Source organism: Coregonus clupeaformis, chromosome 39 (genome assembly GCF_020615455.1).
Source record: "Coregonus clupeaformis isolate EN_2021a chromosome 39, ASM2061545v1, whole genome shotgun sequence".
Classification (NCBI taxonomy): domain Eukaryota; kingdom Metazoa; phylum Chordata; class Actinopteri; order Salmoniformes; family Salmonidae; genus Coregonus; species Coregonus clupeaformis.
The window spans coordinates 581,170-652,933 of record NC_059230.1 but is presented as its reverse complement, the minus strand read 5'-3'; the positions used below and the strand labels follow the sequence as shown (position 1 = coordinate 652,933).

General features: G+C 43.7%; 4 protein-coding genes across 4 annotated transcripts; 3 read left to right on the top strand and 1 right to left on the bottom strand.

Annotated features, from left to right (window-relative positions):
• The first annotated feature begins 6,056 nt into the window (after positions 1–6,056).
• Positions 6,057–26,356, top strand: LOC121554380 (galactose-3-O-sulfotransferase 2-like). The gene is made up of 6 exons (XM_045211834.1): positions 6,057–6,371; positions 20,122–20,247; positions 22,444–22,594; positions 22,715–22,861; positions 23,931–24,051; positions 24,646–26,356. The coding sequence occupies exons 1-6, from the start codon at positions 6,349–6,351 to the stop codon at positions 25,497–25,499; spliced, it is 1,422 nt and encodes a 473-aa protein (XP_045067769.1). The 5' UTR covers positions 6,057–6,348; the 3' UTR covers positions 25,500–26,356.
• A 5,959-nt stretch (positions 26,357–32,315) lies between these two features.
• LOC121554379 (trafficking protein particle complex subunit 14) lies at positions 32,316–47,155 on the top strand. Its single transcript, XM_041867939.2, has 11 exons — positions 32,316–33,036; positions 33,950–34,045; positions 35,408–35,537; positions 35,670–35,756; positions 38,807–38,927; positions 39,129–39,276; positions 40,795–40,856; positions 41,212–41,384; positions 42,324–42,457; positions 42,564–42,751; positions 43,990–47,155. Exons 1-11 carry the CDS (start codon positions 32,545–32,547, stop codon positions 44,180–44,182), a joined length of 1,824 nt encoding a protein of 607 aa, XP_041723873.1. The 5' UTR covers positions 32,316–32,544; the 3' UTR covers positions 44,183–47,155.
• A 559-nt stretch (positions 47,156–47,714) lies between these two features.
• On the bottom strand, positions 47,715–56,004 carry LOC121554190 (zonadhesin-like). Its single transcript, XM_041867669.1, has 6 exons — positions 55,974–56,004; positions 53,065–53,241; positions 52,530–52,732; positions 49,517–49,774; positions 49,114–49,278; positions 47,715–47,816 (listed from the first exon to the last, which is right to left on the bottom strand). Exons 1-6 carry the CDS (start codon positions 55,990–55,992, stop codon positions 47,715–47,717), a joined length of 924 nt encoding a protein of 307 aa, XP_041723603.1. The 5' UTR covers positions 55,993–56,004.
• Positions 56,005–61,479: 5,475 nt separating this feature from the next.
• mblac1 (metallo-beta-lactamase domain containing 1) lies at positions 61,480–63,327 on the top strand. Its single transcript, XM_041867989.1, has 2 exons — positions 61,480–62,038; positions 62,867–63,327. Exons 1-2 carry the CDS (start codon positions 61,607–61,609, stop codon positions 63,125–63,127), a joined length of 693 nt encoding a protein of 230 aa, XP_041723923.1. The 5' UTR covers positions 61,480–61,606; the 3' UTR covers positions 63,128–63,327.
• Positions 63,328–71,764: the final 8,437 nt, after the last annotated feature.

Below are 71,764 nucleotides of genomic sequence, written 5' to 3'. Positions count from 1 at the left end.
CCTGCGTCACCACCAGCTGCAGTCCCAGATCTGCATCTGTTGGATGACACTATGATGAAGTGCTGCATGGCTCTGACTAACTGTATTCGAGCTGTTCACTCACAGGTCTCTGCTGCCCAAACTACCTCAGACGACCGTCCCCATCACAATCTCCAGCCTGGAGATCGGGTAATGGTCAGGAGGCATGACAGAGGTAAAGAACCTTTGAAACCCAGGTGGAAAGGACCACATCCGATCTCCCTCACCAACCCAACGGCGGTAAAGTGCTTAGGGAAAGACACCTGGATCCACGCCTCCCACTGTAAGCAAGCAGCAGAGCCAGAAGAAGATGTTACTATTTTACTCCTACAACCCAGTAGGGGCACTCTGCTCACCCTGAGACTCGCAGCCATTGTGGCTGTGGGCATCCTCTGGGTGGTAGCAGACTTCCAGCAAGAGGAGGGTGAACGTGCTAGTAACCTCTCCCCGACCTCTCTGCTCCAACGAGGCCCGGCTTCCACAGGGGGAAGGCCAGAAGTAGCTGACCTGAACCTGGACCCTGGTGACCCCCTGGTGACCCCCTGGTGACCCCCTGGACCTGAGAAGAAGAAAAAGAGGACATGAATAGATCTGGGTTCAAATAGTACTTGAAGATTGACTAACTTTATCTGTGCTTGATTGAGTATACCTGGCGCGAATGGAACCAATGGAATAGTCCCAAAAGTCAAACCCCAACCCTGTTATCCGGCCTGATCTATCTCTCTTAGGCAGGTCACGGCAAATACTCAAAGTATTCAAAGTATTTGGAAGATTTCAAGTATGATTTGAACCCACTCTTGCCCTAAGCTTCCACTGATGCCCCCAATGGAGGACAGCCAAGACAGTGAACGTAGCGACTGTAACTAGGAAGTAAGTCACCGTGAGTGACACCTCCTGCTAACACGATTGTGTAAACTAGTTCATCATCTACAGTTTACCGACACACACACAAGGATGTGCTTTGGGCTCCTAGGCCCTTTTTACAAAGCGTCTCACTCGAAGAGTAAGAGTGCTGATCTAGGATCAGGTCCCCCCTGTCCATATAATCTTATTCATTCTGATCTAACTGGCGAAACTGATCCTAGACCAGCGCCTTTACTCTGAGATGCTTTGAGAATACAGGCCCTGATACGTTGTCATTTTACAATCCAGCTCCATTCAACTCCTGGACAGTTGTTTTCAGTCTCATGTGTAAGGACAGGGTCCCGCTTCAAATGGATCCAAATTAACCCTATTACATTTACATTTTAGTCATTTAGCAGACGCTCTTATCCAGAGCGACTTACAGTTAGTGAATATTAATTTTTTATTTTTTTCATACTGGCCCCCCGTGTGAATCGAACCCACAACCCTGACGTTGCAAACGCCATGCTCTATCAACTGAGCTACATCCCTGCCGGCCATTCCCTCCCCTACCCTGGACGACACTGGGCCAATTGTGCGCCGCCCATGAGTCTCCCGGTCGCGGCCGGCTGCGACAGAGCCTGGATTCGAACCAGGATCTCTAGTGGCACAGCTAGCACTGCGATGCAGTGCCTTAGACCACTGCGCCACTCAGGAGACACCTATAGTACTATCTTGTCTCCAAATTAATCCTATAGTACTATCTTGTCTCCAATTTAAATCTATAGTACTATCCTGTCTCCAAATTAATCATATAGTACTATCCTGTCTCCAAATTAACCCTATAGTACTATCCTGTCTCCAAATTAATCCTATAGTACTATCCTGTCTCCAAATTAACCCTATAGTACTATCCTGTCTCCAAATTAACCCTATAGTACTATCCTGTCTCCAAATTAATCCTATAGTACTATCCTGTCTCCAAATTAACCCTATAGTTCTATCCTGTCTCCAAATTAATCATATAGTACTATCCTGTCTCCAAATTAATCCTATAGTACTATCCTGTCTCCAAATTAACCCTATAGTACTATCCTGTCTCCAAATTAATCATATAGTACTATCCTGTCTCCAAATTAATCATATAGTACTATCCTGTCTCCAAATTAATCCTATAGTACTATCCTGTCTCCAAATTAATCCTATAGTACTATCCTGTCTCCAAATTAACCCTATAGTACTATCCTGTCTCCAAATTAATCATATAGTACTATCCTGTCTCCAAATTAATCCTATAGTACTATCCTGTCTCCAAATTAACCCTATAGTACTATCTTGTCTCCAAATTAATCATATAGTACTATCCTGTCTCCAAATTAATCATATAGTACTATCCTGTCTCCAAATTAATCCTATAGTACTATCCTGTCTCCAAATTAATCATATAGTACTATCCTGTCTCCAAATTAACCCTATAGTACTATCCTGTCTCCAAATTAATCATATAGTACTATCCTGTCTCCAAATTAACCCTATAGTACTATCCTGTCTCCAAATTAACCCTATAGTACTATCCTGTCTCCAAACTAATCCTATAGTACTATCCTGTCTCCAAATTAACCCTATAGTTCTATCCTGTCTCCAAATTAATCATATAGTACTATCCTGTCTCCAAATTAATCCTATAGTACTATCCTGTCTCCAAATTAACCCTATAGTACTATCCTGTCTCCAAATTAATCATATAGTACTATCCTGTCTCCAAATTAATCATATAGTACTATCCTGTCTCCAAATTAATCCTATAGTACTATCCTGTCTCCAAATTAATCCTATAGTACTATCCTGTCTCCAAATTAACCCTATGGTACTATCTTGTCTCCAAATTAATCATATAGTACTATCCTGTCTCCAAATTAATCCTATAGTACTATCCTGTCTCCAAATTAACCCTATAGTACTATCCTGTCTCCAAATTAATCCTATAGTACTATCCTGTCTCCAAATGAACCCTATAGTACTATCCTGTCTCCAAATGAATCCTATAGTACTATCCTGTCTCCAAATTAATAATATAGTACTATCCTGTCTCCAAATTAACCCTACAGTACTATCCTGTCTCCAAATGAACCCTATAGTACTATCCTGTCTCCAAATTAATCCTATAGTACTATCCTGTCTCCAAATTAACCCTACAGTACTATCCTGTCTCCAAATGAACCTTATAGTACTATCCTGTCTCCAAATGAACCCTATAGTACTATCCTGTCTCCAAATTAACCCTATAGTACTATCCTGTCTCCAAATTAATCCTATAGTACTATCCTGTCTCCAAATTAACCCCATGGTACTATCCTGTCTCCAAATTAATCCTATAGTATTATCCTGTTTCCAAATTAACCCTACCTAGTACCCTATCTTGTCTGACTTGCCAATGCTATCATAAGGTGATGACAAGCAGTCACCATACATGCATGTGAATTGAGTTTTTTTCCCCGTTTAAACTCTAATGTAATGTGTCGATTTTAACAATCCCCCATAAGGTTGCAACATTTCAATAACCTTCCGTAAATTCCTGGATGGGGGATTCCCAGATTCCATACTTATTCCCTCCTGATTCCAGGAATCGTCCAACCAGGATTTCTGGAAACCTTGGGAATAGGCCTAACCCAAGCAAAACCAATGCATTTGCTTCTGGTTTTTGGGTTGCGATACTTTAATATTCTCTCTCCTTCCTAAACCTGCCTACTAAGATGTTTACCCTCTAGTAATGGAGATTCTTTCCCCATAGGCTTAAATGTGCAAATTGCAAGATGGTAATGATCTGGTACAGTGCAACTGTCTGAGGGGTTGGGTAGCCTGTATAGGAGTACTGAACAGCATCAGTAAGAGATCAGAGCTCAGGTCGCCCCCCCACCCCCCCATTGAAATGCATCCTATTGAATATAACCTTTTGGATAGCCCTTCTGTCCATTTCATTCACTGTGAAATGCATCCTATTGAAGGTAAACTTTTGGATAGCCCTGCTGTCAATTTAATTCACTATGAAATGTGTCCTCAGTAAACCTGTCTGAGTAGGCTAGGCCTGTGGATTGCAACGTTACAGAACATTGATAGAAATATATTGTGTTGACAATGTCTTGTCATGTAATCATGCCAGCTCTATTCAATACATTTCCATCTGAGAGCCTGTTCAGAAAGGTTCAACATTACAGAAAATACAGATAGGACTGTCTTGTCTGTCATGTTCTATACATCGCATTTCTACGTGCAGTGCTCTGAACATTTCACCCCAGGCCAGCCACACAGAGACACCCTTCACTAGAAGTGATAACTGTCTGCTCTTTTCATTGTATTTCTATGATTCACTGCCATAGAAATTTACCTGGCTAAAAGGTGAGCTACTTTCATGGTACGCTACCAGTTATCCCGAGTTGAACTCAGAGTTGATCAAAGTTATTAGAAGTGGCGTGTATTCATGGATGACATGGGAAGACAGGCTTCCCCAAAAAATTTACCAAGAAAAAAGAAACAAAACATAAAATAATGTATCTTTTGTCTCTCTGTGTTTCATAATTGTCCTTCAATTCGCAAAAGAGGCTGAATGTATCTCACTGGAGAAAGCATCCGAACGAGCGAAACAGCGCCCCTCTGTCTCTGTATGTGTAGGCCATGTATCTGATGCTGCCAGGTCATAAAGATTATTAAATTGTTTGCATTGAATGCAAAGGAAGCCAGTGAGCTTTTGGCCTCCCTTGAAATATTTTGTTAAAAAATAATAGCCAATCAGCGTTGAGCTAAACTGAGTGAGCTCAACTGTGAATGGTCCTGGTGCACCAAAAAAAGTGTCAAGGGTATTGACAGAAACAACTTGAATTGTTGCATCTCGTTGTGTTGTTGTCCTCCGGTGGTTAGCTAGCTAGCTAAAATTGTCCCTTTCTCTAATTAAGCCATGGATGGAGATAGGGATTTGGACTTTTACTTAATTCTCCGTACTGGCCAATGATTGTAACGGCGATTCTGATAAAACCATTAATTCATGCATTGTGCCCTTGGACTGAAAGGATGGAAGTTCTATATGTAGCTAGATGTAGAAGGCTAATGTTAACTAGCTAACGTTGCCATGAAAGGAAGTTAGGCTAGCGAGCAAGCATTTTAGCCAGGTAACCTAGGACAACAAAAAATAAAAGCGTGTTAGAGTGATAGTCATAGACAGTTTTGTCAACATGAAAGAGAGGAGGATGGCATTGGCGTTTCTCTACTAGTATGGTGAATCAACAAGTTTTTTCTATTTGCACGAACGCACGCACACACACACACAGGTTATAGAGCAAACAATGCAATTATCAGAACACATAAGTTGTAATATGGCTTTTTTTCTGGCTTGGCCTCCACAGGGATTTTACCAATGCATTATTACTGGTTATTAGTGGGCCTGTCTAACTACACCACCGGTCAAAAGTTTTAGAACACCTACTCATTCAAGGGTTTATCTTTATTTTTGCTATTTTCTACATTGTAGAATAATAGTGAAGACATTCAAACTATGAAATAATACATATGGAATAATTTAGTATCCAGAAAAGTGTTAAACAAATCAAAATATATTTTATATTTGAGATTCTTCAAATAGCCACCCTTTGCCTTGATGACAGCTTTGCACACTCATGAAACTGAGGAGTATTTCTGTCTGTAATAAAGCCCTTATGTGGGGAAATATTCATTCTGATTGGCTGATCCTGGCTCCCCAGTGGGTTGGCCTGGCTCCCAAGAGGGTGGGCCTATGCCCTCCCAGGCCCACCCATGGCTGCGCCCCTGCCTAGTCATGTGAAATCCATAGATTAGGGCCTAACGAATTTCAATTGACTGATTTCCTTGTATGATCTGTAACTCAGTAAAATCTTTGAAATTGTTGCATGTTGCGTTTATATTTTGGTTCAGTATAGTTTTTTTTTGTTATTATCTGGCTATTAATAGGATTCATGGAATAAAATGGGCCAGTGTGTTAGAAATGCCAGAACCGATTTCTAATCCCAGTCTGCCCCTGTTGCTATAGGATACCCCTCACGTCTCCTGCTCTGCGCGTTCTGTCATGCATGATCCGAGCAAACGAACCGAGGCTAGATCCATGACGTCAGAGCATGACGGACTCACAGGGCAGTGGGCAGAGCAATCTCTCTCTCTCTCTGTGATGACTTGTTTGTGTGACTCCCTCGCCTCTCATCACACAACACAAAGCATACCACTCTCTCTCCCCGTCCAAACAAGTTTTATGGCGGAGCGCTGAAGCACTTTGAGGTCGCTGGCATGTAGGCCTAGTACTGACAATAATACCCGTTTTACTATATCTCTCGATGGCTTGATTATTTTGTAGCCTATCGTCGGTAAAGGCACGGCCAGGGCTCAAGCCTTCGAGATGCACAGTGGCTGCTGCTGCCACCAACCACTGCACTACAACACGGACACCGCCACCGGTCCGGTTCTATCATGGTTTTCAAATGGAGAGCGAGGTAAGAACACCGGGTTTATGTTCGGTCGGGACTGGGGCATGCATTGGCGGCGGGAGGACAAGTGAGGTTGAGAACGATCGATAGGGCTCTGAATTTCTGATTGAAACCGAAGCTGAGATTGATACACAGCAGCTGTGGTCCGTGCAGACAGGATCTGAAAGGAGAGGAGCCGTTGCCTTACCAAACAAAGGCCCCCCTTTCGTTCGTTCGGGAATGTATCTTGCTTATACCCTTCATTGCGTTATATAATTTATGTTGGCGTCTCGAAATATAGCCTAACTTCGCCTCGCGGTATGCTGCCTTGCTTGTAGCAAGTCGAATCATCATGCTTATGTCAAAGTCGCGTCAATTCAAATCTGGTATCAGGAACAAAAGAGGTCAACACGACTTCTAAAGTATACTAATTATTTTAATTAATGCAAAACCTTCAATGGTAAATATGATGTTTCGTATATACGGGCTCTCTGTGATGTCTCGCAGGACACTCCAGAGAACTAACACATTGTTCCAGAAAACAATACCCAAATACTAGACAGAGGAAGTTTCCCACTTCTCTGCTGGCCAATTAGAGTAAAGACTTGAGCGTGGTTTAAACTATCTCAGCCAATCCGTTGATTCAGGGGGTTGGTCTCATCTCTTCGGCGCCATTTGTTACACACATAATCCAGGCACAAGATTATCATAACAACCTATCATAGTGAGAAGAGCCAGCTCCCTTAGACATCATTCCCATGTCAAAGGAAGACTCATAAATCACAATGAACTATTATAGTCTAGCATTTGAAGACACAATCCTTATCTTCTCTTCACATCAATCACAGCCTGCCAGGTGTCACAGCCTACATTAGCCCAGTCAAGACTGCATTCTTTCTAAATTAGTCATCCCATCAGTTTAGGAGAATAATAAATCCCCAATACTTACTTGTGTGACAAAATCAAATCCGTGCTTTGGAAGACACTATTTATGATTCGGGTATGTTGTAGGCTATCTAGCAAGATTAATTTGCAATCAATGTTGCTATTCTTGTGTAATTGCTAGCTTCGTCTTTCAGGCCTAAAATCTTGGTTCTTGATTGAACGTCTGGGCACATTTAAGTATATTTCCCCCCTTTATCTCAGTTTTGATCATTATTTGATTATAGCAATAAATCCGTGTATTGTAGCACTTAGCGAGGCGTGGGTGGTTATACATACTGTGACATAAACATTACAGTGGGACAGTAGGCTAGAACTGTAGAAGGCTATCTAGCAGTACAATGCCTGTTATTGTTGTGGCATTTGTTTAAATGCTTCATGCAAAACGTCCAGTGGTGAACAGTGAGTCTTCCATTGATAAAATTACAGTACCACTAAACCAGGGATGGGCATTAGAGATAATTTCGTGCAATTCTACACATTTTGCCATGGGGCATAGAGGAAAATGTACCGTTTTACAGCAAATGTCCTGTCATTATACAACATTTTCCATAAGGTGGAGAGAAATGTTTGCAGGTTTTAATGATATCTGAGTGAGACTGAAAATCAATTGGGGAGGGTAATTCGACCATGGTTACTTAGTTTAGATAGCTGGCCGCTAGACTAATATGCCAATCTAAAAAATGTTAGCTGGCATGGGCTAATTGAGTGACTATCAGTGACCGATATAAGAAGAGAAGAACTGTTGATGCACAACCAAATGTCTAAATTGCACCTTGTGTAGTCTACTGTTCTAACTTGCAACAGTAAATTGAGAGCCCGACTGAGTACTTTTGTCTACTCCCACGATTTTGCAAGCCCTGTAGTCCTGACAAATTGTCATTCACTGCTCTGTTTACATACACTGTTTTCCGTGTCTACAGAGAACAACGTCAGACTCAGTGTACTGTACTAGCTGAATTATACTGGTGCTTCTCGCTGGTCATCACAACCCTCATGTCATATTTGTTTGGTGAACCATACAACTCTGCCTCTCTCCCCTTATCTCTCTCCCGGCTCTCACAAGCCCTCTTTCTTTTCTCCATATGTACCTGTCCTTTCTCTCAATTCAATTCAATTTTCAATTTAAGGGCTTTATTGGCATGGGAAACATATGTTAACATTGCCAAAGCAAGTGAAGTAGATAGTAAACAAAAGTGAAATAAACAAATATTAACAGTAAACATTACACTCAGAAGTTCCAAAAGAATAAAGACATTTCAAATGTCTCTTATTTTTTAATTTGAGGGAAATATGTGTCTCTAAGGTCATACATTTGGCAGGAAGTTAGGAAGTGCAGCTCAGTTTCCACCTAATTTTGTGGGCAGTGTGCACATAGCCTGTCTTCTCTTGAGAGCCAGGTGTGCCTAAGGCAGCCTTTCTCAATAGCAAGGCTATGCTCACTGAGTCTGTACATAGTCAAAGATTTCCTTAATTTTGGGTCAGTCACAGTGGTCAGGTATTCTGCCACTGTGTACTCTCTGTTTAGGGCCAAATAGCATTCTAGTTTGCTCTGTTTTTTGTAAATTCTTTGTACATTTGTAAAGTAATTATCTTTTTGTTTTCTCATGATTTGGTTGGGTCTAATTGTGTTGTTGTTGTCCTGGGGCTCTGTGGGGTCTGTTTGTGTTTGTGAACAGAGCCCCAGAACCAGCTTACTTAGGGGGCTATTCTCCAGGTTAATTTCTCTGTATGTGATGGCTTTGTTATGGAAGGTTTGGTAATCGCTTCCTTTTGGTGGTTGTAGAATTTAACAGCTCTTTTCAGGATTTTGATAATTAGCGGGTATCGGCCTAATTCTGCTCTGCATGCATTATTTGGTGTTTTACGTTTTACACTGAGGATATTTTTGCAGAATTCTGCATGCAGAGTCTCAATTTGGTGTTTTGTTGAATTCTTTGTTGGTGAGCGGACACCAGACCTCACAACCATAAAGGGCAATGTGTTCTATAACTGAATCCTCCCTCTCTCTCTCTCAATTCAATTCAATTCAATTTAAGGGCTTTATTGGCATGGGAAACGTGTGTTAACATTGCCAAAGCAAGTGAAGTAGATAGTAAACAATAAATATTAACAGTAAACATTACACTCAGAAGTTTCAAAAGAATAAAGACATTTCAAATGTCATATTATGTATATATACAGTGTTGTAACAATGTGCAAATAGTTAAAGTACAAATGGGAAAATAAATAAACATAAATATGGGTTGTATTTACAATGGTGTTTGTTCTTCACTGGTTGCCCTTTTCTTGTGGCAACAGGTCACAAATCTTGCAGCTGTGATGGCACACTGTGGTTTTTCACCCAGTAGATAAGGGAGTTGATCAAAATTGGGTTTGTTTTTGAATTCTTTGTGGATCGCTGTAATCTGAGGGAAATATGTGTCTCTAATATGGTCATACATTTGGTAGGAGGTTAGGAAGTGCAGCTCAGTTTCCACCTCATTTTGTGGGCAGTGTGCACATAGCCTGTCTTCTCTTGAGAGCCAGGTCTGCCTACGGCGGCCTTTCTCAATAGCAAGGCTATGCTCACTGAGTCTGTACATAGTCAAAGCTTTCCTTAAGTTTGGGTCAGTCACAGTGGTCAGGTATTCTGCCACTGTGTACTCTCTGTTTAGGGCCAAATAGCATTCTAGTTTGCTCTGTTTTATGTCTCTGTCTGTGTCTCTGTGTGTATATATGCTGGGAGTTTTTTGGTGTGGAGGGCTTGTCCTAACTTGTTTCTTTCCTTGGTTTTTCCTTTCAATTTCTCTTTTCTATGGTGGAGGGTTAATGTTGTTTTAGTGGTACCCACTGTTTTTATTTTCAAAGTTAGGGTGGAAGAGGACAGAGGTTTAGTTTCCTGGGGTTTTGAGCGGTGTGGTGTGAGCGATGGCTTCGCAGCCTAGCGCGGAGGAGACGCTGTCGTTACGGCATGGATTCAGGTGTGTTCCTGAGAATGTAATTAAGGTGGAGGAGGTTCTGCTTGCGGTCGGCGAACAGGTAGGAGCAGATTCTGAATAACAATGAGCAACAGTTAAATGTGCACTTTAAAGTGAGGCATGGGGAGAGGCGCTACGCAGGTTTTGCCAGCACAGATAGTCTACGGTGCTTTGAGTGTGGGGATTTGGGGCATAAGAGCTTTGCGTGCACACATAAAGGCTGTAGACAAGGTGAGGGTTCAAGCACCAGTGGGGGAAATCGAGGTCAACGTGCAGGGGGCCATGAGACACAGGCAGCAGAGGCTGGGTCTAGTCATGCTATAGGTGGTGGTGTAGATGAGGCTGGGTCTAGTCATGCTACAGATGGTGGTGTAGATGAGGTTGGGCCTAGTCATGCTATAGATGGTGGGTTAGATGAGGCTGGGTCTAGTCATGCTATAGGTGGTGGTGTAGATGAGGCTGGGTCTAGTCATGCTATAGATGGTGGTGTAGATGAGGTTGGGCCTAGTCAGGTTATGGATGGTGGTGTAGATGAGGCTGGGTCTAGTCATGCTATAGATGGTGGTGTAGATGAGGTTGGGCCTAGTCAGGTTATGGATGGTGGTGTAGATGAGGCTGGGTCTAGTCATGCTATAGATGGTGGTGTAGATGAGGTTGGGCCTAGTCAGGTTATGGATGGTGGTGTAGATGAGGCTGGGTCTAGTCATGCTATAGATGGTGGTGTAGATGAGGCTGGGTCTAGTCAGGTTATGGATGGTGGTGTAGATGAGGTTGGGCCTAGTCATGCTATAGATGGTGGTGTAGATGAGGTTGGGCCTAGTCATGCTATAGGTGGTGGTGCAGATGAGGCTGGGTCTAGTCATGTTATGGAGGGTGGGGTAGATGAGGCCTGGTGGAAAGGGGCAAGTGTGCTGAGCCATGGGACAAATGTTAGTGCAGGGGTGGCAGTCCTTTTTGTACCGGGTCTGTCTGTAAAAATCTGCTCCTCAAAAGAGGTGTGTTGGGGTAGACTGCTTGTAGTAAAAGCAGAAATTAACAACAAGGGTTTTGTCTTTATAAATATGTATGCGCCTAACACAGGGAGAGAGAGGGGGCTTCTATTTGGGTGTCTTAGACAGGAACTCTCACAGATATCGCCTGAGGAGACGCTGGTGGTCGGCAGGGACTGGAACTGTACAATGGATTTTACGAAAGACAGAAATGGGGAGGAGCCTCATTCAGGTTCAGTGGGGGTGTTAAGGGACATTATTAATCAGTTTGACCTAGTGGATGTTTGGAGAACTAGACATCCCAACACAAGGCAGTATACATGGGTGAAGGTCTTTGGGGCTAGGGTGAGTGCAGCCCGGCTTGATCAATTATACATGTCCAGGAATCAGAGCAATAGGCTGTTGGGCGCTACTATTCTCCCAGTAGGTTTTTCAGATCATCACATAACCATGGCTCGGCTGTCTATTTCACCAGGGCCTCGGCAGGCATCCTATTGGAAGTTTAATGTAAAGCTCTTACAAGATGCCACTTTTTGCTCAGGTTTCCAGACTTTTTGGGAAAGGTGGGGGCAGCGAAAAGAGGAGTATGAGTCTCTGAGTCAATGGTGGGATGTGGGAAAAGTCCAAATTCGGCTTTTCTGCCAACAGTATACAGCTCTCTCATCCTCAGAGGCTAGGAGAGTATTGGGGGAACTCAAGCGTAGTATTAGTGAGATGGAGGTAGAGCTGGTGGGGCAAGGCAACGTAGGCCTCCAGGCTAATTTAGCTGAACTACGTAGGGACCTTGGCAGTTTTTTCCAGGTTAAAGCATAGGGATTCTTACCCTCCTTAACATGGTCTATAGACATCTAGAAGGTGCCAAATCTCATGTCAGGGTCCAGCCTTACATTCTGGCACAGAGACTCATTCGGGACTTTTCCTTAGATGGGGGGCTGGTTTTGTGGCTGTTGGACTTCCTGAGCCAACGCTCACAGCGAGTCAAAATAGGTCCCCATGTGTCGGATATACGCAATACCAACACAGGCTCTCCTCAGGGATGTGTTTTGTCCCCACTTCTGTACATCTTGTACACTAATAGTTGTACTAGTTCCCATACTGACAGACACCTCGTTAAGTTCGCTGATGACACTGCCTTGATCAGCCTGTTGCATGATGACGAGGAACATCATGGCCCGGTCCTAGATGACTTTGTAGAGTGGTGTGAGGAATCACACTTGGTCCTCAATACTAACAAGACCAAAGAGATGTGCATAGACTTCAGGAAGCGTACAACACCTACCTCTGCAACATCTATCAGAGGCCAGAATATAGAAATTGTAGAGGAATATAAATATCTGGGTGTCTTTTTGGACAGTAAGCTTCAGTGGAGTAAATGTACAGACCAGATCTACAAAAAGAGCCAACAGAGACTGTACTTTCTAAAAAAGTTGGGTTCTTTTAATATAGACTGTACTATATTGACTCTGTTTTACAAATACTTTATTGAGAGTATTTTAACTTTTTGTATTGTTTGTTGGTTTGGCAATGCCACTGTCAGTCAGAGAAACATGCTGAGAAGGATTATTACCACAGCAAGTAAGGTACTTGGAGTCAAACAGACAGGCCTGGATGAGATCTTTAAGGTCAGGGCCCTCCATAAGGCTCACAAAATCATTTTAGACCCAAGTCACCCCCTGTACCTGAATTACTCCCCTCTGGGCGTAGGTATAGGGCACCCCTCAGCAGGAAAAATAGAACGAGACAATCATTTGTGCCAGGTGTGATATCCCTCTTAAATAGCTCGGGCAAATGTTCCCATTGACCCCGTAAGGCCAGCAGGCTAGTCTTTGTTTTAAATGTTTTAAATGTTTTATTTCTTATTTCTTACTTTTATTGGTGCGTGACTGTTATTGAAAGTTGTATTGTCAATCTTGTTTTGTATTTAACGCCACTTTAAATGTGTACATGACACTGCAACAAAATTTCCCCATGGGGACAATAAAGTAAGTAAGTAAGGGAGCACTTGTAAGAGTTAAGTTCTCCATGCTCAAGGAGATGGATGCTCCCAGCTCCTTCTTCTTTGGTTTGGAAAGACAGAGCGGTGAAGCCAAGGGTATGCATTGTCTTCGGCTTTCGGATGGGCGGGTGACCTCTGTGGTGGGGGAGATGCAGGAGCGGACTGTGGAGTTTTATACAGAGTTGTATAAGGCAGAACTGTGTGATCCTGTGTGTGCTCAGGTTTTGTTTGCCGAACTCCCTAAGCTCTCTCTGGTAAAAAGGGATGAAATGGACATTCCCCTGTTGTCCCATGAACTGGCAGAGGCCGTAACCCAGATGTCCCCCGGCCGTGCACCGGGGGTCGATGGACTCCCATTGGAGTTTTATAAAAAATTCTGGGGAATAATTGGACTGGACTTCTTTTGCGTGTTGCGTGAGTGCATCGGGGTAGGAGAGTTGCCGATGAGCTGCCGGAGGGCGGCTCTGACTCTCCTGCCCAAAAAAGGGGACTTGTGTGAACTTAAGAACTGGAGGCCTGTGGCATTGCTCTGTGCGGACTGCAAGATATTTGCCAAGGTCCTCACTAACAGACTGAAGTCCCATCTGGACTCTATAGTACACAATGACCAGACATATTGTGTACCAGGACGCTCAATCACAGACAACTTGTTCTTTATCAGGGACATGTTGGACTTGTCAAGAGGTTCTAATGTGAACTTTGATCTGGTCTCTTTATATCAAGAGAAGGCTTTTGATAGAGTGGACCATGAGTATCTGTTTAATGTGGTGTTTGGGGAAAGGTTTTTGGCCTATGTGAAGATGTTGTATGCTGGGGCATCATGTATGGTTAAGGTGGGAGGGGGGCTCAGTAGGCCAGTCTGGGTAAGGCGGGGCATTAGACAAGGATGCCCTCTATCAGGGAAGTTATATACACTAGCCATTGAGCCTTTTTTGGGTGGTCAGGATATGCAGGCACTAGAGAATAGTCTGAAGGTGTACGAGGGAGCTTTGTCAGCTAAGGCATACTGGGGCAAGAGCAAAGCTCTGTTATGTGGGGCATGGGGGGATAGGGCCCCTCCTCTGCTTCCAGGGGGTTTGCAGTGGGGTTGTGAAGGGCTTAACATTTTGGTGGTGTACCTGGGCTTGGAGAGGTTGGTCAGGAAGAGCTGGGAGGGGCTGTCACAGGCAGTGGTGTCAAGACTGGCCAGGTGGAGGTGGCTCCTGTCCCAAGTGTCATATAGAGGGAGGGTGCTGATAATCAACAACCTGGTGGCATCTTCCCTGTGGCATAAACTGGCTGTCCTCAACCCCCCCGCCGGGCTGCTCGCAGACCTGCAACGCAAGCTGGTGGATTTTTTCTGGTCGGGCCATCACTGGCTGAGGGCGGCAGTGTTGTATATGTCCGTAAATGAAGGAGGACAGGGCCTGGTGGAACTGGAAAGCAGGGTGGCTGCATTCCGACTAAAGGCGGCGCGGAGACTGCTGTACCATTTTTTAAATTTTTTTTATTTCACCTTTATTTAACCAGGTAAACCAGTTGAGAACAAGTTCTCATTTACAACTGCGACCTGGCCAAGATAAAGCAAAGCAGTGCGATTTAAAAACAACAACACAGAGTTACATATGGGGTAAAACAAAACAAAGTCAAAAATACAACAGAAATACATATAATATACAGTGTGTGCAAATTTAGCAAGTTATGGAGGTAAGGCAATAAAATAGGCTATAGTGCAAAATAATTACAATTATTATTAACACTGGAATGATAGATGTGCAAGAGATGATGTGCAAGTAGAGATACTGGTGTACAAATTAGCTAAATAAATAACAATATAGGGATGAGGTAGTTGGGCGGGCTAATTTCAGATGGGCTGTGTACAGGTGCAGTGATCGGTAAGGTGCTCTGACAACTGATGCTTAAAGTTAGTGAGGGAGATAAGTGTCTCCAGCTTCAGAGATTTTTGCAATTTGTTCCAGTCATTGGAAGCAGAGAACTGGAAGGAATTGCGGCCAAAGGAGGTGTTGGCTTTGGGGATGACCAGTGAGATATACCCGCTGGAGCGCAGACTACGGGTGGGTGTTGCTATGGTGACCAATGAGCTAAGATAAGGCGGGGATTTGCCTAGCAGTGATTTATAGATGGCCTGGAGCCAGTGGGTTTGGCGACGAATATGTAGTGAGGACCAGCCAACAAGAGCGTACAGGTCACAGTGGTGGGTATTATATGGGGCTTTGGAGACAAAACGGATGGCACTGTGATAGACTACATCCAATTTGCTGAGTAGAGTGTTGGAGGCTATTTTGTAAATGACATCGCCGAAGTCAAGGATCGGTAGGATAGTCAGTTTTACGAGGGCATGTTTGGCAGCATGAGTGAAGGAGGCTTTGTTGCGAAATAGGAAACCGATTCTAGATTTAACTTTGGATTGGAGATTCTTAATGTGAGTCTGGAAGGAGAGTTTACAGTCTAACCAGACACCTAGATATTTGTAGTTGTCCACATACTCTAGGTCAGACCCGTCGAGAGTAGTGATTCTAGTCGGGTGGGCGGGTACAAGCAGTGTTCGGTTGAAGAGCATGCATTTAGTTTTACTAGTGTTTAAGAGCAGTTGGAGGCTACTGAAGGAGTGTTGTATGGAATTGAAGCTCGTTTGGAGGTTTGTTAACACAGTGTCCAATGAAGGGCCAGATGTATACAAAATGGTGTCGTCTGCGTAGAGGTGGATCTGAGAGTCACCAGCAGCAAGAGCGACGTCATTGATATACACAGAGAAAAGAGTCGGCCCAAGAATTGAACCCTGTGGCACCCCCATAGAGACTGCCATAGGTCCAGACAACAGGCCCTCCGATTTGACACATTGAACTCTATCTGAGAAGTAGTTGGTGAACCAGGCGAGGCAGTCATTTGAGAAACCAAGGCTATTTAGTCTGCCAATAAGAATGTGGTGGTTGACAGAGTCGAAAGCCTTGGCCAGGTCAATGAAAACGGCTGCACAGTACTGTCTATTATCGATCGCGGTTATAATATCGTTTAGGACCTTGAGCGTGGCTGAAGTGCACCCATGACCAGCTCGGAAACCGGATTGCATAGCGGAGAAGGTACGGTGGGATTCGAAATGGTCGGTGATCTGTTTGTTGACTTGGCTTTCAAAAACTTTTGAAAGGCAGGGCAGGATGGATATGGGTCTGTAACAGTTTGGATCTAGAGTGTCACCCCCTTTGAAGAGGGGGATGACCGCGGCAGCTTTCCAATCTCTGGGGATCTCAGACGTTATGAAAGAGAGGTTGAACAGACTAGTAATAGGGGTTGCGACAATTTCGGCGGCTAGTTTTAGAAAGAAAGGGTCCAGATTGTCTAGCCCAGATGATTTGTAGGGGTCCAGATTTTGCAGCTCTTTTAGAACATCAGCTGTCTGGATTTGTGTGAAGGAGAAGCGGGGGGGGGGGGCATGGGCAAGTTGCAGCGGAGGGTGCAGAGCTGGTGGCCGGGGTAGTGGTAGCCGGGTGGAAAGCATGGCGAGCCGTAGCAAAATGCTTGTTGAAATTCTCGATTATTGTAGATTTATCGGTGGTGATAGTGTTTCCTAGCCTCAGTGCAGTGGGCAGCTGGGAGGAAGTGCTCTTATTTTCCATGGACTTTACAGTGTCCCAAAACTTTTTGGAGTTAGTGCTACAGGATGCAAATTTCTGTTTGAAAAAGTTAGCCTTTGCTTTCCTAACTGCTTGTGTATATTGGTTCCTAACTTCCCTGAAAAGTTGCACATCGCGGGGGCTATTTGATGCTAATGCAGTACGCCACAGGATGTTTTTGTGCTGGTCAAGGGCAGTCAAGTCTGAGGAGAACCAGGGGCTATATCTGTTCTTAGTTCTGTATTTTTTGAATGGGGCATGTCTATTTAAGATTGAGAGGAAATTACTTTTAAAGAACAACCAGGCATCCTCTACTGACGGAATGAGATCTATATCCATCCAGGATACCTGGGCCAGGTCAATTAGGAAGGCCTGCTCGCTGAAGTGTTTTTGGGAGCGTTTGACAGTGATGAGGGGTGGTCGTTTGACCGCGGACCCGTTACGGACGCAGGCAATAAGGCAGTGATCGCTGAGATCCTGGTTGAAGACAGCGGAGGTGTATTTAGAGGGTAAGTTAGTCAGGATGATATCTATGAGGGTACCCATGTTTACGGATTTAGGGTTGTACCTGGTAGGTTCGTTGATCATTTGTGTGAGATTGAGGGCATCTAGTTTAGATTGTAGGATGGCCGGGGTGTTAAGCATATCCCAATTTAGGTCACCAAGCAGTACGAACTCTGAGGATAGATGGGGGGCAATCAATTCACATATGGTGTCCAGGGCACAGCTGGGGGCTGAGGGGGGTCTGTAGCAAGCGGCAACAGTGAGAGATTTATTTCTGGAAAGGTGGATTTTTAGAAGTAGAAGCTCAAACTGTTTGGGCACAGACCTGGATAGTATGATAGAGCTCTGCAGGCTATCTCTACAGTAGATTGCAACTCCACCCCCCTTTGGCAGTTCTATCTAGACGGAAAATGTTATAGTTGGGGATGGAAATTTCAGAATTTTTGGTGGCCTTCCTAAGCCAGGATTCAGACACTGCTAGAACATCAGGGTTGGCGGAGTGTGCTAACGCAGTGAATAACTCAAACTTAGGAAGGAGGCTTCTGATATTTATGTGCAGAAAAACAAGACTTTTACGGTTACAGAAGTCAACAAATGATAGCTCCTGGGGAGTAGGAGTGATACTGGGGGCTGCAGGGCCTGGGTTAGCCTCTACATCACCAGAGGAACAGAGGAGGACTAGAATAAGGATACGACTAAAGGCTTTAAGAACTGGTCTTCTAGTGCGTTGGGTACATAGAATAAAGGGGGCAGTTCTCCGGGCGTTGTAGAAAAGATTCAGGGCATTATGTACAGAAAAGGATATGGAAGGATATGAGTACAGTTCAGGTAACCCTAAGCGTTGGGTAACAATGAAGGAGATAGCGTCATTGGAGGCACCGATTGAGCCGGTCTCGGCGTGTATGGGGGGTGGAACAAAGGAACTATATGAGGCAGTTTGAGAGGGACTAGGGGTTCTACAGTGAAATTGTATAATAAGAACTAACCCAAACAGCAATAGGCAAGGCATAATTGATATGGGAGAGAGGCATAAAGCAGTCACAGGTGTTATTAGAGAGAGCTAAGACACAACTGGAAATAGCGATAACGTTTGGGCTAAGACTAAACAGAATAAACAGGACAGGACCATACTGATGTCGGATGGAGGGAACCAGCATGCGCGCTGCTGAGGAGAGCAGGCGGATTAGGGTTGGACCGGCAGCTATTCCTCATGAGGCTGGAGGGGCTGAGTACAGCAGGTCTCTCTGATTTTTACTCTGCGGTGCTGAGGGCCTGGCAGCTACTAAGGCCCACACGAGAAGGGGGTGTGGAGCCTGGGCTGTGGGTGTGGGAGGAGCCTATCTTCCACAACCCAGCCATCCTTTTGAGATCGGTTCAGTCGGCCACCCTGAAGAGGCGACTGATGGCAGCAGGATTACTAAGGCTGGGTGACCTGCGACTGCTGGGAGAGGAGGGGTGGAAAACCCCAGAATCCTAGCACAACAAACAGGCCTAACATCTCTTAGGCTGCTGGAGAGATTCCTGGGGGAAGTCCAGGAGGCACTGTCTGAGCCGGTAAAGGGGGTGTTTGAGCGGCCAAAGGGGGAGGGGCCACCAATGTTTCCGCCACTGCACGTGACGGCAAAGACTGGGGACTGGCAAGGGGGTCTGGAGGACTTGTTAGCTTTTAACACTCCGAGCCTGGGGGAGTTTGAAGGGGTGGGAGGTAAAGCCCTATACAACCTCTGTATTAAGGTAAGGAACATCAGGAGCCTAACAGGAGTGAAGGCACATCAGTGGCAGGGGGCATGTGGGGCGGAGAGTATGGTGGGTTTTAGATGGAGGGGGCTCTACAAACTCCCAGTACCAAAGAGGTCAGGGGACCTCCAGTGGAGGGTTTTACATGGAGCCCTAGCCACTAACAGCTGGTTGGCACGGGTTGAACTCAGAGTCGGACAGGGGTGTCCTTTCTGTGTCATGAGTGAAACTGTGATTCATGTGTTTTCTGTGTGCGCCAGGTTAATGCCTTTAATGTCTCAGTTGGAATGTCTGTGTGAGAGGTTGGGGGTGGGCTTTACTGTCAGGATGTTTATAATGGGGTACAGGTATTCAAATAAGGAAAAGGAAAAATGTGTGTTGTTGAATTTTCTGTTTGCTCAGTCAAAGTTAGCTATTTGGATAACAAGGAGGAACAGGGTCAAAGGTGGGGGATAACAGACCCTTTACTATTATTTAATGGGATGGTCTCTGCGCGCCTTAGGGTGGAATTTGAGTTTTATAAAATGGTAAAAAGTGTGGAGATGTTTCGAGAGATATGGTGTGTTGGGGGGGCTGTCTGTATAGCTGGGGGAAATGGTCTGGATATACGGTTGTAGAGTTGGTGTAGTTTGGGTTATTGTGATGTGTGGTGTTGTTTTTGTATCGTGGGGTAGAGGAAAAGATGAGTATGCAGTACAGGGGATATTGATCATTTTTATTTTTTATTTTAGGGGGAGGGGAGGGGGGTGAGGTTTTAATGAAATGAGGATGTACTATTAAAGAAAGACAAAAAGTCAGTCTCTCTCTCTCCCCCTCTCCCTCCCTCCAGTTGGTAGAGCATGGCGCTTGCAACGCCAGGGTTGTGGGTTCGTTTCCCACGGGGGGCCAGTATGAAAATGTATGCACTCACTAACTGTAAGTCGCTCTGGATAAGAGCGTCTGCTAAATGACTAAAATGTAAATGTAAGGATGCGGCCGGGGCCCATGTGGCTCTGGACCCTGAAATTAAATCATATTTATTTTTCTCTCTCTGTCCAGGAGGATGCGGCTGCGGCTGGGGCTGGGGTGCTATCGGGTGGGGCCCCTGTGGCTCTGGAAGGCCCTGCTGGTGTTCGTGGCCATCGCCTTCGCAGGACAGCTCCTGGGAGTCATCTACAACAAAAGGTTTAGAGGTCATCTAGCCTCTAGCCTGGTCACCTAGCCTCTAGCCTGGTCACCTAGCCTCTAGCCTGGTCACCTAGCCTTTAGCCTGGTCATCTAGCCTCTAGCCTGGTCATCTAGCCTCTAGCCTGGTCACCTAGCCTCTAGCCTGGTCACCTAGCCTCTAGCCTGGTCACCTAGCCTCTAGCCTGGTCAACTAGCCTGGTCACCTAGCCTCTAGCCTGGTCACCTAGCCTCTAGCCTGGTCACCTAGCCTCTAGCCTGGTCACCTAGCCTCTAGCCTGGTCACCTAGCCTCTAGCCTGATCACTTAGTCTCTAGCCTGATCACTTAGCCTCTAGCCTGGTCACCTAGCCTCTAGCCTGATCACCTAGACTCTAGCCTGTTCACCTAGACTCTAGCCTGGTCACCTAGCCTCTAGCCTGGTCACCTAGCCTGGTCATATAGCCTCTAGCCTGGTCATATAGCCTCTAGCCTGGTCACCTAGCCTCTAACCTGGTCACCTAGCCTCTAGCCTGATCACTTAGCCTCTAGCCTGATCACCTAGCCTGGTCACCTAGCCTCTAGCCTGGTCACCTAGCCTCTAGCCTGATCACCTAGCTTCTAGACTGGTAACCTAGCCTGGTCACCTAGCCTCTAGCCTGATCACCTAGCTTCTAGACTGGTCACCTAGCCTCAAGCCTGGTCACCTAGCCCGGTCCCAGATCAGTTTGTGCTGTCTTGCCAGCTCCTATGGCTGCACCCGCCCTGCAGCTTTTGTTGTTGTTCTACTTCATCATCATCACCATCATCATCATCATCATCATCTTCATCTATTATTAATCTGTATTATGTTTCTATTTCAATCTGCTCGTCAATAGAAAATAGACTAGAAAAGACCAAGATATAAGACACAGCTCTGTCCTAACTGCCTAAAGTGCTGGTCTAGGATCAGCATTCCCTGTTCCAGTCCTGTCCATAACCAGTAGGAAAATAAATATAACTGGCCTTAGAGCAGTGTGTTGTGGTTCGGTCAACTATCACCTACACCTTTAGCCATTTCCAAATGTCACCTTTCTCTCACGGTACTGTAAGAGTCAGTCTACCTGTAGTTTGAGTCATGTACTATTGACCTCCAGAACCGATGCATTATTCTCTGTTTCTGACCCATATGTTTTTAACAGATTACTTATTTGACACATTGCTATCATCAGCAAAACAATGACAAAGAAAAATATATTGTAGAATTGTAGTTCTCCCCATGTGTATCTAGGGTCCTGGTTCATTAATCACTGTGTGTGTTTACCCATGCTTTCAATACCTTATGTGGGTGCCAGAGGAGGCTGGTGGGAGGAGCTATAGGAGGACGGGCTCATTGTAATGGCTGGGATGGAATAAATGGAACGGTATCAAACACATGGAAACCACATGTTTGACTCCGGTCCATTAATTCCATTCCAGCCATTACAATGAGCCCGAGTGGTGGGTGCATAGACAGACAACAGGACAGAAGAGAGCAGGACTGGTTTGACTGGATCTCTAGGCTGGCATGCTCTTGATAAGGCTTAGTTATATTGCCTGGGGCTGCATAGATTGACTGTGATTTGATTTATATTATTTCAGTGTCATACACCTTTAGGTTCACAGCCCATATGGGCATACAAGACACTCTTCAACAAATACTTGTGCAGAAAACAACATTACACATTTTTTTATTTTTTTTGTCATGCCATTAAATCATTTCTGAAATTGAGAAGTTGGGACACACTCTAAAGCTTTAGCTATAGTACCCAGGGGCCGTGGGGCCAGATACTTGGACACTCCCTTCTTAATGTAGGCTGCATGCATTTGTACACTAGAGAGACAGACATGTTGTTAGTCTTGTAGTTTTTTTCTTGTTGCTGCTTTTCTCTCTCTCGCTCTGTCCCATTTCTTTCATACTCTCTTTCTCTCTCTCTTCCTCACTTTCTCTTTCGTTCTCTTTCATTCTTCTGTCTTTCTCTCCACATCTGCCAGTTTTACCAAGGGTTTTAGCTTCAGCCTTCTACCTTTTGTGGGGAACTAGCGTCCCTGCTCTCTTTCAGTGGTCCAACTGTTGTTTGGATAAAAGTGTCTGCTAAATTATTACAATCTAACCTGTCTTATTGATATTCAAATGACCGTCGCCCTCTGTCCCTCTCTCTCTGTCCTTCTCCCACTCTCTCTGTCCCTCTCCCAATAGCCTCCAGCAGGACAGGTTGCGGTCGCTGTTCTCGTCCGATAGCCAGGGCCTGTCTCTGGGCTCCTGTCGGTCCCACAGCCACGTCATGTTCCTGAAGACCCACAAGACAGCCAGCAGCACCGTCCTTAACATTCTCTACCGATACGGAGAGGTACAGACTCCATCTCCACATTCAGAGAGATATTTTCTTGGTTCAAAAGAGCACAGAGCTGTGCAAAAATACTGTAAACCTCATAATAATCTGGCAATTGGATTCTTTTTCTTCTTCTAGGAGAAGGACCTACGCTTCGCCCTGCCTCTGGGGTATCAGTTTGGCTACCCCCTCCCCTTCAACGCCCACAGGGTCAAAGGTTACAGAGGGCCCCGTGTGGCAGAGTTCAGCATCATGGGAAACCACATGCGCTTCAACAAACCAGAGGTACGTTACTTCAGGGGCGTATTCATTGCGTCAATTCTGTTGCAAAACGTGTCTTAAATGGAACAAAACAGGGAGGGACCTACCTGAATTTGTCCAACAGAAACTCTTGTTTTGCTCTGTTTACTTCCGTTTGTTCTTAAACGATTTCCGCAATGAATTCGCCCAAGATGTTCAAATTTTAATGTCTTAAAAACTATAAAAGTATAACATTTTCCAATTTTAATATATTGAGGGTTTTAGTTTCAGATTATCAATGTTATTGTATTTTTCCCCATGTATTCATGTGTATGTTTAGAAATGTATTTTTTTATTCTAGAATTACATGTTGGCATTTTAATTCTTGAGGAAATGAACAAAAGCAAAATCAAATGTTTTAGGACTGTTGTGTGTTAGCAAACATTATAATTTGCATGGAGCAGATGATATATTTTGTAGGTCTGTCAGCTCCCTAATGTTTTGTTATCTACTCATGTCACTGTTGGAAAAGAAAGGACTGAATGTTTTAGTTGTAGGTGAACATTTCAACAGGAGTTAGCTTAGTATCATAACTGAAGAAGGAGTGATACGGTGTGTGTACTGTGTGTGTGTGTATGTGTACTGTGTGTGTGTGTTTGTCTCTCTGTGTGTGTACGTTACTTTTGAAAACAGGACATACCAGAGCTCGTTAAAACAGGTTTGTTAGTTTGAGATGACAGTGCATGCTGACATGCTGTGTGATATGCCATCTCTAGAGCAGCAAAATTCCACTGAAGTGTTATTTTTACATCTTTAAAAATATAAAGAAAACATTTAATTTAGGCCTACTAAAATGTTGGCTATAATGCCACCATGTACCTGATGAAGGCATATCATACTGTAATGAAGACAGGAGTGTGTGACTTATTTATTTTTCATTAGTGAGCACGGCAGCGCCTAACTTCATATGATCCGTTTTATATGTCATGATTTCATTAAAATAACCTCATATCTAACAGTTTGACGATGGCATCCGTCACTCATTTTCTTTCTCCATGACCTTTGACCCCTCTAACCTCTCACCTCTTACCTCTTCTTCTGCGGTCTACTACAGGTAGGGAAGGTGATGCCAGACGACACCTTCTATTTCTCCATCCTTCGTGACCCCGTAGCGCTCGCCGAGTCGTCCTACGCCTACTACAAAGTCGTTGCCCCTGCCTTCAAGAAAGCCAAAGGTACATATCTATCAATCAATCAATATCTTTATTGTCCTAATTGGGAAATCATATTGCACTCAGGGTTAAAAAAACAACATCATACAACAATAATTGCTCACTATATGTCTGCTGCAGAGAGACGAGAAAGCATGAGAAAATGAGCTTTGTTCACTTATGGAAATAAAAGTGCTGAAACATGTTGGCTCACTATTTAAAAAAAGAAGATGGAGAACCAGCTATAGGATGAAAAATACCGGAGTTTTGGTGCAGATACAGCCGACTAGCGCTAGCTAACACTACCTAGCAAAAAAATCGATACTTGGAGTCAGTCAGGGTCAATTCCAGTCAATTCAGAAAGTAGACCAAATTCCAATTCCACATTTTCCTAATTGAAAAGCATTGAAGAGAATTTAAATTGGAATTTCAGTGTACTTCCTGAATTTACTGGAATTGATCCCAACGCTGGTAAACATATCGATATAATATCATCCAAAATATGTAATTGTATGGACCCCCCCCCCCCATCACCAATGTATATTGAGTCTGTATGCTATCAAATGAATAGCCTCATTGAGGACATTTAGGTTTTCTAATCTTAATGTAATCTGACAGGCCTGGGAGACTTCGCCGACAACCCCCTGAAGTACTATGACCCCCGTCTCCGTAACAACCACTACGCCCGCAACCTGCTGTCGTTCGACTTCGGCCTGGACCACAACGCCAACTTCTCCACCACGCTGGCGCAACGAGGTGAAGTGGCCATCCGACATGCCTTCAAACTCATACTGGTCTCGGAGTACTTCGACGAATCCATGATCCTGCTCCGCCACGCCCTCTGCTGGCCTCTGGATGCTGTCGTCTCCTTCAGCCTGAACGCCCGGCAGCAAAAGCCCAGCAAAGGCAGCTCCTGGGTGGATAAAGCGGCTGCTGCTCAGCCCCCCGCCATGGCTCTCACAGACAACCAACGCCAGAAGCTCCGGGAGTGGAACGCCCTGGACTGGCACCTCTATCAGGCATTCAACCGCTCCTTCTGGGATGAAGTGGATCGCTTTGGGAGAGCCAGGATGGACCAAGAGGTTGTTCTACTCCAGACCCGCCGGAAGTTGCTGGCTAAGGCTTGCCTGAGGGACGGCGGGAGGCCGGTGGAGGCAAGCCGCATCCGGAACAAGGCCATCAGGCCCTTCCAGAGCGGCTTGGTGAAGATCCTGGGATATGAGCTCCAGCCTGGGCTGGACAACGCTACCCGTCAAGCCTGTCTGAGGATGATCAGGCCGGAGATCCAGTATAAAGACCTGCTGGATGCCAGGCAGTTCCGCAGGGCAGCTCCCCCAGCCTGCCCAGGCTTGGGGAGCTTATGTGAGGAAAGACCCCTCCTCCCAACTCAGGACAGGAGAGCTGGGAGTGGGGGGAGGAGGGAGGACGGGGGAGGAGGAGAGGGACTGGGACGGGAGTCTGTTATCTCGTAATAATAATAATAACAACAACAACCAAACATTGGTGCGAGATAGTGGTGAAAAGGGAGCATAAGATCGTTTTCCAGAATTCATTCTAGGTAGGGAGTGGAAAAGACTAAACCCCGACTGAGCCTGTGTATTCTTACTCAAGCACTTGTTGAGTATTTCTGTTACTCAAGTACTACTGAGTATTACTCAAGTACTCCAAGAGACTCACAGGGATAAAACCCATTCTCCATCCAACCATGCTGCGCCTCCACTTTACTGTACATTCCCATTTTTCTGGCGTGTCTTATCTCCTTTATGAACGGTTATGACTGGTTATGACTCCTTTATGAACAGTTATGACTGGTTATGACTCCTTTATGAACAGTTATGACTGGTTAACTCCTTTATGACTGGTTATGACTCCTTTATGACTAGTTATGACTGGTTATGACTCCCTTATGACTGGTTATGACTCCCTTATGTTCATATTGACTTTGTCAGGGTGCACATTATGGGGGAGGCAGGGGGAGCTAAGCTTCCCTGAATGAGACATGAGCTCCTGTAAAGGCACAAAAGTCAAACTTTGGGAGGGGGTCTCTACATATTGATAATTTGACCTAAACACGCACAGCAAGACGCATCAATCTCACCGCTTCTATGGCTCAGTATGTGTAGGCCATATATCTGATGCTGTCGGGACCAAACATGTATGACTGAGGGGCGGCGTTTCGCTCACTCTGCTCCTTTCTCTGGTGAGATACAAGTAACTGCCAAAATAAAGGACACCCCAACATCAAGTGTCTTAAAAGGGCATTGGGCCACCACGAGCCAGAACAGCTTCAATGCGCCTGCCGCCATGGCATAGATTCTACAAGTGTCTGGAACTCTATTGGAGGGATGTGACACCATTCTTCCACGATTTGGTGTTTTGTTGATGGTGGTGGAAAATGCTGTCTCAGGCGCCGCTCCAGAATCTCCCATAAGTGTTCAGTTGGGTTGAGCTCTGGTGACTGAGTCACACACACACTTTAAACCCCCTATGCTCCTTTGAGACAGTCTTTCAAAGTCACTGAGATCTCTTCTTCTAGCCATGGTAGCCAACATTTTTGGCAACTGGGCATTTTTATACAGACCCTAACCAGGATGTGATGTTCATTGCTTAATTAACTCAGGAACCACACCTGTGTGGAAGCACCTGCTTTCATTATACTTTGTATCCCTCATTTACTGAAATGTTTCCTTTAGTTTGGCAGTTACCTGTAGATTCATTTTGGGAATTGATGGAAAATTATTAAACACTTTTTTTCTTTTTTTCTTTCACATTTTAGGGGAAACATAGCTTCCCTTGGCATCCAAGAATACCCCCACTGTAGAAGGCCTTATGACAATCACCTAATGTCATTACACTGATGCTGTCTGTAGCAGATGTCTCTTTCCATTCATTAAATGGCGCATGCCCAGTGCACTGTTTGGATGAACGTGCACAGCCGCAGGTAGCCTACATTTTGAAGTGATATGTTTGACTGGTTGTGTTCATGCCACATTAAAATGTAATACATCTTTACCGTTAAATTAAAATATCTTTACTATTAGGCCAATATATTTTTTCCTCCCGTAGTGGCTCCCCTGAATGTCATGGGTATAATTCGCACTCTGGACTTTATGAACACTGTGGATGTTTTTCAATGGGACTTGAAATGGAATTGCATTGCATTCAGTGGGCCAACTGTTGTTAAAAAAGTTTGCTTCTCTGCTTGAGATATGGAGGTCCAACTTCTCTTGCACAATCAAAATGTCAGCATTTTCTTTCTTTTTAGAAAAATAACTAGGCTTTTACCTTTTTTCTTGAATGCTAATGATAAAACAGCAGACAGGCAGCCAGCCATAGCTACTGTACATGCTAGGATAGGGATGGTGTGAACTGCATGTTCTGACTGAGGATCGGAACGGAATCCATCCCTTTGAACGCAGTGTGCCTGGCGTAGAAAATGTAGTCCATATGAAGCAGCGGAGGCTGGTGTGAGGAGGAAAGCTCATAATGGCTGGAATGCAGTGAAAGGAACGGCATCAATCACATGGTTTCCATGTGTTTGATACCGTTCTATTCATTCCATTTCAGCCATTACAATCAGCCTATAATTTAAAGTGACACCAGCCTCCACTGATACGAAGTCAGCATTGGAGAGCAGTGAATCTCACAATAGGCCTTACTGTGATGTCTTCTAGATGAGGGATAGACGGAAAACCTCTTAAAGGCCCAATGCAGCCGTTTTTATATCAATATCAAATATTTCTGGGTAACAATTAAGTCATAGATTTCCATTAAAAAGGGCAAAAATTGTTTTTTAATGAAAAAATAAATTCTCAAGCAAGAATTTTGCTAGGACTGTTTGGGAGTGGTCTGAGTGGGGAGGGGAAAACTGAAAACTAGCTGTTATTGGCAGAGAGGATTTTAAACTATTTTGTTATTGGTCTATTATCCAATTTATCGCATGGTGATGTTACCATGGAAAGCCCAAACTCCCGCCCATGCAAGCCTGCTGATTAGAATTTCCTGTGTAGATGTTTTTTTCAACCAGCAACTATCAAGAAATAACACTGATTAAAAAACAAAACTTTTACAGTGTTGGTTTCATCAGCGGTATAAATTAAATAAAACACAGGAAAACAGAATTTTGACTGCACTGGGCCTTTAATGTTAACACATGATACTTTGATAGGGACCGAAGTGTACAGCAGCAATGTACTGTATCTGAACTGAAGCACTGTGGTTGAATGGATAGCAAGTCTGACTATGAACCTTTTTAGTGTGGCTTTTAAGTCTGGCATTTCATACACTGTGGATACAGTATGTATTGTAAGATACACAGTATGTCCCTGGCTCAATGGCAGTATTCAATGCCAGCTATGAGTCCACCCCCTCACACATAGATATTCACATGTGTAGCCTGAGTATGTCTCATGCATACCTTACATACAAGAACACATATGTACATCATATCTTACATAGTGTATACATTTTCACACACACACACACTGTACTCCGTCATGCTTGACAGCGTAAATGTGAATCATGGAAGCTCATTGAAATGCACTCTCACACGTCTCTGTGGCACAGCCAGCCAGCCAGCGCAATTGGTGTCAGGTGACCATGGGGCGCCTATATAAGGTTACGCCATCTGGTGGTGTGGAGGTGTAATGCTAGCCTGATCCCAGATCTAGTTGTACTGTATTAATCAACTCCTATACTGATCTTAGACCAGGCTACAGGATGTTATTATTGGTTGACTATTTTACTAGTGTACACAGGTATTAATGTCTTTGGCGGAACAAGCTGTGATTTTTGGAGAGACTCTGTGACCAAGTCAGTGAACTTATGTTAAGCAATCTACAGTACAGAATTGCTGGCGTCACAGCATCTTTGAACAGAACAGAATGTACCTGAAGCTTCTTTAGACAACAGGGGAACACACACGGCCATTTCCTTTTCCATTCACCACCCCAGGTGCAGTGTAAGCGATTTACAGTTTTTATTTTTCAATCACTTTGGCACGTTTTTCAGATGTAAGTGGTATATTGTCTAAGCTCTACGTACAAAACTCTAAACTGATAACACACAGTATTTGACTATAACTTGACGTGCACAATTTTAGTTTCATTATCCTAATACAGTACATACGTAGGACAAATAATCAGAAATAGTGGTATTGTAAAGCAGTTGGCTACTGTAAAAACGTAGCACGGTGTTGTATGCCATTTCGGCCCATGCAACATTGTACAAGATCACCTTTTCTATGTGACTTGTCAACTGATACAGTACTGCCTGTCTCTCTGCTAGAAATTCATCAGCTTACAGTGTATAAATGAAATTCAGATAATGAGTGGAATGTTGTTCTATATAACCCCAGGTATTTCAGCAGTGCATTATACACCACTATAATGGTAGCACATAGAGTGACTCTTTCCACTTCGTCCTATTGAAGCACACTGGCTGATGGAGAATGATAATGTAGTATTTACAGCCACATCCATACATGATTTGAAATTGACAGTGTTCAGCAGTTATCAAGCTATATATGTTAACTAGGCACTACATCATGTTGGTTCAGTTGTGAGCAGTTTGATTAAGTAATAGTTAATTGTATTGTTAGCAAATTATAAAATCATATCGAAAGTAAAGTGAATATTGCAAATTGAAAGAGTGATTTGGTGCAGTGAACAAGTGAGTGTGAATTGGTTTGGTGCTCAGTCAATGGAAAATGTGCTTGGAGTTTTCACAAACATGAGCCATTTTGATGATCTGTTTTAGATTTTTGTGCTTAGAGTAGTGAAAATATACCACATACTTGTGAAAATTGCACCAAAGGGATTGAAAAAAACTTGGTATTACAATTGCACCGTTGTGAAAGTGGCGTCTGTCAGTGTGTGACAAACAGTCAGTGAATGCAGTGTCCATTAAACCTAAAACATTATTTTTTTCTAAATCACATTGACACATTAGCCTACTGCATTTTTACAACTGTTGTTGTTTTCCTTTAAAGGTGAATTTATGTTACGCCTTTCTGTTATGAGGCGTGACGTTTTATCATTTTATTTAATCTCAGTATACTACACACCGTTGGGTAACTGCCTTTCTTTTATTGAGTTCAGGCAGTTTTACTGAACAGCAATACAGTTGATTCATCCACAACTGAAATATATTTTAGATTTTATTTCAACAGTTAGACTTAAAACTAAAAATAGAATTTGTTGGTTACATCTACTGCTATTTCTTTCATTCTGTCTATCTGCCTTTTCTATGTCTTACATCCTTATGAACTACAGTTATGGTGGGCATCTCAACTTAAAGCCCATTTTTCTGCCTCCATGTTTGTCGTTTTTGATCGTCTTGACCAAGACTCAGAGATGGTGGTTTTAAGAGGGAAATAGATGTTGAATGACAAAGATACAAATGTTAATAAAACTGTATTTTTTTTGCCTTAGAACATTTTAGATTTCGGAACAGGGCTTTAAAAATGACAGCTTGCTGTATTTAGCGTTACTTTTTAAAATCTCATATATTGTATGTATTATTTTAAGGTACATTTGACTGGAATGCACTTATTTTTTTTTTTGTATTTTTGTATTTTTTACATTTAAGAGCTAATGGAAACATACACACTGATACACAATTGAATTATGTTGATTACCCATTTCTTTGAGACATTATTATAATATTAACAATATACATTAATTCAAAAACACAAATGTATGGTACGTGACCCAAGTTACCACGTTTAGTAATTATTTATGCATGAAAAGAATGGCAAGAATACAACTACACACACACACAAAAAGCAGTGAGTGATATACACAAATTTACCTACTGACAATACTGTAAGATATTTGCATTTTGTTCCTCAAAACTTGTTAAAAATTAAAGTGATGTGATTTACACTTCTTGAACTCGGCCTGTAAGGCTGCTCAACCCCCAAGGCTGATGTTTAACTAGAGGTTGAGTGTCTCACAGGCTACTTTCAAGGCATCTTTGTGCAGATTGCTATGCCGTTCAGAAAAATCACATGATTTCCCATGTGGAACAATTTACATGTGTAGTTTATCACATGTGGCTTTACATGTTGTCACATGTTATCACATTAACGTCACATACGATCACGTGAAAACGTGCGTTTTTGGAACACTTCATGTGATTACGTGAAATTTGTGGTTTTGGAACACTTTACGTGAAATTCATGTGGTTTTGGAACACTTTACGTGAAATTCATGTGGTTTTGGAACACTTTACGTGAAATTCATGTGGTTTTGGAACACTTTACGTGAAATTTATGTGTTTTTTCCATAAGGGTGGTACTGTGATAATGATACCTTTCTGTTGACCTCTCCACTATTGACTTGATACACTATTCTCACATGATGGGAACCATGTTACATATTGTATGTCTGTGTGAGAATGAATGGTACTGTACACTATTGAAATAAAGGGTTCTTGTCTCATGTATGTTGAGTTGAAGCATACTCACCTGGAATCATGACACATCTTTTCTCACTGCCATTAAAAAAACATTAAATGGTGATCATTCTTGAAAGTGGAATAAGGTGTTGAAGGAATGAAATGTAACTTAAATACATTGTCCCTCCACCAAAGAGTATTATGGATTGAATGAATATCATTATGATTTAATTAATTTGTATGGGTAAACCGAGGAAATAATTCCTAGGGTAAATCAAGGGAATATAAACTTTCTTTGATAGGCCTAACATTAACAGACAAGCATAATGTCCTGGTTTGATATGACTTTTATTCTAATTCAAATTGGGACTATTTTACCATACTTGAGAGCATACTTTTTGCAGACATCATAGGTAATACTTCAGAAAACTATATTTAACGTATCATTATCTCTCTGTTACTTGAAGTTGTTTATACATGGTTGAAAACCTCGATATACAGTATATTTGCGTGCATTCATTCATTGGTTTTATAAAGCTTTTGCCTGTGATCCTAGTGAGGCTTTGAGTGGCTTATCTATTTAAGATTTAAATAGACATTCCAAATCTCTAGGCATTGTTGCAAATTGATCACATCACGTTTACAATGGGTTTAACAGATTTTTCAATCAATGTTTTCAACTGACAAGCAAGTATTATTTCATTCATTGTCAAACAAGTTTTTAATAATACATTAACTATAGTATTTAGCTATTTAGTAGGCCTACCTGACTAGTGAGAGAAATGCCTGCTATGTGGGCCTCTGTGAACTCTATTTATAGGCAGTTGATTACTCTTGCCTAGTTTAAATATTCTGCTATTTTTCTCTGTGCTCGACTGGTTGTGCTCGACTGGTTGTACTGAAGCACAATGCAAAGTGAGGTGTCGGTTGTAGGTTCATCGACTGATGGACATCATGAATTGGATTTTAAATGTTTATTATTGAGCATATATTCATAGAAAGTAGGCCAGCTGTCGACGCTGGTCATAAACGGAGAATATAACTCCAAGAGGGGTGTGAATCGTATTAGCTTGTTTGTATGTAGTAATAACCGGGTAAATAAGCTAGCTAACGTTAGCCATGGTTCTAATGATGGAATCGCAATGCGAGTATTTTATGTATTTCCCTGCCGTTCCCATCACGGACCTTTCCGACCCGTCAAAATACCGAACTCTCCCCCGTCGCAGTCACCTCTATCTCGGCGAGACGGTGCAGTTTTTGTTGGTCCTGCGGTCCAGAGATGAAAGGTCGGGCTCGGGCGAGACAAAGGGAAGTGGGGATAGTGACAGCGGTACCCGGGCTTGGAAGGAGCTGGTAGGGTCCCTCTCCGCTGTAGCAAGTGTCTGCCCCGGCGAGAGCCGACATCGCTCTCAACTTCACCCCCATGAGTTCCAGAGAAGCTACAGCGACGACGGTGCAGACGAGGACCCCGACGAGGTTGACTTTGCTGTGGGTACATCCCATATAGGCAGGAGGGAGTCCAGGAACCGAGGCTTCAGAGAATGCAAGCCGCTTCTCATTCACAATAACACGGGGATTGATGGGCGGCAGTATCGGCGGGCACCGGTGCAGGTAATATGAAATAATGAATGACAGTCGGGTAATAAGTGGAAGGGTAAGAGGGGTCCGTAAGTGGACTAAGCATGGCCAGTTTATTGTATTTTACAATAGGCTACGTGTACACCTCTTGTGTGCAATAGGAAGTGCTGCCATTCAAATGTAAATGTATTGAGCTGATAAGAAAGTGCAGCTGCTCATGCAGCAGAATCACACATATAAACCACAACCAAAGTCAACCAGACCTTTTTCAACTTCCTGCATGCACTGACTCAACAAGCCAAAATACTGTCTCACTCTGACTAAGACAACTTATTGTGATCTGCAGTACAGGCTGGTGCTAGCTAGTAGTTACTGATGACATACAAGACGCCTCAAGCTTGTGAGCCTCGGCACTGTTACGATTTGTCTGAACTTGACTTTGAGAGAGAGAAGGGCTTGTGGAATATTTGCTCGCCATTCCATGTTATTAAGCTGCTCAGTGCCAGTGCAGACAGACAAAAACAACCCACTCATATTTTCAGAGAAGTCATACCACCTCTCATAACACAGCAGCTCATAGCCAAACAAATGAACCTTGGGGTGTTGGCAATGCTGCAAGATAACACCCACTATGACAGTTAATAGTAAATGTGGGCAAAATAATGGGAATGGATTGTTGTATTTGTGGCAGTCATTCACACTTCCATTTGCCATGTCATTTGTGAAAGATCATATTTGACCATCATACACTGCTGATGTGGGAGAGTGGATAGCAGCAGTGACTCACATCCGTATCGATAATCTATAGTCCAAATAAATCCTTATTCTTTCTCTTTGTGAGAGCCCATTGTTTACATAATCTCTCTCTGTGTGGCACAGACACACATACACATTTGCACACACACACACACATAATATAATTTTTCTGTCTCGTCCTCTCTCCTAGTCACCCATGGACAAGCCAGTGGTACTGAACAATGAGGTCATCTTCCCTCTGACCGTCTCATTGGACAAACTCCACGTCAACACACTCAAGGTCAAGGTGAGAGTGTGTGTGTGTGTGTGTATGTATGTGTGATCCGATCGTAGTGACTCTATTCATGTTCATAACCTTGCCATAACCTGTGTATTCCTGTCTGTCAGATCGTAGTGACTCTATTCATGTTCATAACCATCGCAATAACCTGTGTATTCCTGTCTATGTCAGATCGTAGTGACTCTATTCATGTTCATAACCTCGCCATAACCTGTGTATTCCTGTCTATGTCAGATCGTAGTGACTCTATTCATGTTCATAACCTCGCCATAACTGGTGTATTCCTGTCTATGTCAGATCGTAGTGACTCTATTCACGTTCATAACCTTGCCATAACCTGTGTATTCCTGTCTATGTCAGATCGTAGTGACTCTATTCATGTTCATAACCTCGCCATAACCGGTGTATTCCTGTCTATGTCAGATCGTAGTGACTCTATTCATGTTCATAACCTTGCCATAACTTGTGTATTCCTGTCTATGTCAGATCGTAGTGACTCTATTCATGTTCATAACCTCACCATAACCGGTGTATTCCTGTCTATGTCAGATCGTAGTGACTCTATTCATGTTCATAACCTCGCCATAACTGGTGTATTCCTGTCTATGTCAGATCGTAGTGACTCTATTCATGTTCATAACCTTGCCATAACCTGTGTATTCCTGTCTATGTCAGATCGTAGTGACTCTATTCATGTTCATAACCTCGCCATAACCAGTGTATTCCTGTCTATGTCAGATCGTAGTGACTCTATTCATGTTCATAACCTTGCCATAACCGGTGTATTCATGTCTATGTCAGATCGTAGTGACTCTATTCATGTTCATAACCTCGCCATAACCTGTGTATTCCTGTCTATGTCAGATCGTAGTGACTCTATTCATGTTCATAACCTTGCCATAACCTGTGTATTCCTGTCTATGTCAGATCGTAGTGACTCTATTCATGTTCATAACCTTGCCATAACCGGTGTATTCATGTCTATGTCAGATCATAGTGACTCTATTCATGTTCATAACCTCGCAATAACCTGTGTATTCCTGTCTATGTCAGATCGTAGTGACTCTATTCATGTTCATAACCTCGCCATAACCTGTGTATTCCTGTCTATGTCAGATCGTAGTGACTCTATTCATGTTCATAACCTCGCCATAACCGGTGTATTCCTGTCTATGTCAGATCGTAGTGACTCTATTCATGTTCATAACCTTGCCATAACCGGTGTATTCATGTCTATGTCAGATCATAGTGACTCTATTCATGTTCATAACCTCGCCATAACCTGTGTATTCCTGTCTATGTCAGATCGTAGTGACTCTATTCATGTTCATAACCTCGCCATAACCTGTGTATTCCTGTCTATGTCAGATCGTAGTGACGGTGTGGAAGCAGGAGAAGGAGAATGTAGAGATCAGGGAACATGGTTACCTCACCATCCTACAGCTGAGGAGCCCCAGACACACCTTCAGACAGGACCTCAACACCTTCAAGGCCCAGGGTACACACAAACACACACACATGCCTTTGAAATTCAAAAAACATAATACATCATATTCGCATTCAATTAAAGATTGTACGGAATGGTTTTTGACAAATATCTCTCTCCCTCATCTTCCCCCTCTCTGTCCAGTCAGCACCACCCTGAGTGTTCTTCCTCCTCCGACTGTGAAATGTCAACAGATTACCGTCTCTGGGAAGCACCTAACCGTTCTCAAAGGTAGGGAGCTGGGGAGGTCAAACTTTGTTACACTGAAGAACAAACACTATGGACCCTAGTTATAGCCTATAAATGGTAGGGGGTTGTTTGTGGATTTAGAATGGTCTCACACTATTTCTTCTTAACCCTAGACTCATTGGGTGCTTTCTATTCTCAGATTTGTTAAGTCTCACTCTTACCCTATTCTGAAGCAGAGCCAAGAGCTCCTGACTTCTGAACAAAGTAAAGATTGAAACAAGCTTGGCTGGTTTATGGAAGTGCTTAGGCATATAAGTCCACTGAAGTCCATGCTAGTCCTCAGCACAGGGATAAGCTCAATAACAACCCTCTCGTGTGTGTGTAAAATCCTTTTAATTCTTTGGAATTAATCAGAGCCATGTATTTAGAGATTTGGGCCAACTTTAAGAATTTTGAATATTGTTCTAATTCTAGAACTTCAGTTGCATAGCATTATTTAAATATTCCCAATGTAATGTTAATGGGGCGCTAACATGGCTGCCATAGAATGTTGGTGTGTCATGTAAATGCATCATAATGCAGAAACCTCAGTCTATCTAAATACATGGCTCTGGAATGAATCAACCAGGAATGTTAATCACTTGCTGGTGTCCAGTCTGATCTGGTGGCAGTACTGTAGCTGCTTGCGTAATGCCCTAGTGGAGGAGTGCCAAATGAAGGTTCATGGTTGGTCCTGTGTGGCTCAATTGGTAGAGCATTGCACCTGCAATGCTAAGGTTGTGGATTTCGATTCCCGCTTAGGCCACCCATATGGGAAAATTATGCACTCACTGTTGTAAGACCCTTTGGAAAAAAGTGTTTGATAAATGGCATATTTGTTATGTTCTATCCTGTTTGAAAGCAAAGTGCTCAAGCTAGTGGTTATGTTAACACAGTCTTGGTTTATTAACAGCAACAGAGAGCAAAATATGACAAATCAAGTACTTTAGCCTCGCTGCCACTGTGTTACTACATTGTTATGCAATAGCTCATAAGTGTAATGGCTCATACATGATGCTCATACGTGATGTGTGTGTATTTACACTATAGAGTAAGAGCACCCTCTGAAATTACCCTATATTGTCTTAAAGGGATAGTGCGACATTTTGACAAATACAGTGCCTTCAGAAAGTAGACCTATTCATACCCCTTGACTTATTCCACATTTTGTTGTGTTACAGCTTGAATTCAAAATTGATTAAATATGTTTTTTCTCACCCATCTACACACAATACCCCATAATGACAAAGTGAAAACAAGTATTTTTTATACATTTTTGTAAATGTATTGAAAATAAAATACAGAAATATCTCATTTACATAAACATTCACACCCCTGAGTAAATACATTTTGAAGCACCTTCTGGCAGCGATTACAGCTTTGAGTCTTTTTGGTTAAGTCTCTAAAAGCTTTCCACACCTGGATTGTGCAATATTTGCCCATTTATTATTTTCATAATGTGTTGTTTATCATTGCTTGACAACCATTTTGCCTGTGCTTAGCTCCATTCTGTTTTTTTTTTATCTTGAGAAACTCACCAGTCCTTAATGATTACAAACATACCCATAACATGATGCAGCCACCACCATGCTTGAAAATATGGAGAGTGGTACTCAGTAATGTGTTTTACTGGATTTGCCCCAAACATTACACTTTGAATTCAGGACAAAAAGTGAATTGCTTTGCCTCTTTATTTGCAGTATTACTTTAGTGCCTAGTTGCAAACAGGATGCATGTTTTGGAATATTTGTATTCTGTACAGGCTTCCTTCATTTCATAATATTAACCTATTTGACAGACTGAAAAGAAGGAAGCCTGTACAGAATACAAATATTCCAAAACATGCATCCTGTTTGCAACTAGGCACTAAAGTCATACTGCAAATAAAGAGGCAAAGCAATGTTGTTGATCCATCCTCAGTTTTCTTCTATCACAGCCATTCAACTAGTTTTAAAGTCACAATTGGCCTCATGGTGAAATCCCTGAGCGGTTTCCTTCCCCTCTGGCAACTAAGTTAGGAAGGACGCCTGTATCGTTGTAGTGACTGGGTGTATTGATACACCATCCAAAGTGTAATTACTAACTTCACCATGCTCAAAGGGATATTCAATGTCTGCTTTTTGTTTTTACCCATCTACCAATAGGTGACCTTCTTTGCGAGGCATTGGAAAACCTCCCTGGTCTTTGTGGTTAAAACTGTGTTTGAAATTCACTGCAGATAATTCTATGTGTGGGTACAGTGATGAGGTATTCATTCAAAAATCATGTTAAACACTATTATTGCACACAGAGTGAGTCCATGCAATTTATGTGACTTGTTAAGCACATTTTTCCCCCCTGAACTTATCTAAGCTTGCCATAACAAAGGGGTTGAATACTTATTGACTCAATACATTTCATATTTTCATTCTTAATTAATTTGTACACATTTAGAAAAACATAATTCCACTTTGACATCATGGGGTATTGTGTGTAGTCCAGTGACCAATTTTTTTATTTAAATTTATCAATTTAAAATTCAGGCTGTAACACAACAAAATGTGGAAAAAGCCAAGGGGTGTGAATACTTTCTGAAGGCATTGTAAGCCCTTTTTTCCACTTACACAGAGTCAGATTAACTCATGCATACCATTTTTATGTCTCTATAAATACATACACAAACCCCACTTACAACATCCACATCCCATTAAAGGAATAGTGCGACATTTTGGCATCTGAGTGCAGTTTGAAGGAAGTTGAAGGTAGTATGCTAGCAGTTCCTGTAGACTTTCAGTCATTGCACTAACTCTAGTTAGCTGTGGCTCCAGAAACAACCTTCAACTTCCTTCAAACTGCACGCAGAGAAACTGCACTCAGTTGCCAAAATGTCGCACTCTTCCTTTAATGAGGTGGGGTTTGTGTATGTATATAAATATTGTCCTATGGTAGTGATTCCATTGGTTTAGGAGACAATACTACCATGACATCACTTAAACTTCTCCTTCTCTCTGTTTTCCTGTTCCTGTCTGTCTTTTTTACCCCCCCCACCCCACTTCCACCTTCCTGTCCCCCAGTATTAAACTCCAGTTCCCAGGATGAGGTGTGTGTTAGCAATGTGAGGGTTGTTCCTAACTTCAACGCGTCCTATCTCCCCATGATGCCTGATGGCTCTGTCCTCCTAGTGGACAATGTCTGGTAATTACAGATTAGGATTTTGGGACCCCCAATCCCAACCTTAACCATTTAGAATGTAATGCTAAACTGGCCTTCGTCAGTGTCTGGTAAACAAGTGTTTGAAAGATGTAATGTCTGTCTAAATATTGTCAGTTTCTTAAACTGCTGTTAAATAAAATGAGCTTGACCATGCCAACAACATCCTGTACTGCCTGTCTGCAGCCACCAATCAGCGGAGGTTGCCATGGGGTCGTTCCACAGAATGAACAGTAGCTCCTCCCACCTTCCCAGCATGCTCTCTGCCCTGGAAGAGCAGAACTTCCTGTTTCAGCTGCAGCTCAGAGACCTGCCAGAGGAAGAGTCCAGCGAGGTGAGAGTGGGGGAGAGTCTCAATTGGGCATAAGTCTGACCTCTCCTTGAATCCTTCCCTGAAACCGATAAGTGGTCAATGCTTGTGGAGAGTGTCAATTCATTATTAGGCGAATGGAGGATTATGCTCACCTCCTTGATTACCAAATTCGGCAGAGGATCCACAAGAGTATCCTCAAGGAGGCTAGTGCAGAAGTGTTTAAACATTGGACACTCCCCCTTTGAATCAGCTGTTGTTTTCTCAAATGAGAAAAGCATGCACACATTTAAAAACTAAACGCTACTTATCCTTTTATCTAGAAAATGTCTTGCACAACTAGCTACATTTTGTTTTTAATCGCTTTACACATTTATTTTGGGGTTCCACCCCTGTAAACGTCATTTGCCTGATGACGCACGAGTGCAGACGTCTCTTTTCATACAAGCGTATTTGTTTCCACGTTTCCTTCTTTTCAAAAGCAGGCGAGGAGAGATTCTCCCACGGAGATGAATATATAGAGGGAGGGAGGGAGGGAGGGAGCGATGGAGAGAAAGAAGAATGTGTAATATCAAATCAAATAGTCCCAGTTTGTAACATAAAGGGGAGTGAAGGGAGTGTTAGTGAGATACATTCCAGACCATAATATCATACTTAAGCCGGATGTACACGACTTTGGCCCCGATCTAGCAGTCCCAGACATGTTTTGGAGATCGGAGACAAAGTCCCCATGTCGTTGCCTACTCGGGACACACGGCCGTCACGGACGCTCGTTTAATGTGAGCGGGTCAGAGACGCAATCTGAGGGCTACCGATCTCGTCTCTGAGCAGTCCCAGATGTCCCAATAATTTCAAACAGGTTTGATTTTATCAGCACAAAATCTGCAATGCTCTTGTAGTGTGAGATGTGCAACGACAGGTTTTGAGAACGGTGATCAGCAATAGCCAATGAGAGCTCGCCAGAGAAGAAACCAGTGAGATGATGACGTTGTTTCGCTTCATCCAGAATGTGTAGACTAGAGCAGGAGCGATGATTACTACTAGTATGCGTTCGTACTTGCCTTTAACCAAAGTCAAAGTGTCATCGTTACATCTTTGACGTTCACAAGCGATGTTATTCAATTCAAAATGTTGGCTATATATTTAAACTCTGTATGGCAAGCGTGAATGTCTGACTGAAAACGTTTATGAGGCTGCTTTGAGCCACAACTCGTAGCTAAGTTAAATCTAATCACATCATTGTTTTAGCGAGACAGCACGGTACGGAGAATCCTCACGACCAAGTGAAGAATCGTCTAGTGTGTGACCCCCGTCTGTGCCACTACGTTGGCAAGATGACAAAAATCGACAGGAAAGATCGCAGTTTAATGTGAGAGGCTCAGCGATTTAAGGATTTTAAAAGTTGTGTAGTGTACACCCGGCATTAGCGTGAGATCATCTCAACTGTCTTAGATTAAACATATGCATGATAGATATGCCAACAATGTCCTTATGTCTACAGCATGCTATCATGTGAGGAATGTGTTTTTCTTTCTACTTTAGGGTCTGGAGGTTCCATTGGTAGCTGTGCTGCACTGGTCTACCTCTAAGCTTCCCTTTACCAGGTAGGCCTACATCTACTGATATATAGAACTACCTCATAATCAATAGAACTACCCCACATAATCACTAGAACTACCTCATAATTAATAGAACTACCCAACATAATCACTAGAACTACCTCATAATCACTAGAACTACCTCATAATCACTAGAACTACCTCATAATCACTAGAACTACCCCACACACTCACTATACCTGTTCCATTATAACTACAAGCCTTCCCTTCACCAGATACATGTGCACCCAGTATTAGTTGGAACTATCCCATAATAACTACTCTCCATTAACTACTTAACTGTCCAAATATACCTACCTCATTACTACCTTATTTTAACTACTTCATTTCCCATCCCCAGGTACATTTCGACCCACTACCAGCTGCCCAGCGTGAGACTGGACCGCCCCCGTTTGGTGATGACAGCTTCCTGTCCGAGTGCCGTGAGGCCGCAGGAGCACTTCCGGGTCAAATACACCCTCCTCAACAACCTGCAGGACTTCCTGGCTGTACGCCTGGTCTGGACACCCGAAGGTGAGAGGAGAGGGAGGGAGAGGAGATGTAATAATTATGGAGGGGGATGGTGGACAGATGAGGAAGAGAGATGGAGAATTTTCAGGGTGGAAAGAGTGTGATCGAGCAAGAGAGAGTGGAAGAGGGATAGAAAGAGACAGAGGGAAGATGGGAGGGAAGTGAGCGAAAAAGAATGGAGAGATAAAAGGAGAGGGGGAGGGAGGGAGGGGGAGAGGGAGGGGAGGGGGGAGAGAGAGAGAGGGAGGGGGAGAGAGAGAGAGGGAGGGGGAGAGAGAGGGAGGGGGAGAGAGAGAGCGAGGGAGGGGGAGAGAGAGGGGAGAGAGGGAGAGAGCGGGAGGGGGGAGAGAGAGAGGGAGGGGGAGAGAGAGAGGGGGAGGGAGAGAGAGAGGGAGGGGGGAGAGAGAGAGGGAGGGGGTAGAGAGAGAGGGGGAGGGAGGGGGGAGAGAGAGAGGGAGGGGGAGAGAGAGAGAGGGAGGGGGGAGAGAGAGAGGGAGGGGGGAGAGGGAGGAGAGAGAGAGGGAGGGGGAGAGAGAGAGAGGGAGGGAGGGAGAGAGAGGGATGGGGAGAAAGAGGGATGGGGAGAGAGAGGGAGGGAGGGGGGAGAGAGGGAGGGGGAAAGAGGGATGGGGGAGAGAGAGGGGGAGAGAGGGATGGGGGAGAGGGAGGGAGGGAGGGCGAGGGAGAGAGAGGGAGGGAGGCGGGGGAGAGAGAGGGAGGGAGGGGGAGAGAGAGGGAGGGAGGGAGGGAGGGCGGGGGGAGAGAGAGGGAGGGAGGGCGGGGGAGAGAGAGGGGGGGGGGAGAGAGGGAGGGAGGGCGGGGGAGAGAGAGGGAGGAGGGGGGGAAATAATCACTTTAGGTTATATTATATTGCTCTCTCCTTGGGTAAACTAAACACAACCTCTCTCCCTTCCTCCATTCTCACCCCCTTCCTCCCCCCAGGTCGTGGTCGTCAGGACCCGTCAGTGAGTTCTGTGGTGTGTCACTCCCCCCTCAACAACTTGGGACAGTGTCGGAAAGGATCCACCCTCTCCTTCACAGTCGCCTTCCAGATACTCAAGGCAGGACTCTTTGAGGTACCAGTACACACACAGAGAGAGAGAGAGGGTCTGTGTGTCTTGTATTTCTCCGATTTGGCATACCAAACATTACTCACTCACACACCCTCCTCTTCCTCTCCAGTTAAGCCAGCACATGAAGCTGAAGCTCCAGTTCACTGCGTCCTGTTCCAACCCTTCAGCTGAGGCCAGACCCATGTCTCTGTCCCTGTCCCGTAACAACTCTGCTGTTAGAGACGTGTTGGACAGACAGAGTCTGGGACGGTCACAGAGCTTCTCCCACCAACAACCCTCACGGTCACATCTTATGAGGTAGGAGACACAGTCACCAGTGAAAGTCTACACACCCCTTGCACGGTGTTCACATTTTTGCGGCCTTAAAATTCAATCTAAAAAGGAAAATCATTTGATTTTTTTACCCTACTGATCTACACAATCTACTCCACAAATTCTTAACAATTATAGAACGTTTTCCAAATTAATAAAACATAAAAAACAAAAAAAGGTATCTTGATTGTGTATGGATATAATTTCTCATTCACTTTGAGAATGTACAGCAGGTTGTGTAGATCGGGAGGAAAAACATCAAATGTATTCCCTTTTTAGATTTCATTTTAGAACACATGTAGACACACACACACATTAGCATTCAATCAAACACACACACACACACATTAGCATTCAATCAAACACACACACACACATTAGCATTCAATCAAACACACACACACATTAGCATTCAATCAAACACACACACACACACATTAGCATTCAATCAAACACACACACACACATTAGCATTCAATCAAACACACACACACAAACATTAGCATTCAATCAAACACACACACACACATTAGCATTCAATCAAACACACACACACACATTAGCATTCAATCAAACACACACACACACATTAGCATTCAATCAAACACACACACACACACATTAGCATTCAATCAAACACACACACACACACATTAGCATTCAATCAAACACACACACACACACCCAACCACACTAATCCCCAAGTTCTGGCAGTGACTCTCTGACCTCTCTGACCCTCTGACCTCTCTGACCTCTCTGACCCTCTGACCTCTCTGACCTCTCTGACCCTCTGACCTCTCTGACCCTCTGACCTCTCTGACCCTCTGACCTCTCTGGCCCTCTGACCTCTCTGACTCTCTGACCTCTCTGGCCCTCTGACCTCTCTGACCCTCTGACCTCTCTGACTCTCTGACCTCGCTGACCCTCTGACCTCTCTGACCTCTCTGACCCTCTGACCTCTCTGACCCTCTGACCTCTCTGACCCTCTGACCTCTCTGGCCCTCTGACCTCTCTGACTCTCTGACCTCTCTGGCCCTCTGACCTCTCTGGCCCTCTGACCTCTCTGACTCTCTGACCTCTCTGACCCTCTGACCTCTCTGACCCTCTGACCCTCTGACCTCTCGGACTCTCTGACCTCTCTCCTAATCATCCCCATCTTGTGTGTGTGTGTTTGTCCGTCTGTTGTGTTTGTCTGTATCTGTCCATGTGTGTGTCTGTTCCAGGACGGGCAGTGTTATGGAGCGCCGGGCCATCACTCCTCCAGTGGGATCACCAGTGGGTCGACCCCTCTACCTTCCGCCCGAACGCCCCGTCCTCTCACTGGACAAGATCGCCAAGAGAGAGTGTAAGGTACTGGTGCTGGACCTTGGAAGAGACTGGGAGAGCGAGGGAGGGAGGGTTGGAGGAACGAGGTAGAGAGGAAATAAGAGATTTGGAGAGGGAGGGAGGGAGGACATTTCTCATTGAGCATTTCATCCAACCTGAAACAAAACGCAAAAACTGTTTTACACAAAAAGACAGACCACAGTCACCACACTGAATGACTTACTCTACATGATCCACATCATTTCAAGACACGAAGAAGTTACTTTCAACATGACTTTATCTCAAAATCATTCGTTATTTTTATTTTTTTTACTATAATTTCAACATTCCATTTTATTCCTTGTTTTATGTCTTGTTGTGTAATTAAATATGTAAATAACTGTTTTACATAAAACGAGCTAGATCTGCAATAATATTTGGGCTGCCATTTACCGTAAAATTCACAGGGTTTGGTTAATGAATAAACTGTTAATACACAGTCTAACTAACACTGTTAGTGTTCTCTAACACTGTTCTGTATGTGACGTGTTTGATGTAAAACTTTGGATGTTAAAGCTAGAGTCCTTAAGTAAAACAATAACAAAGCAGCCACCCCACCTCTGTTTTTGTAAAAAGCTTAGGGATAGGCCTGGAGAAATGTAAGCACTGTCATAGACAGTGCTATGGATGCAACGACTGACCATCCATGGTATCAAAATTATAATTTGAGCAATGTTTTGAGGCTGTACAGTGTTTGTTTACATTTACATTGTTTGCAAACATTGGAGTAAAACAAGCTTATTTTGGGGGTTCTGATCAGTTGCAACAGTTGAACTAAGCTCATGAGGCATTTATAAATGATATTCTTAAAGAATCAATGGGTACATATAATACATTTATAAGTTTAAAAAAAATAATAGATGTAGCAACTAAGGATTCTAGCTTTAACAAAGGAACCAGGAGAACCCAGGGAAAGGGCTGAGTTCTGTTTCATTGTGGATTTTTTTTACAGTTTCACTCTTGTTACAATGCGTTGTAGTTTAGTGACTAAGGGCCACAGTCTCTACACTGGATTTAAAACGTTTAATATTTTGTCTTTACACTGGCTGTCAGAGATGTTTTAATTTATGCTAAATGTATTTGTCTGGTTTTAATTCTTTACATGTTATTTTGTCAGCGTTTTGCTGCTGCTTAAAAATCTGAAATGTTCTCATCTTCTTAGTACACTCCATATAAGTACACACTCCATGAAAGGGAACAATCCTGCATCCTTTCCAATCATTTGTCTTTCCCTTGTGTCCCTGTTCTACAACCTACAGCCTAATGGATTTAACAATGGTGGAACCTCTCTCCAATCCAATACTGTTACATCCAAGCCGGGAAAGTGTGCAAGTGCACATTTCGGGAGAAGGGTGGAGAATTGGGACGTAGCCTTACACTGTGGTTCACAACTGTTAAAGCTTGTATTACACTGGTTGAGCCTGTTGATCATTGTGGTCATTTACACTTGACCTTATTATTAGGGATTTAGTCCTCTTGGGTAACAATCCAGAGTAGTGCATTATTTAAAGTCAGTCCCTGTAGCTGTTTTCAACTGTTTCCATTTGTGTTAGGAACAATGAACGATGATGGTGGTGTGTGTTGTATGCTTCTGAATGAGCCTAAAACACTGGATGTATTTTTGTATTTTCATTTTATTTCCTGGTTCATAAACCAATGGGAATTGACAACGGGTCTGTATCCCTGATGTAAATGACAATGTGATATTTGGTGGGGACATTTCAAACAATCTGACAGAATGTCACTGTGTCTACTGAGTGGCTAAGGAAAAGACCCAGATGCAGACAGTTTGAATAACGGACGTTTATTATATAAACGGGGCAAGCAAAGGACAGGTCAAGGGCAGGCAGAGGTCGGTAGTCCAGGGCAGAGTCCGTAAGGTACAGAGCGGCAGGCAGGCTCAGGGTCAGGGCAGGCAGAATGGTCAAAACCGTGAAAACTAGAAAACAGGACTCAAGAAAACAGGAGTACGATAAACACGCTGGTATGCTTGACAAGACGAACTGGCAACAGACAGACAGAAAACACAGGGATAAATACACTGGGGAAGATGGGCGACACCTGGAGGGGGGTGGAGACAAGCACAAAGACAGGTGAAACAGATCAGGGTGTGACAGGTATGCCTTATTTTCCCTGGACGCAAACTACTTTCTTGTGTATCCTTTGTTTAATTTAGAAAGATTGTATTAATTCTGCTTTACCCTATCATTTCTATATCTTGTCAAGAAGGACACAAGAGACTTGAGTAGAGGATGTAGTCTGCTATTATCGTGTTTTTTTATTGTTTGTTTTATTTCCAATGAAAAAACACATTGCATTGTTGGAAAAGGACCCGTAAGTAAGCATTTCACTGTTAGTCTACACCTGTTGTTTACGAAACATGTGACATACATTTTATTTTTATTCAAGGCTTTGTTTAAGGCTAGTGGTAGATCATTAGTAAAGAATAGAGAACAGTAAAGGACCAAGACAGCTGACTTGCGGAATACCACACTTCCATTAAAGAAGACCCTCTGTGTTCTAATGGATAGATAGCTCTCAACACATAGTAGAGTAGAGGATGTAGCCTTTGCTGTTATCTTGTTTATTATGATTTATTTTGTTTGTTTTTATTCCCGCTAGCCTGGATTTTACCTTGAAAAACAGCCCCATTCCATCTCCATTTCCATTGTTCCCATTATCAGAGTGACATAAAGTTTCCATTTCCATTCCTTTCCTTTGTGATTTGAAATTAATTTATTATTACCACTCAGACCAAAGTTGCTCACAATTACAGTGTTTATGTATATTTTGGACTTATTTTTAACAGTCCTATTTGTTTAAGCACTTTTATTTGCTTTGAATTGTATTGTTTATGGTTCCTCGGACACACAAACACAAGGAATGCCTTGAATGCAAACATCTGTTGATGAAAAGTGTTTTGAATTTGCAACAAACATGTTGAAAAAAAGTGTTTTTGGTCACTCCTAGTTCGTTGCACTGGCTGTAATAAATAAATTACACTTTAGGCATTTTATATTTACACTTTCACCTGGATCATGGATCATTCATGACACATCTCATATCTCACACACTCTCAAATTAACAACAACAAAAGCATGAATAAGTTAACTCCTACAGTCTGGGTTGTACCATTGGATTAATCTATTTCTTCTGCATCCATTGATACCAACAATCAGTTGGTGTGATTAGCTAGAGCAGTGTTTGTGAGACAACGGCGGATCCCGAAGGGGCCCGGGCCGGGTCTTTTTACAAAAACGTATGTAGGGTCAGAATGGTTTGAACTACAAACTATTAAAAGCCATGTCCAAAAAGCTGAGAAAACTGAGGCTCAACATGCACATTTTGCTCTTATGACGCTGTTACGACCTGGCTCATAGTTCGTAACAACAAAGGAGACCACGCATTACTTAAATGTAAAAAGGAATGCATTTATTAAACGAAATGATAAATACAAAAATGTAACATAAGCTGTGGACGTCTGTAGGATCAGTAGTGTATGCAGTGTGTGGATGAGTGGAGAGGGTGTTGCATGGTGAAAACAAACCAAAAACCCAAAAGGTGGTGGAAGCCAGCCTGCCAGTCAAGGAAGACTGATGTGGCCACCTTTTATAGCCTGCAGGCCAAGCCTGCCCAGGTGCGCCACATCAGTAGACGAATCCTCCCAGCTCTGCCCACTGGCCTCCTGCAACAAGCAGACTACCAAACAGGAGATCCCAGCTGACAGAGTGGGAGGGACGTCACAACGCTCACAAGCTACAAGTTGTTAGAAGGTAAGGGGTTCTGCTACGTAGAATATTTTAGGAAATCCCAGGACGTAGGGTCTATAATACTGTAATAACCTCACATATACTGAACAAAAATATAAAAGCATAATGTAAAGTGTTGGTCCCATGTTTCATGAGCTGAAATAAAATATCCCTGAAATGTTCCATACGCACAAAACATTTATTTCTCTCAAATTTGTTTACCTCCCTGTTAGTGACCATTTCTCCTTTGCCAAGATAATCCATCCACCTGACAGGTGTGGCATATCAAGAAGCTGATTAAACAGCATGATATTTACACAGGTGCACCTTGTGTTGGGGACAATACAATGCCACTGTAAAATGTGCAGTTTTGTCACACAACACAATGCCACAGATGTGTCAAGTTTTGAGGGAGCATGCACTTTGCATGCTGACTGCAGGAATGTCCACCAGAGCGTTGCCAGAGAATTGAATGTTTATTTCTCTACCACAAGCCACCTCCAACATCGTTTTAGAGAATTTAGCAGTACATCCAACCGGCCTCACAACCGCAGACCACGTGTATGGCGTCGTGTTGGCGAGTGGTTTGCTGATGTCAACGTTGTAAACAGGTTATGGTATGGGCAGGCATACGCTACGGACAACCAACACAATTGCATTTTATCGATGGCAGTTTGAATGCACAGAGATACCGTGACGAGATTCTGAGGCCCATTGTCGTGTCTTTCATCCGCCGCCATCACCTCATGTCTCAGCATGATAATGCACGGCCCCATGTCGCAAGGATCTGTACACAATTCCTGGAAGCTGAAAATGTCCCAGTTCTTCAATGGCCTGCATACTCACCAGACATGTCACCCATTGAGCATGTTTGGGATGCTCTGGAAGCTGTAAACACACATCCATACATGAAAACACAGGCATTTTATTGTCCCCAGCACAAGGTGCACCTGTGTAATGATCATGCGGTTTAATCAGCTTCTTGATATGCCACACCTGTCAGGTGGATGGATTATCTTGGCAAAGGAGAAATGCTCACTAAACAAATTTGTGCACAGAATTTGAGAGAAATTAGCTTTTTGTGTGTATGGAACATTTCTGGGATCTTTAATTTCAGCTCATGAAACATGGGGCAACACAACCCTTTACATGTTGTGTTTATATTTTTGTTCAGTGTAGTTAGATGTATTATCATACAGTAACATTATAATAGTTGGGTCCAGTCGTATGTACCTGGTTGAAGTATTCTCCAGGGATGGTGATCTCCAGGTGGTGGACTCCATCAAACTTGACCTTCAGTCCAAAGTCAGTGTCCAGCAGACTGTAGACACCACTACTCAAGACCCTGGCCCCGGCCACACAGATCGACAGAGGAGTACGCACCCTGTGCCCATTCAACTGGAGAGGAGGGGGGGAGAGATAGAGGGGAGAGGGAGAAAGAGGAGGTTATTAGTGGTGATCAATAATCAATTATAAGGCTTATGGGTTGTTGTTTATCAAACTAGACCATCACAGCTTCCATGGGCGGTTCCAGGGAGGGGCTTGCCGGTGCTGAAGCCCCCTCTAGAATAGGCTACCTCCTGTCTCCACCTGCTCCCCTGCCTCCCCTGTCTCCACCTGCTTTCCCTGTCTCCACCTGCACCCGTCTCCACCTGCTCCCCTGTCTCCACCTTCTCCCCTGTCTCCACCTGCTCCCGTCTCCACCTGCTCCCCTGTCTCCACCTGCTCTCCTGTCTCCACCTGTTCCCCTGTCTCCCCTGCCTCCCAGTTCTCCCTCCAACACCTTACACTCCTGGGCGGGGCTACACTGCCACGGCTCACAGGTGACGTTGTTACCAGGGTTACACTTACAACGCTCCGAACAGTCCAGCTCAGTGAACCAACTGTCTCCCACCTAGGAAACACACAGACATAAACATTAGACATAACAATCTGCCACAGCAATACGAGCTAGCCTTAAAAATAGTCTACACTAAAATAAAGTGTGAAATCAATATGTAAAAATGGATCGGACAGGGTGCTTTGGCCGATTCATTGACAATTTCGGCTTTAGCTTGCTTATATGGAACGGGTACTACCTGTTTGCTGAAATGGGTGCAAGAGGGCAAAGTTCGTAATGTGGTTCGAGCACTTTCACGAGGGGCTGAAACCTCCTATTCTTCTCAACCACCGACAATGGGCGCATATCCGCGACTATAAACATACCTGTCGCTCTTGTAATTTTTTGGTACCGGTCAGAATCCGCTGTATATTTGTCTTCTATTTTTTTTTAAATATACAGTGGGGAGAACAAGTATTTGATACACTGCCGATTTTGCAGGTTTTCCTACTTACAAAGCATGTAGAGGTCTGTAATTTTGATCATAGGTACACTTCAACTGTGAGAGACGGAATCTAAAACAAAAATCCAGAAAATCACATTGTATGATTTTTAAGTAATTAATTTTCATTTTATTGCATGACATAAGTATTTGATACATCAGAAAAGAAGAACTTAATATTTGGTACAGAAACCTTTGTTTGCAATTACAGAGATCATGCGTTTCCTGTAGGTCTTGACCAGGTTTGCACACACTGCAGCAGGGATTTTGGCCCACTACTCCATACAGACCTTCTCCAGATCCTTCAGGTTTCGGGGCTGTCGTTGGGTAACACAGACTTTCAGCTCCCTCCAAAGATTTTCTATTGGGTTCAGGTCTGGAGACTGGCTAGGCCACTCCAGGACCTTGAGATGCTTCTTATGGAGCCACTCCTTAGTTGCCCTGGCTGTGTGTTTCGGGTCGTTGTCATGCTGGAAGACCCAGCCACGATCCATCTTCAATGCTCTTACTGAGGGAAGGAGGTTGTTGGCCAAGATCTCGCGATACATGGCCCCGTCCATCCTCCCCTCAATACGGTGCAGTCGTCCTGTCCCCTTTGCAGAAAAGCATCCCCAAAGAATGATGTTTCCACCTCCATGCTTCACGGTTGGGATGGTGTTCTTGGGGTTGTACTCATCCTTCTTCTTCCTCCAAACACGGCGAGTGGAGTTTAGACCAAAAAGCTCTATTTTTGTCTCATCAGACCACATGACCTTCTCCCATTCCTCCTCTGGATCATCCAGATGATCATTGGCAAACTTCAGACGGGCCTGGACATGCGCTGGCTTGAGCAGGGGGACCTTGCGTGCGCTGCAGGATTTTAATCCATGACGGCGTAGTGTGTTACTAATGGTTTTCTTTGAGACTGTGGTCCCAGCTCTCTTCAGGTCATTGACCAGGTCCTGCCGTGTAGTTCTGGGCTGATCCCTCACCTTCCCTCATGATCATTGATGCCCCACGAGGTGAGATCTTGCATGGAGCCCCAGACCGAGGGTGATTGACCGTCATCTTGAACTTCTTCCATTTTCTAATAATTGCACCAACAGTTGTTGCCTTCTCACCAAGCTGCTTGCCTATTGTCCTGTAGCCCATCCCAGCCTTGTGCAGGTCTACAATTTTATCCCTGATGTCCTAAACAGCTCTCTGGTCTTGGCCATTGTGGAGAGGTTGGAGTCTGTTTGATTGAGTGTGTGGACAGGTGTCTTTTATACAGGTAACGAGTTCAAACAGGTGCAGTTAATACAGGTAATGAGTGGAGAACAGGAGGGCTTCTTAAAGAAAAACTAACAGGTCTGTGAGAGCCGGAATTCTTACTGGTTGGTAGGTGATCAAATACTTACGTCATGCAATAAAATGCAAATTAATTACTTAAAAATCATACAATGTGATTTTCTGGATTTTTGTTTTAGATTCCGTCTCTCACAGTTGAAGTGTACCTATGATAAAAATTACAGACCTCTACATGCTTTGTAAGTAGGAAAACCTGCAAAATCGGCAGTGTATCAAATACTTGTTCTCCCCACTGTATATATATATTTTTTTCATTTTTTCATTTTTTTCGTTTCTGTCTTGCTCCGGTGGTAGGAGCGTTCCCGTTTGGCTCAGTTGGTAGAGCATGGCGCTTGCAACGCCAGGGTTGTGGGTTCGATTCCAACTGGTACCAGTACGATAAGTATGACAATGTATGTGCTCACTACTCTAAATTGCTCTGGATAAGAGCGTCTGCTAAATGACTTAAATGTAGGAATACTGGGGTGATGTCGGTGTCAATAGGCTATTCTGGTTGAGCAGTGGCCACATACTCTTTCTGTCCATCGCCGTTTTAATCTACTGGGAAACCAAAATGTTCCCAAACTGGAGATTTAAATGATGATGGAGAATCCTCCTGGTTTATCGACCCCACCACTTGCCATTGTCCAGAAATAGTTCCCGGCTACGCCTCACAAAAGGACAGTTTGAAATGTGCCCATTTAGATTCAAATGTACATTTCCATGTGAGCATATGCTCTAGTCGTTTTAACGGAATAGCCTGAAATGTGATTATTTTTGTTTTATTTATTCAACAGTGCAGACCGAACCGAGATCCCGAACGGTTCGGTACGAATACGTGTACAGTTACATCACTGCTAAAAGCTAAGCTGTGCTTTTGCAAACAGAGACTAAAACTAAAACTATTTCAAACGGTTTATGTGATGACTTGAACTCTAGCTAACATTATTCCCATGAGTTCCAGGTCATCGTATTGACTTCTGTGAAAGCAACGATAAAAACGGTGACTATCTTGCTTACCGGTCTATAGTTGTTATCCTCGTCGGTGCAGCCACACTGGCTGGGTGGGACACACTTGTCCCCGCTGAGGATCATTCCGGGGTCACACACACACCCCTCTACGCAGGGCTGGGTACAGGTGGAGTTGAAAGTAGGGTTCTGACAGCTGGAGGGACAGGCGTTACCACAGGGCTCGTAGTGGCTTCCTGGGAGACACTTCAGAGCTGGGGGGGAGGGAAGAAGAGAGAATATTGGTTATTAATGGGTACTAATCTTTATTAATTCATAGTGTTGGGTGGAGAAAGGAGGAGAGAGGTGGCAGAAACAGAGCGGACATGGAATGTGAATTGGTACTGAGACTGATCCTTGTGGCACACCTCTTTTACAGTAGAAATAACACACATTACAAACATTCCAAAAGCACACAGATGTGTTACAGCACATGGAGAACAGTCAGGTGTGTTACAGCACATGGAGAACAGTCAGGTGTGTTACAGCACATGGAGAACAGTCAGGTATGTGTGACTTACGACAGGTGTGTGTGTGTGTGACTTACGACAGAAGGTGTTGTTCCTCCATGCGATGGGTACTCCAGCCAAGGCACACAGGTCAGCATAGCTCTCTATAGCCTGGCACAGAGCCACCGTCTCCCCTCCTGTAGCACACTGGTCATACACACAGTTCTCCTGGTAGATGTTGGGGAGAACCACCGCGTGGCACGGCTTAAAGATACCTGGGACACAATGGAGAACGTCTGCCTTTGACTCATTTCTCTCTGCCTCCTTCTTTCCACTCCTTTCCTCTTTTGACCTCACCCTCTCACCGTCCCCCCCTACTCACAAGGCAGGCGATACGCTTGACCTTATCTTTACAAGATGCTGTTATTCTACTAATCTCACTGCAACTCCCCTCCAAGTCTCCGACCACTACTTTGTATCCTTTTCTCTCTCGCTCTCCTCCAACACTACTCACTCTGCCCCTACTAAGATGGTAATGTGCCGTCGCAACCTTCGCTCTCTCTCTCCCGCTACTCTCTCCTCTTCCATCCTATCATCTCTTCCCTCTGCTAAATCCTTCTCCCTCCGATCTCCTTATTCTGCCTCCTCAACCCTCCTCTCCTCCCTTTCTGCATCTTTTGACTCTCTATGTCCCCTATCCTCCCGGCCGGCTCGGTCCTCCCCTCCTGCTCCGTGGCTTGACGACTCATTGCGAGCTCACAGGAGAGGGCTCCGGGCAGCCGAGCGGAAATGGAGGAAAACTAGACTCCCTGCGGACCTGTCGTCTTTTCACTCCCTCCTCTCTACATTCTCTTCCTCTGTTTCCGCTGCTAAAGCCACTTTCTACCACTCTAAATTTCAAGCCTCTGCCTCTAACCCTAGGAAGCTCTTTGCCACCTTCTCCTCCCTGCTAAATCCTCCTCCTCCTCCCCCTCCCTCCCCGCTCTCTGTGGTTGACTTCGTCAACCATTTTGAAAAGAAGGTTGACGACATCCGATCCTCATTTATTAAGTCAAATGACACCGCTGGTCCTGCTCACACTGCCCTACCCTATGCTTTGACATCTTTCTCCCCTCTCTCTCCAGATGAAATCTTGCGACTTGTGACGACCGGCCGCCCAACAACCTGCCCGCTTGACCCTATCCCCTCCTCTCTTCTCTAGACCATTTCTGGAGACCTTCTCCCTTACCTCACCTCGCTCACCTCGCTCATCAACTCATCCTTGACCGCTGGCCATGTCCCTTCCGTCTTCAAGAGAGCGAGAGTTGCACCCCTCCTCAAAAAACCTACACTCGATCCCTCCGATGTCAACAACTACAGACCAGTATCCCTTCTTTCTTTTCTCTCCAAAACTCTTGAGCGTGCCGTCTCTAGCCAACTCTCCTGCTATCTCTCTCAGAATGACCTTCTTGATCCAAACCAGTCAGGTTTCAAGACTGGTCATTCAACTGAGACTGCTCTTCTCTGTGTCACGGAGGCTCTCCGCACTGCTAAAGCTAACTCTCTCTCCTCTGCTCTTATCCTTCTAGACCTATCCGCTGCCTTTGATACTGTGAACCATCAGATCCTCCTCTCCACCCTCTCCGAGTTGGGCATCTTCGGCGCTGCTCACTCTTGGATTGCGTCCTACCTGACAGGTCGCTCCTACCAGGTGGCGTGGCGAGAATCTGTCTCCGCACCATGTGCTCTCACCACTGGTGTCCCCCAGGGCTCAGTTCTAGGCCCTCTCCTATTCTCTCTATACACCAAGTCACTTGGCTCTGTCATATCCTCACATGGTCTCTCCTATCATTGCTCCGCAGACGACACACAATTAATTTTCTCCTTTCCCCCTTCTGATAACCAGGTGGCGAATCGCATCTCTGCATGTCTGGCAGACATATCAGTGTGGATGTCGGATCACCACCTAAGCTGAACCTCGGCAAGACGGAGCTGCTCTTCCTCCCGGGGAAGGACTGCCCGCTCCATGATCTCGCCATCACGGTTGACAACTCCATTGTGTCCTCCTCCCAGAGTGCAAAAAACCTTGGCGTGACCCTGGTTAACACCCTGTCGTTCTCCGCTAACATCAAAGCGGTGACCCAATCCTGCAGGTTCATGCTCTACAACATTCGCAGAGTACGAGCCTACCTTACACAGGAAGCGGCACAGGTCCTAATCCAGGCACTTGTCATCTCCCGTCTGGATTACTGCAACTCGCTGTTGGCTGGGCTCCCTGCCTGTGCCATTAAACCCCTACAACTTATCCAGAACACTGCAGCCCATCTGGTGTTCAACCTTCCCAAATTCTCTCATGTCACCCCGCTCCTCCACACACTCCACTGGCTTCCAGTTGAGGCTTGCATCTACTACAAGACCATGGTGCTTGCCTACAGAGCTGTGAGGGGAACAGCACCTCCTTACCTTCAGGCTCTGATCAGACCCTACACCCAAACGAGGGCACTACGTTCATCCACCTCTGGCCTGCTAGCCCCCCTACCTCTACGGAAGCACAGTTCCCGCTCAGCCCAGTCAAAGCTATTTGCTGCTCTGGCACCCCAATGGTGGAACAAGCTCCCCCACGACGCCAGGACAGCGGAGTCACTGACCACCTTCCGGAGACACTTGAAACCCTACCTCTTTAAGGAATACCTGGAATAGTATGAAAGTAATCCTTCCCCCACCCCCCCATAAAAAATAAAAAGTGGTTGTCCCACTGGCTATCATAAGTTGAATGCACCAATTTGTAAGTCGCTCTGGATAAGAGCGTCTGCTAAATGATGTAAATGTGAATGTAAATTGATGAGAAATGGTTTTAGTGAAGGGGGAGACTGAAATATACATTACAAGTTGTGTCTAGTATATTTTACGCAACAGCTTTGGTGAAAGAAAGTATGCTTGAGCATAGGATTTTCTTTTAAATCACTGTCTAGACAGTGTGTGCATTTGTGTGTGTGTGTGTTTGTATGTGTGCGTGTGTGTCTCTCACCGTTAGGGTCACTGATCATCCCACAGCTGGTAGGTTTGAACAGCGCCGGAAGAAGATGGCTGCCGTTTTACAGCCCTCTAACCAATTGTACTATTATGTGTGTTTTTCCGCGTTATTTGTAATTTATTTTGTACATAATGTTTCTGCCATCGTCTCTTATAACCAAAGAGAGCTTCTGGATATCAGGACAGCGATTACTCACCTCGCATTGGACGAATATTTTTTCTTCAACGAGGCGTTCGCGAAGGATATCATACAGACACCCGACAAGGCCCAGATCCCCGTCATTCGCGTGAGGAAGAGACGGAGATATCGCGGACGCAGATCCGGGTGCCTCGTAGGGATCCGACGGCGAGCGAGTAAACTGCCTCTCCCATCAATCCTATTAGCCAACGTTCAATCTTTTGAGAATAAAATTGACGATTTAAGATTACGGTTATCCTACCAACGGGACATTAAAAACTGTAATATCTTATGTTTCACGGAGTCGTGGCTGAACGACAACAATGATAACATTCAGCTAGCAGGCTATACGCTACATCGACAGGACAGAACTGCAGACTCTGGTAAGACAAGGGGTGGCGGTCTCTGTATATTTGTAAACAACAGCTGGTGCACAAAATCAAATACCAAGGAAGTCTCGAGGTTTTGCTCGCCTGAGGTAGAGTATCTTATGATAAGCTGTAGACCACACTATTTACCAAGAGAGTTTTCATCTATATTTTTCATAGCTGTCTATTTACCACCACAAACCAATGCTGGCATTAAGATTGCACTGAATGAGTTGTACAAGGCCATTAATCAACAGGAAAACGCTCATCCAGATGCAGCGCTCCTAGTAGCCGGGGACTTTAATGCAGGGAAACTTAAATCCGTTCTACCTAATTTCTACCAGCATGTTAAATGTGCAACCAGAGGGAAAAAAACTCTAGACCACCTTTACTCCACACACAGAGACGCATACAAAGCTCTCCCTCGCCCTCCATTTGGCAAATCTGACCATAACTCTATCCTCCTGATTCCTGCTTATAAGCAAAAACTGAAGCAGGAAGCACCAGTGATTCGGTTAATAAAAAAGTGGTCAGATGACGCAGATGCTAAGCTACAGGAATGTTTTGCTAGCACAGACTGGAACATGTTCCGGGATTCTTCAGACAGCATTGAGGAGTACACCACATCAGTCACTGGCTTCATCAATAAGTGCATCGATGATGTCGTCCCCACAGTGACCGTACGTACATACCCCAACCAGAAGCCATGGATTACAGGAAACATCTGCACTGAGCTAAAGGGTAGAGCTGCCGCTTTCAAGGAACGGGACTCTAACCCCGGACGCTTATAAGAAATCCCGCTATGACCTCCGACGAACCATCAAACAGGCAAAGAGTCAATACAGGTCTAAGATTGAATCATACTACACTGGCTCTGACGCTCGCCGGATGTGGCAGGGCTTGAAAACTATTACAGACTACAAAGGGAAGCACAGCCGCGAGCTGCCCAGTGACACAAGCCTACCAGACGAGCTAAACCACTTCTATGCTCGCTTCGAGGCAAGCAACACTGAAGCATGCATGAGAGCACCAGCTGTTCCGGACGACTATGTGATCACGCTCTCCGTAGCCGATGTGAGTAAGACTTTTAAGCAGGTCAACATTCACAAGGCCGCAGGGCCAGACGGATTACCAGGACGTGTACTCCGAGCATGTGCTGACCAACTGGCAAGTGTCTTCACTGACATTTTCAACATGTCCCTGACTGAGTCTGTAATACCAACATGTTTCAAGCAGACCACCATAGTCCCCGTGCCCAAGAACTCTAAGATAACCTGCCTAAATGACTACCGACCCGTAGCACTGACGTCTGTAGCCATGAAGTGCTTTGAAAGACTGGTCATGGCTCACATCAACAGCATAATCCCAGAAACCCTAGACCCACTCCAATTTGCATACCGCCCCAACAGATCCACAGATGATGCAATCTCTATCGCACTCCACACTGCCCTTTCCCACCTGGACAAGAGGAACACCTACGTGAGAATGCTATTCATTGACTACAGCTCAGCATTCAACACCATAGTGCCCTCTAAGCTCATCACTAAGCTAAGGATCCTGGGACTAAACACCTCCCTCTGCAACTGGATCCTGGACTTCCTGACGGGCCGCCCCCAGGTGGTAAGGGTAGGTAACAACACATCTGCCACACTGATCCTCAACACGGGGCCCCTCAGGGGTGCGTGCTCAGTCCCCTCCTGTACTCTCTGTTCACCCATGACTGCATGGCCAGGCACGACTCCAACACCATCATTAAGTTTGCCGACGACACAACAGTGGTAGGCCTGATCACCGACAACGATGAGACAGCCTATAGGGAGGAGGTCAGAGATCTGGCCGTGTGGTGCCAGGACAACAACCTCTCCCTCAACGTGACCAAGACAAAGGAAATGATTGTGGACTACAGGAAAAAAAAAGAGGACTGAGCACGCCCCCATTCTCATCGACGGGGCTGTAGTGGAACAGGTTGAGAGCTTCAAGTTCCTTGGTGTCCACATCACCAACGAACTATCATGGTCCAAACACACCAAGACAGTCGTGAAGAGGGCACGACAAAGCCTATTCCCCCTCAGGAGACTAAAAAGATTTGGCATGGGTCCTCAGATCCTCAAAAAATTCTACAGCTGCACCATCGAGAGCATCCTGACTGGTTGCATCACCGCCTGGTATGGCAACTGCTTGGCCTCTGACCGCAAGGCACTACAGAGGGTAGTGCGTACGGCCCAGTACATCACTGGGGCAAAGCTCCCTGCCATCCAGGACCTCTATACCAGGCGGTGTCAGAGGAAGGCCCTCAAAATTGTCAAAGACTCCAGCCACCCTAGTCATAGACTGTTCTCTCTGCTACCGCACGGCAAGCGGTACCGGAGTGCCAAGTCTAGGTCCAAAAGACTTCTCAACAGCTTCTACCCCCAAGCCATAAGACTCCTGAACAGCTAATCATGGCTACCCGGACTATTTGCACTGCCCCCCCACCCCATCCTTTTTACGCTGCTGCTACTCTGTTAAGTATTTATGCATAGTCACTTTAACTCTACCCACATGTACATATTACCTCAACTACCTCAACTAGCCGGTGCCCCCCGCACATTGACTCTGCAACGGTACCCCCCTGTATATATAGCCTCCCTACTGTCACTTTATTTTACTGTATATATAGCCTCCCTACCGTCACTTTATTTTACTTCTGCTCTTTTTTTCTCAACACTTTTTTGTTGTTGTTGTTTTATTCTTACTTTTTTTGTTTAAAATAAATGCACTGTTGGTTAAGGGCTGTAAGTAAGCATTTCACTGCAATGTCTGCACCTGTTGTATTCGGCGCATGTGACCAATAAAATTTGATTTGATTTGATTTGATTTCTCTGGTTCTGGTATCATTTTAGCAGATGCTCTTATTCAGAGAAACTTACAGTAAGTAATGAGTGCATACATTTGTGTACTGGTCCCCCATTGGAATCAAACCCACAACCCTGGTATTGCAAGTGCCATGCTCTACCAACTGAGCCACACAGGACCCTATCCCAGGTGTATCCCAGGTCAGACTATAGTACTTCCTGAAAAATACTGGATACATAAAACCATTCAATTCATGAATGTAAAAGAAACGAAAACAGGTGCGTGAGACTCACTCGGGGCGGTCGTCGGGCACCTGCCAGCTCTCTCCTAGTTTGTTGGTGTTGACGGCTGGTTTACCATATGGCTTGATGTTGTCATCTCCAGGTTGGTCATTGAAGTTTCCTATTAGACAGACAATCACCAAATTCTACACAATGTAATTACAGAATCACTATCCAGTCAATTAGGATTTTTTAAAAGAAGACAGGCACACTGCCCACAAAATGAGGTGGAAACTGAGCTGCACTTCCTAACCTCCTGCCAATGTATGCCAATATTAGAGACACATATTTCCCTCAGATTACACAGATCCACAAAGAATTCGAAAACAAACCCAATTTTGAAAACTCACATATCTATTGGGTGAAATACCACAGTGTGCCATCACAGCAGCAAGATTTGTGACCTGTTGCCACAAGAAAAGGGCAACCAGTGAAGAACAAACACCATTGTAAATACAACCCATATTTATGTTCATTTATTTTCCCTATTTGCGCATAATATGACATTTGAAATGTCTTTATTCTTTTGGAACTTTTGTGAGTGTAATGTTTATTGTTAATTTTGATTGTTTATTTCACTTTTGTTTATTATCTACTTCACTTGCTTTGGCAATGTAAACATATGTTTCCCATGCCAATAAAGCCCTTACGTTGAATTGAAAGAAAGAGAGAGAGAGAGAGAGAGAGAGAGAGAGAGAGAGAGAGAGAGAGAGAGAGAGAGAGAGAGATTGAGACAGAGGGAAAGAGAGGGAGATAGCAGGAGCGAGCAAGAGAGAGAGAGAGGGAGGGAGAGAAACAGGGTAGTAAGGGTGAGAGACATTGAGAAAAGACAAGGACAGAGAGAAAGAGAGAGAGAGAGAGAGAGATTGGGAGAGAGAGAGAATTTGTGTAGTAAGGGTGCGAGAGGGATAAAGAAAGAGAGAGGGGGGAGAGAGAGAGAGATGTACTATTTCACAAGAACAATAACAATGGAGCCATGCAGTCAATATGTCTGCCAGTGTTTATAGGATCAAGGGTCAGTTCCAAAGACTTCCTTAGAGTGATTATACGTTACTGGAATTCTCCAATTGTTTCCTTGTAACTCAAAATAAATGTCTTGAACCAACATCAACCTCATGCAATGTGATCAATCATTTCACAGAACTCTTAGATTCAAAACCTTTTCAGGTATAATATTGTAACTGTAGGTGCACTTGCTTTGTTTTGATTGAGGTGGGTTTTAATGTCATAGTTTTCAGTTATTTTAAATAAAATGTCTCAAATGTATGAAATAGTAATTAAACAATGTATATTCTGTAAATTTGTGCCAGTTATTTTTAAGACAATGAATTATTAACATTGAGTAAACTTTGAGTAAACTTTTGGTTTGAGGTTTAACTGAGGTTTGACACTTTTGTCAGCTTTCTTTTTTAATGTTTAAGATATCTCTATTAGCATCTCATAATATACAGCATCTAAAATTATTCAATATCTGAAAATACCCAGAATTTACCTCCTAAACCCAAAAAAGTGACTTACCTGTGTAGCTCTCACCTGCTTCTGTTGTGTTCATGGTACTATTGTTGGTCATACACACGGTAGCTAGATGCATGACACAGTCTTGAAAGTGGACTTATACCGAAAGAAATCATGACATTTTACTGGAAGCCAAATATGTTTACTACCCACCGTAATTTAGGCCAGGCAGATATAGGTAGAGTGATCATGGTGCAAAGTTGCATCACGCCAGCTGGCCTTACAAAATGTAATAGATTCTGCTATCCAGCAGATGGCACCAAAGCACTTTGCTGTGACACCTAAACATCTTTCCAAACGACAAAATTGCACTTGTCCCTCTTGCCATACCGTAGAATTGATACAAACTGTCGACAACATATGTGGTTTCTAGATACCTGTGATAATGTTTGTAGTTCATTTATCCAAAACTGTGATTCTGTAGCTAGCAAACATCTATTATTAAGCAGAGATGGAAGCGACTGAAAAAAATTATGCATGTAACAGTAGCGACTTTAAAAGAAGCGAGTTATCGGACACAGAACTCGAGATTGTGGGGCAACCCTACTCCATATCGGTGCTCAAAGTTGGCTATTGTCTTTCCGAACAGGACGGTTCTTTCCGAGCAGACGGGACTATCTCTCTCCTAACGGGACCTAGAACTATTCTAGTAGACACCGGAGGACCGTGGGACCGGGACTTTCTAGTGAAACGGCTGAAGGATAAGCGACTAGACCCGGGTGATGTCAGTTTGGTGGTGGGGACACATGGCCACTCCGACCATGTTGGTAATCTGGGGCTGTTTCCAGGGGCAACGATAGTTGTGGGGTGTGACATCAGTGAGGGGGATAGGTACCTTCCTAACCAGCTAGCTGAGGGGCAACCATATCCTATTGATGAACATGTGAGTCTGAAACTCTTCTTTTGATCAACCCAACTCAGTGTAATCATATTCAATAGTGTGTGTGTATGTGTAACAGCCATTTTCAATGGTTTGCCATGCATATTCACCAGCACTTACTTTAATCAGTAACCTCATCATTTGTATATTACTGTACTGGACTATTTGCACTGCCCCCCCACCCCCACCCCATCTTTTTACGCTGCTGCTACTCTGTTAATTATTTATGCATAGTCACTTTAACTCTACCCACATGTACATATTACTTCAACTACCTCAACTAGCCAGTGCTCCCGCACATTGACTCTGCACCTGTACCCCCCAGTATATATAGCCTCCCTACTGCATTTACATTTACATTTTCATCATTTAGCAGACACTCTTATCCAGAGCGACTTACAAATTGGTACATTCACCTTATGATAGCCAGTGGGACAACCACTTGGTGGGGTGGGGTAGGGGGAGGGTAGAAGGATTACTTTTATCCTATCCCAGGTATTCCTTAAAGAGGTGTGGTTTCAAGTGTCTCCGGAAGGTGGTGAGTGACTCTGCTGTCCTGGCGTCGTGAGGGAGCTTGTTCCACCATTGGGGTGCCAGAGCAGCGAACAGTTTTGATACTGTTACTGTTATTTTATTTTACTTCTGCTCTTTTTTATTTTACTTTTTTATTAAAAAATAAATGCACTGTTGGTTAAGGGCTGTAAGTAAGCATTTCACTGTAATGTCTGCACCTGTTGTATTCGGCGCATGTGGCCAATAAAATTTGATTTGATAAGTACTTCCTGCAACTGTACTCTAAACCTCATTGCAATACCTTCATCTCTCCACCAGGTGTCAATAGTACCCACTCCGGGCCACACAGGGCGCGATGTGAGCCTTCTTGTGAAGGGAACCACAATGGGCACGGTGCTTGTTGCCGGAGACCTATTTGAGAGTTGCACTGATGACGACAGTTGGAGGGAGCTGAGTGAGAACCCTGCAGTTCAGGAGGTCAACCGACAGAAGGCGCTACGCACCTCTGATGTCATCATCCCGGGACACGGGTTGCCGTTCAGGGTCCACAGGGAGGAGGCGCACGGACGCTCCGGGTAGAAACTGCCCTGTTAGGCCCTTAGGCACTGATCAGGTTTAGCCTTCCTCTCTCTAACCTTAGCAATGTGGGGGAAGAAGTGCAAAACCTTAGATCAGTGGTTAGGAGTAACCACTGATGTGTACGGTGCATTCTGAAAGTATTCAGACCCCTTCCCTTTTTCCACATTTTGTTACGTTACAGCCTTATTCTAAAATTTATTAAATTAATGTTTCCCCTCATCAATCTACAAACAATACCCCATGATGACAAAGCAAAAACAGGTTTTTAGAAATTTTAACAAATGTATTATAAAAAACAGAAATACCTTATTTACATAAGTATTCAGACCCTTTGCTATGAGACTCGAAATTGAGCTCAGGTGTGTCTGTTTCCATTGATCATCCTTGAGATGTTTCTACAACTTGATTGGAGTCCACCTGTGATAAATTCAATTGAAAACATTTCTGCAGCATTGAAGGTCCCCAAGAACACCGTGGCCTCCATCATTCTTAAATGGAAGAAGTTTGGAACCACCAAGACTCTTCCTAGAGCTGGCCGCCCGGCCAAACGGAGCAATCGGGGGAGAAAGGCCTTGGTCGGGAGGTGACCAAGAACCCAATGGTCACTCTGACAGCGCTCCAGAGTTCCTCTGTGAAGATGGGAGAACCTTCCAGAAGGACAACCATCTCTGCAGCACTCCACCAATCAGGCATTTATGGTAGAGTGGCCAGAAGGAAGCCACTCCTCGGTCAAAGGCACATGACAGCCCGCTTGGAGTTTGCCAAAAGGCACCTAAAGGACTCTCAGACCATGAGAAACAAGATTCTCTGGTCTGATGAAACCAAGATTGAACTCTTTGGCCTGAATGCCAAGCGTCACGTCTGGAGGAAACCTGGCACCATCCCTCCGGTGAAGCATGGTGGTGGCAGCATCATGCTGTGGGGATGTTATTCAGCGGCAGGGACTGGGAGAATAGTCAGGATCGAGGGAAAGATAAACGGAGCAAAGTACAGAGAGATCCTTGATGAAAAACTGCTCCAGTGCGCTCAGGACCTCAGACTGGGGCAAAGGTTCACCTTCCAACAGGACAACGACCCTAAGCACACAGCCAAGACAACGCAGGAGTGGCTTCGGGACAAGTCTCTGAATGTCCTTGAGTGGCCCAGCCAGAGCCCGGACTTGAACCCGATCGAACATCTCTGGAGAGCTCTGAAAATAGCTGTGCAGAGCTTGAGAGGATCTGCAAAGAAGAATGGGAGAAACTCCCCAAATACAGGTGTGCCAAGCTGGTAGCGTCATACCCAAAAAGACTCGATGCTGTAATTGCTGCCATAGGTGCTTCAACAAAGTACTGAGTAAAGGGTCTGAATATTTATGTAAATGTGATATTTCTGATTTTTTATTTTTAATACATTTGCAAATTTAAAAAAAACTGTTTTTGCTTTGTCATTATCGGGTATTGTGTGTAGATTGATAATGGGGGAAAAAACTATTTAATCAATTTTAGAATAAGGCTGTAACGTAACAAAATGTCAAGGGGTCTGAATACTTTCTGAATACACTGTATAAACCCTGGATTGCTGATGCTAGGTAATGGCCATATTAGTACTCCCCAGTAGGAGTAGTCCTCCATAGTAATGAATGGAATTCTACAGTACTTCAATAAAAAAATTTAAGGACAAAATTACATGTATTTAAGTATTCATTTGTAGTGGGGACAGTAACATTATTACCAACATTTTTTTTTAAAGGAATGTGTTTATATACAGTACCAGTCAAAAGTGGACCGTCTCATTCAAGGGTTTTTCTTAATTTTTTACTATTTTCTACATTGTATAATAATAGTGAAGACATCAAAACTATGAAATAACACATATGGAATCATGTAGTAACCAAAAACGTGTTAAACAAATCAAAATATATTTTAGATTTTAGATTATTCAAAGTAGCCACCCTTTGCCTTGATGACAGCTTTGCACACTCTTGGCATTCTCTCAACCAGCTTCACCTGGAATGCTTTTCCAACAGTCTTGAAGGAGTTCCCACATATGCTGAGCACTTGTTGGCTGCTTTTCCTTCACTCTGCGGTCCAACTCATCCCAAACCATCTCAATTGGGTTGAGGTCGGTTGATTGTGGAGGCCAGCTCATCTGATGCAGCACTCCATCACGCTCCTTCTTGGTCAAATAGCCCTTACACAACCTGGAGGTGTGTTGGGTCATTGTCCTGTTTAAAAACAAATGATAGTCCCACTAAGCCCAAACCAGATGGGATGGCGTATCGCTGCAGAATGCTGTGGTAGCCATGCTGGTTAAGTGTGCCTTGAATTCTAAATAAATCACTGACAGTGTCACCAGCAAAGCACCATCACACCTCCTCCTCCATGCTTCACGGTGGGAACCACAAATGCGGAGAGCATCCATTCACCTACTCTGCGTCTCACAAAGACATGGTGGTTGGAACCAAAAATCTCAAATTTGGACTCACCAGGCCAAAGGACAGATTTCCACCGGTCTAATGTCCAATGCTCATGTTTCTTGGCCCAAGAAAGTCTCTTCTTATTGATGTCCTTTAGTAGTGGTTTCTTTGCAGCAATTCGACCATGAAGGCCTGATTCATGCAGTCTCCTCTGAACAGTTGATGTTGAGATGTGTCTGTTACTTGAACTTTGTGAAGCATTTATTTGGGCTGCAATTTCTGAGGCTGGTAACTCTAATGAACTTATCATCTGCAGCAGAGGTAACTCTGGGTTTTCCTTTCCTGTGGCGGTCCTCATGAGCGCCAGTTTCATCTTTTTTTTTTTTTGCGACTGCACTTGAAGAAACTTTCAAAGTTATGGAAATGTTCCGGATTGACTGACCTTCATGTCTTAAAGTAATTATGGACTGTTGTTTCTCTTTGCTTATTTGAGCTGTTCTTGCCATAATATGGACTTGGTCTTTTACCAAATAGGGCTATCTTCTGTATACCAACCCTACCTTGTCACAACACAACTGATTTGCTCAAACGCATTAAGAAGGAAAGACATTCCACAAATGAACTTTTAACAGGGCACACCTGTTAATTGAAATGCATTCCAGGTGACTACTTCATGAAGCTGTTTGAGAGAATGCCAAGTGTGTGCGAAGCTGCCATCAAGGCAAAGGGTGGCTACTTTGAAGAATCTCAAATATAAAAATATATTTTGATTTGTTTAACACTTTTTTGGTTACTACATGATTACATGTGTTATTACATAGTTTTGATGTCTTAATTTTTTTTCTACAATGTAGAAAATAGTAAAAATAAAGAAAAACTCTGGAATGAGTAGGTGTGTCCAAACGATTGACTGGTACTGTATATATTTTTATGTTTAGTTCACATATTTAAAACTATGCATTAAGGTGTCTATAGTAGAATGTACTTTGCAAAAAAGTTATGTAGACATTAATAAATGCATTTTTGTAGCTTCCAAAATCTTTTTTGCAATGGCGGAGGAGTACTAAAGTGGCTGTGCGGTGGCTCCAATACAGTGCCATGTCAGTCATCTAGGGCAGTAACCTTATCCTAACCCCACAGTGACTGAATCTACAGTGGGGAAAAAAGGATTTAGTCAGTACCAATTGTGCAAGTTCTCCCACTTAAAAAGATGAGAGAGGCCTGTAATTTTCACCATAGGTACACGTCAACTATGACAGACAAATTGAGGAAAAAAATTCCAGAAAATCACATTGTAGGATTTTTAATGAATTTATTTGCAAATTATGGTGGAAAATAAGTATTTGGTCACCTACAAACAAGCAAGATTTCTGGCTCTCACAGACCTGTAACTTCTTCTTTAAGAGGCTCCTCTGTCCTCCACTTGTTACCTGTATTAATGGCACCTGTTTGAACTTGTTATCAGTATAAAAGACACCTGTCCACAACCTCAAACAGTCACACTCCAAACTCCACTATGGCCAAGACCAAAGAGCTGTCAAAGGACACCAGAAACAAAATTGTAGACCTGCACCAGGCTGGGAAGACTGAATCTGCAATAGGTAAGCAGCTTGGTTTGAAGAAATCAACTGTGGGAGCAATTATTAGGAAATGGAAGACATACAAGACCACTGATAATCTCCCTCGATCTGGGGCTCCACGCAAGATCTCACCCGTGGGGTCAAAATGATCACAAGAACGATGAGCAAAAATCCCAGAACCACACGGGGGGACCTAGTGAATGACCTGCAGAGAGCTGGGACCAAAGTAACAAAGCCTACCATCAGTAACACACTACGCCGCCAGGGACTCAAATCCTGCAGTGCCAGACGTGTCCCCCTGCTTAAGCCAGTACATGTCCAGGCCTTTCTGAAGTTTGCTAGAGTGCATTTGGATTGGGAGAATGTCATATGGTCAGATGACACCAAAATAGAACTTTTTGGTAAAAACTCAACTCGTCGTGTTTGGAGGACAAAGAATGCTGAGTTGCATCCAAAGAACACCATACCTACTCTGAAGCATGGGGGTGGAAACATCATGCTTTGGGGCTGTTTTTCTGCAAAGGGACCAGGACGACTGATCCGTGAAAAGGAAAGAATGAATGGGGCCATGTATCGTGAGATTTGCACAATTGGTGGCTGACTAAATACTTTTTTCCCCCACTGTGTCGGGACCTTCCACACACATACTTGACTCACACTGAAGAGATGTATTGGCCATGCATACTAGATGGTGTGCTAGTGTGTATCGGGACACAGTGACTGGCCACGGACCCGAACAAGATGGTGTGGTACATCTAGCCGTGGCAAGAAGCACATCACACTAGTCTGTGGTATAGGGACAGTCGTCTGTGTTGATGATCACCTGTCTACTTTTTGAACGTGCCTTGAAATGAAACGTGTACATGGGATTTGCATGTCTCCAGGTGTCACAAGGGAGCTATGAATTATCATTCTGTGGTGATTGACATATTTGAACCAAAGATACTGGTTTCTTTTAATCATCTGTGGTTGAAAATTCACCTAACCCCCTTACACCACAACACAAGATATAATCAACGAGTTGTATATTTCTTTCAGATAGGTTTACCATCTTTGATTAAATGCTGTAACGTGTGTGTAGTTTTTTCTTTCTACTCTTTATAGCTGTGGTCTAAAGAGCTTGGTGGAATGTAAATTCCATGAAGTAAGTTAATTCTAATAGGGGTCAATGTTGAATGATTCGATTGAGTAGAAGGAGTTCCCCCTCAGATCGGAGACAGCAGCAGAGCCCTACACGATAGCCTACAGTAGTATACTATGATATATGGGCAGGTGTGGAATTGGGAAAAAGTCATTCTGGGAACTCCCCAAAATCCTAGGATTCTATGTAAAAATAAAAATAAAAAATAGATTCCACCCCTGACTATAATGATGTCTGCGGTAAAGTAGTCTTATGGACCAATGCCTTGCCTATGATGTTTATAGGATGTTTATAATATTGACTTGCCTTATCAAACACACTTTTCATAGCCCTCATTATATAATCAAAACTGATTTGACTGATGAGGAAATCATAAAAAGCCATTGTGAATGTTAGTCAGGCAGGGGGCAGGCGCCATTCAATATAACAGTGTTGCGTAACTGGGATTTGTCAACAGTTTATATCAAGTGACTTGGAATCAATAAAGCGATGACTTTTTCTTCATTTGTCACTAGGCTTCCCCGATTAACTAACTCAGCATTGTTCCTCCCTCTGAATCATTATTAGCACTGTAATGATAGTGTTGAATAGAGTTCGCCAGTTTGTAGTCCTAAAAAACTGAAATTAAACCTGGTTCATTCAGACATTCCTATGGGGATAATATCAGTCAGTTAACATGACCTTTATGAATTATGAAGCCTTTATGTGCTTATTTTGATTAAATAAATGCTTCAGAATCCACAAAAAGTGACGTTAGCTCATATAACAAAACTATAACAAAACTTAAAAGATCTTCTAAGCCTGTGTTTACCACAGACCTTATTTTCGGCGTTCATTCATTTCCCCATAGGCTTTGGCCAATGAGCGATGGAGTTAGCCTCTGTTAATGCCTACAAAAAGATGCCGTTACTATTGCTCTCTATGGAACAGAATAGAAACACATGCCTTTTCATCACTAGGCTACTGTATTTCATAGATGGACCAACTACGTTAACATAGACCTCAATAGCCTATATATTTGGCCTAGTATATATATTCCCCATTGCATTGGTAAATGTATAGATGTGGGCTACAGATTCACAGCTGTGACGGTAAATATATAGATTTCCCAATTATCCACCTCCACTCAAGTTAAGAGATGTGCATGACCGAACCAAAAAGCCCTATGGGGTTTAATGACATGACACTCAAGCCGCTCCTTTGCCCCTCTAAGAATACAACATGTCACTCATTTACTGTAAGTCCTTTGAATCTTGTTAATTGTGTCTACATTACTCGAAACCAACCCAAATCACTGCATATTTTTACTCAAAAACCCATTCAGTGCGAGAAACTGTGGAGGGGCCTTCGTCTTAGACTCAGGTATTAATTCAGGGGGTCCTGCTGTTTGTGAAATATCACCACTGGTATTGTGACTTGTTGATGTAGTCTTCAAAAGGCCCTGTTTGTTGCCATAGCGATCTCACACCAATGCAAGAACCGTAGATGCTATGTGTTCTATTTAACTCTGTGAGTAGAACCATAGAATTAGAATGACTAATTCGAATCTGAATTATATGGGTACAGCCCTCTCACTAACTAACTGTGCAAGGCCTCAGATGTTTCTGAAACCCCACCAGCAACGTAGCCTGGATAATAATAATTTATAGCGCACTTTTCATTACATAAAGAATATCAAAGCGGTTTAAAAAAAAATTAGTTCCCGCTGAAGCCAGCTTTCTCTGTCGTGGTTCTGCCAAACACGATAACATCATGAGTTGGCTAAATCAGAAACACACAGTCTGAAATTCAGGCAACTTCCAACATCATCCAAATCAGGGCTCTCCAACCCTGTTCCTGGAGAGCTACCCTCCTGTAGGTTTTAACTCCAACCCTGATCCTGGAGAGCTACCCTCCTGTAGGTTTTAACTCCAACCCTGTTCCTGGAGAGCTACCCTCCTGTAGGTTTTCTCTCCAACTCCAGTTGTAACTAACCTGATTCAGTTTATCAACCTGCTAATTATTAGAATCAGGTGCGCTAGATTAGGGTTGGAGTGAAAAGCTACAGGATGGTAGCTTTCCAGGAACAGGGTTGGAGAGCCCAGATACAAATGATCAATCAATCCATAAAGTTAGATAATCGTTAATGATCAAATTAATATTAGTCACAGGATGCTTGCGTACGGTGTGTGTGTGAGCATGTTTGCGTACTTTACAGGTGCGTGCTTTAATCAATGCTATACAACGGGTGGTTTGGAATTCCCATTGTTAGTCTATCCCAAGGGTGTCAAACTCATTCCATGGAGGGCCTAGTGTCTGCAGGTTTTTGGTTTTTCCTTTCAATTAAGACCTAGACAATCAGGTGAGGGGAGTTCTTTACTAATTACTGACCTTAATTAATCAATCAAATACTAGGGAGGAGTGAAAACCCGCAGACACTCGGCCCTCTGTGGAATGAGTTTGACACGTGTGGTCTATCCTGCCCATTGTATACCAGATAACATACACATGGCCAGTATTCATATACATTTACATCGTTACCTAGCAACGCACAACTACTACTACTACCACAGAGTTTCTAAATGACTACTTTTACTGCTATTACTACTAGCTAAGCAAGTTGTTGTATTTTAGGTCTTAAAATCAAAGCTAAGATGTTTTGTAGTTGGAATTGCAGTATGTATTTAGTTGAAGAATTTAGACATGAGCTAGCAACTTTTGACAGACTGGTTTTGCTTCGCCTCGTGGCTATGACCACGCACAGCCATGATAAAAAATGTCACAACACCTGGCCTCATGTACTATTGGTTAATTCAGGTTGGGTCATCAACTTATTAATAAATAAACCTTGTGTCCTATCTGCCATCACCTGTACTGTCCCACATTTACCTAACCAAACCACACCCAGTCTCTAGTTCCAATGACACAGAGCTGGAGTATCTACCTGTACAAAGATCACTGCTCCACACCAACAATGACATTCAACATAGTACTTCGTCCCAAATGGCACCCTATTATATACAGTACCAGTCAAAAGTTTGGACACACCTACTCATTCCAGGGTTTTTCTTTATTTCTACTATTTTCTACATTGTAGAATAATAGTGAAGACATCAAAACTATGAAATAACACATATGGAATCATGTAGTAACCAAAAAAGTCGTAAACAAATCAAAATATATTTTATATTTGAGATTCTTCAAAGGAGCCACCCTTTGCCTTGATGACAGCTTTGCACACTCTTGGCATTCTCTCAACCAGCTTCATGAGGTAGTCACCTGGAATGCATTTCAATTAACAGATGTGCCTTGTTAAATGTTAATTTGTGAAATTTCTTTCCTTCTTAATGCGTTTGAGCAAATCAGTTGTGTTGTGACAAGGTAGGGTTGGTATACAGAAGATAGCCCTATTTGGTAAAAGACCAAGTCCATATTATGGCAAGAACAGCTCAAATAAGCAAAGAGAAATGACATTCCACCATTACTTTAAGACATGAAGGTCAGTCAATCCGGAAAATCTCAAATAAATTTTAAGTTTC

Excerpts from the sequence above, each read along its gene's own strand:
- LOC121554380 (XM_045211834.1), top strand. The coding sequence starts at position 6,349 with ATGGTTTTCAAATGGAGAGCGAG. Across the intron at positions 6,372-20,121 it reads GTTTTCAAATGGAGAGCGAG|GAGGATGCGGCTGCGGCTGG; the intron begins GTAAGAACACCG and ends CTCTCTGTCCAG. Across the intron at positions 24,052-24,645 it reads TGCCTTCAAGAAAGCCAAAG|GCCTGGGAGACTTCGCCGAC; the intron begins GTACATATCTAT and ends GTAATCTGACAG.
- LOC121554379 (XM_041867939.2), top strand. The coding sequence starts at position 32,545 with ATGGTTCTAATGATGGAATCGCAATGCGAGTATTTTATGTATTTCCCT. Across the intron at positions 34,046-35,407 it reads TCAACACACTCAAGGTCAAG|ATCGTAGTGACGGTGTGGAA; the intron begins GTGAGAGTGTGT and ends TGTCTATGTCAG. Across the intron at positions 35,757-38,806 it reads GCACCTAACCGTTCTCAAAG|TATTAAACTCCAGTTCCCAG; the intron begins GTAGGGAGCTGG and ends CCTGTCCCCCAG.
- LOC121554190 (XM_041867669.1), bottom strand. Across the intron at positions 52,733-53,064 it reads GAGGAACAACACCTTCTGTC|CTCTGAAGTGTCTCCCAGGA; the intron begins GTAAGTCACACA and ends CCTCCCCCCCAG. Across the intron at positions 49,775-52,529 it reads AGGATAACAACTATAGACCG|GTGGGAGACAGTTGGTTCAC; the intron begins GTAAGCAAGATA and ends TGTGTTTCCTAG.
- mblac1 (XM_041867989.1), top strand. The coding sequence starts at position 61,607 with ATGGAAGCGACTGAAAAAAATTATGCATGTAACAGTAGCGACTTTAAA. Across the intron at positions 62,039-62,866 it reads CATATCCTATTGATGAACAT|GTGTCAATAGTACCCACTCC; the intron begins GTGAGTCTGAAA and ends TCTCTCCACCAG.